Below are 72,089 nucleotides of genomic sequence, written 5' to 3'. Positions count from 1 at the left end.
CACTGTAATTTGCAAGAGGTCAAGAAGCACATTGCCGTAATAGTAGCATTGCCAGAAGAGTATTACAAAATGTATTTTCTGCTTATTTGGTTGTTAAGCACCTACCTTTTAAAGCAACAGATAAAACAGCTAGTGCATTACAATAAACAGCATGAATATCACATTTTATGCTAACAAAATGACACCATTATAATATTATTATTTTCTCTTAAGTCCCTCTTAAGTATATCGTCTGCAGGCTAATTTAGCACACATATTGTGGGATTGCCCATTTGTGGCACCCTTATGGAAATAAGCTTTCCCCAGGAATAAAGTGGTCCCAGAAACCTCACTTAGAATACAAGGTGCCCATTTTTTAGTGGAATATATTTTTCATTAATGGGACTTACTAGAGGCTCATGTGGTGGTTAGGTGCATCATTCTGCAAAATTGGAAAGGTTAAAAAACTGCCAAATATATTCAGCTGAATTCAAGATCTATTTATCTTAGCCACTCATGAATATCTGTATTACACTAACACACAAAGACACACACACACACACACACACACAAAAAGAGGGGGAAGAAGGCGATTCCAATTTATATGTTGAAGCAGTCTCAAGTTATATGCAAACTAACATTAACCATTGCAGAGCTTTATTTGCTTCATTATATATTTGGTTTTTATTTGATTCACTGCCACCATGCTTTACTATTCCTATAACAGTTCCTGCAATGAATTCCTGTGCCAATTTTTTGCATGAGCTGAAATCTGCCCGTCATTCCAGGAACTGCTTGCCACATTTCCCCTGTATGGAGACCCTACCGAACGAGAATATTTTGTACCCAGGATCATTGGCCTGAAGTTCCTTTGCTAGGAGATATTTTGCATTAATGACTCCCCAAGGATGAACAAGAAAACAGTATATAAATCAGAAAATTATTTCCCAGCCAAAATGGAACGCGAAATGATTTCCTGAGCAGTTTGAGTGAACTGTGGAAAAGCTCAGAAAGCCTTTGACTCCTTGTTGATGCAGCCGAAGTCTTGATAAAACTGTGTGTTGAACTTTTCTAATTATACCATAGTTGAATTACAATTAATATGCAAATGGAGACATAAAGTCAGACTTATCACACATAGCTATCAGTGCTAGCAATCAGGCTCCACTAATCTAGACCCTTTGAAAGTCTCTAGAGTAACTGCCTCACATTCTCTTTGCTGTGTTTAAAAAAAACACCCCAAAACAAAGCACTTCCTCTTTCCAAGCTGTGAGGGACATTTTCTTCAAGCAGCCTAAATTAGTGCAGGAGTGGGGAGATGAGAGAGAAAAGTACTGACAACAAATACTCCATTGCTAAAACCAAATGCTGCTGAAGAGTGTATACATCTTGCAGCTGCGTTTTCTGCAGGGTCAAAGCAGTTAACAGAGGGGAATAAAGAGTGCTGGTGTACCTTGGAAGAAGGTCTGTAGCTCAGTCACAGAGCACATGGTTTGCATGCGGAAAGTCCCAGATTCAGTCCCAGTAGGGCTGGGAATGCCCCACTGTCCTCTGGGAAGCTACTGCCAGTGCAGCAGTGGAGACTGCTCTATTAGGATGAATTGGGCACTGACCCACCTACCTCAGTTGGTTCTCAGCTAGCCTCCACTTGCCTGCCTTCTTACTTAAAACCAGACAAAGGGATGACACTGCCTACCAGCTTGTTCCTCCTTAGTCTCAGGGCTCATCCAAACTTTCTTTTGTGCCCTATGTCTAGGCACAGGTCTGTGCTATAAAGCTCAATGCCTGATTGCTCAAACTTTCGCACCCTCAATCTGAAGGTGTGAAATAGTCCAGTTGCAGAGCCCACCTTTTCCAAGATATATGATGTCTGGAAATGATCTATTAGCAATACAGATAAAACAGAATTCTAGCCAATGCCTTTTGCATCACTACTCCAGTGTCCCATCCGTTATACTGAAAAGACTAATTATTTCCTTTTGCAGCAGGATATAAATGTAACGTATTGTGGGCTTGAATGCATTGGGAGTCATTATATGTGCCATGTTTCAAATATCATTGGAGCTGGAAGAGTAATTGAAAGAAACCCATAGCAGCTATCAATTTTAAGAAATAATTATACCCACTAATTTATATGAGGGTATTTATTCTTACTTCTGTGAGACATAAAAATGGATCTTCCACTAAGGCTTATCAGACAGCCCTCAATTAATTGAGGGTGGATGTGCTAAACAGAACAAAATTAAAGAATTTTTTCCAGTTAATCATCCTGTTGCTGACTAAAGGAATGAATTATTGCTTCTCCAAAATTATAGGTGCTTTTGGAACATAGCAGTGTTATGTAAGATACTGTTATGGAACTGTTATAGATACTGTTATGGAACACTGGCATGATTGCAGTGGCCACCAGTTAGTTTCTGGGCTCAGTCAAAAGTGCTGTTTTTGACCTATAAAGCTTTATGCAGCTCATGACCCCAGTATCTCAAAGATGGCCTTTCTCCATATAAACCTACATGGACACAGATGCCTGTTGCAAGTCCTGGTGCATCACCAGGTTCAGGAGTGGAGTGGCAGGCTGAAACAATAAAAATGGGGAAACAGGCTGATGACGACATTGCAGCAGCTGAGGGAGGACTGAGATCAGGGAACAGAGGCTAGAAGAAGGAAGGGGGGGAAAAAGGTAAAGGACCCCTGGATGGTTAAGTCCAGTCAAAGGCGACTATGGGATTGTGGTGCTCATCTCACTTTCAGGCCAAGGGAGCCAGTATTTGTCCACAGACAGCTTTCCGGGTCATGTGGCCAGCATGACTAAACTGTTTCTGGTGCAATGGAGCACTGTGATGGAAACCAGAGCGCACAGAAACACCATTTAGCTTCCCACCACAGGAGTACCTATTTATCTACTTGCACTGGCATGCTTTCGAACTGCTAGGTTGGCAGGGGCAGGGGCAGGGACAGAGCAACGGGAGCTCACTCTGGTGTGGGGATTTGAACCACCAACCTTCCGATCGGCAAGCCCAGGAGGCTCAGTGGTTTAGACCACAGCATCACCTGTGTCCCTAATGTTGTGCCTGCACTGCATTAAAGATACAGGGTTACCTAGTTGCAGTTGCAGCTGCAAATATGTGTGACCAAATAAACAAATATGTTTACTTGGTCACACTGGTGGATAAGAACTGGAAGTCTTCAGGGTGCATAGGCACCCTGAAGAGTCAAGAGTGTATTCCTGAAGTTTGCCTTCAGGCCTGTGGGATTCACAGGAATGGAAAGTATCACCTTTCAAGCCAACCTGTAATGCACGCCCAGAGTTCTGGAGCTCTAGGAGGGGGTGGAGCAGGATGCTTCCCTACACACCTGAAAGGGAGGGGCTTAAGGGAAAGAACCTCTCCTTAACAGAGTTGACTTGCTCACAGTTGTTACATTTAGCTAACGTGACCCAGGCAATGAAGAAGAAGAAGAAGAAGAAGAGTTTGGATTTGATATCCCACTTTATCACTACCCGAAGGAGTCTCAAAGCGGCTAACATTCTCCTTTCCCTTCCTCCCCCACAACAAACACTCTGTGAGGTGAGTGAGGCTGAGAGACTTCAGAGAAGTGTGACTAGCCCAAGGTCACCCAGCAGCTGCATGTGAAGGAGCAGAAACGCGAACCCGGTTCACCAGATTACGAGTCTACTTCTCTAAACCACCACACCATACTGGCTCTATCCTGCCTCCTTATTCCCTGTGGGGGAATCAGATCCTTCAAAAGAGGGGTGTGTTTCATTACTTTAAAAAAAACTAATCACCAATAATTAATGAAAATATTGTGGTGCAAAACCTACAAAACATGCAAAATTGTACCACTTTTAAGTAAAGGTAAAACCTAATGTGTCTCTTTTCCTTATCCTTCATTCCATTGTTTGCTAATGAGCACTTTGAAGCCCTTAAGAACATTCTGCTATAGCAGCTTAACTTTACAATAGAATCCAACAATGCAATTAGCTCTTAATTAATTTAATGGAAGACTATCAGTGGCCTGTGAGAATTTACTGACGTTCAGTAAAGAGGTTCCATTTGTTAACTTCCAGCCGACTTGACTGGGGACACTTCATCATGGAAAATGGCAGGATCTCACACTTTGTGAGCCCAATCAGAAGTACACATTAGTGGGACATCACTGAGCATTGTAATGCAAATTTGCATCCGCTCTGCATTTGCACATTCTGTGCTAACATCCTCAACTGCATGACAAAGCACACGGGGAAATACATCTATATCTATACATGCACAGTTTGTTACACAAAGCATGCAAATTTTTGCTTAGACTTAGAATACCATCTGGAAGATGAGTATTTCATTTTGCAACAGATTGCATAATTTTCATGTAAAATCTGGATAAAAGCTCTAAATGCTTTAATAGAGAGCTGATTTAGCTGCTTTTAATCTTTGCTTTCTGTTGTCTTAAAGGCTGTGCATATGTTTTGAGTGACAGAATATTTGTTAACTTATTAGAGCACCCATTTCTTTGCATGGATTGCCTTCCTTTAAAAAAAAACACAAAAACAAGATTGCTCTTTCAATAGTTCACCTCATCAAAAGCTAGTTTTCATGGCTCATAGTAATTAATCTTGGTAAAAGCCAGAGATCTACTGCATATGTATGTCACTTGATTGATTAGATTAGAAATCGGATGTTACGCTTCATACATTATCAATATCTCAATATAACGTGTGCCAAAGACAGTGCTATCAATAACAAGAATGCTTCAAGAATGCACATATTAGCCTCTGGACCATAAGGAAGAATCTTGTTTAAAGCCAAGCACCTTGCTCTGAACAATATATTTAAACAGGAAGGCTGCATTTGTGTGCTAGGCATGACACCGTGAGACAATGACTTTAATACAAATGGCAGGGGAAAAGTCAGGGAAACTAAAGCTATTTGTCACTGACAAAATGTTCCAGGTCCCTCATAAATACAAAACAATGGAATGGATCCAAAGAACCACAAGCTGGAAGAAAATAGCCACTACCACTGTTCTACAAACTCTTTTTCTTCCTACGATATTATTAGGGATAGATAAATCAGCCCAGGTCCAGATCTTTTTACTTCAGTCCTTGTTGTTGTTTAGTCATTTAGTCGTGTCCAATTGTTCATGACCCCGTGGACCAGAGCACACCAGGCACTCTTGTCTTCCACTGCCTCCCACAGTTTGGTCAAACTCATGTTAGTAGTCGAAACAAACAAACAAAAAAAATCCTTCCAGTAGCACCTTAGAGACCAACTAAGTTGGTATGAGCTTTTGTGTGCATGCACACATCTTCAGATACACTGAAACAGAAGTGACCAGACCCTTATATATAGGGAGTGGGTGGGGTATTATTCAGAAGGGAGGTAGGAAGAAGAAGAAGAAGAAGAAGAAGAAGAAGAAGAAGAAGAAGAAGAAGAAGAAGAAGAAGAAGGAAGAAGAAGAAGAAGAAGAAGAAGAAGAAGAAGAAGAAGAAGAGTAGTAGTTTGGATTTGATATCCCGCCTTTCACTCCCTTTAAGGAGTCTCAAAGTGGCTAACATTCTCCTTTCCCTTCCTCCCCCACAACAAACACTCTGTGAGGTGAGTGGGGCTGAGAGACTTCAAAGAAGTGTGACGAGCCCAAGGTCACCCAGCAGCTGCATGTGGAGGAGCGGAAACGCGAACCCGGTTTCCCAGATTACAAGACTACCGCTCTTAACCACTACACCACACTGGCTCTCACCCACACTGGTAGGAATGGGTGATTGGCTCATAGGTGTGGTAAACCTGTTGACGACTGTTAACGACTGCAATTGTTCTTACAGGAAAGGGCAAGGGCTGAGATGGCTAAAAATAGCTTCATCATGTATAATGAGATAAGAATCCAATGTCTCTATTCAGACTAGGTCTCTCCATGGTTTTAAGTTTGGTAATAAGTTGCAATTCAGCAACTTCTCTTTCCAGTCTATTTCTGAAATTCTTTTGTAATAAACAGGTTTACCACACCTATCAGCCAATCACCCATTCCCACCACCCTTCTGAGTAATATTCCTCCCCATCTTCTCACTATATATAAGGGTCTGGTGACTTCTGTTTCAGTGTATCTGAAGAAGTGTGCATGCACACGAATGCTCATACCAATAACTAACTTATCTGGTCTCTAAGGTGCTAGTGGAAGGATTTTTTTATTTTTGTTTCGACTATGGCAGTCCAACACGGCTACCTACCTATAACTAGAATCATGTTAGTAGCTTCAAGAACACTGTCCAACCATCTCGTCCTCTATCGTCCCCTTCTCCTTGTGCCCTCAACCTTTCCCAACATCAGGGTTTTTTCCATGGAGTCTTCTCTTCTCATGAGGTGGCTATTCAGTCTATTCCATCCCATTTACTTACACTGATCTGCAATTAATAAACAATAAAGCCCTTGCCAATTTGCGCATGCGCGCGCGCACACACACACACACACACTAAAAAAACAAACATATTGTATGGTATTCAACTAGAGTAGATCCACTGAAGTTAATGGACATAACTAAGGCTGAAATCCTACCTCTGTTTACTTGGAAGTAAGCCCCATTGAATAATATAGGACTTTCTTCTGAGAAGACATGGTTAGTATTGTGTTGTAAGCAATGTTCAAAAATTTCAGTGGGACTGCTCTGAGCAGGACTTAGTTGAATGTTACTCATTGGGTTGTATCCAATACTAGTCCTATGAAAAATTTAAGATAGTTATTAAGACCTATTGATTGCAATAAGTTTATTCTAACCCAGTGTGGGGAGAAGAAATTCCAGGACATGGGTTGGTTGTGTGTCTAAATCCATTTCACTTTCAGGGTTGGGCGGGTATGGAGGGTTTAGTAAACTTACAGCTACAAGATAAGCTAAGAGCTTTCCCCCCCCCTTTTGTAAAAGTTTGTTAAACAGAAGAACTGCTAAAAATGGCTAGGAAACCCCGCTGTCACTCAGTGCTTTGAACAAAGATCTGAAATGTCTCTGGAAACTGTTGTACATCGTGCCATTCTAAGTGCATTTGTGTGTGTAAGTCCATTTCTAATCTGTGACAGCTCTGCATGTGTTCATTGCAGAAATCCATTTCACCCCCTTTTTACATCATCTTCAATTAAGAAAAAAACATATGAAAATTCACATTATTTTACTAATGTTAATTTTTATACCCATTACTTCCTACAGTATATATTTGTGTATGCATTGCAATTTTAAATATGCATTTCTATATACAAATTCAGCATACCTCTTGAGTCAAGAACTGTATTGAGAAATGTGAAAACCAAAAGGTAGCTGCCTTCCAAACTGTTTATTAATCTGGGAAATGTGAATAACATCAGCTCACTTCAAAATCAGGCTGAATGAATTCCTCAAGCATCCCTAGTAATTAAAGTCTTTAATTAATTAAGAATGCTATGGCACCACATAGCATCATTCCCAGGGGCTTCCTAATGTCTCACAGTGTCATGCATAGCACATGAATGTAGCCCTCTTTTTAAATATATTGTTCATTACAAGTTGCATTCTTGGACGAGGTACTTAGTCACTTACCGTTACGAGGAGGTCCAAAAGTTTTCTCCCCTCCCAAGTTTTGTTTTGTGTCATTTTATTAAGCTTCTTTTTTATAAGCTCTGTAAAAGTTAAGATCCACTTTGGAAGACAAGGAAGCCTGGCTGCCAATGCAGATTTTGAAAATGATGTGGTGGTTGTGTTGTAGCACAATTCACAGATGCATTCTTCGGGGCGGGGGACACCATCAATTACAATAATCTGCAGCCAGGTTTTGGAGTGAAGCACCTGGATGAGCAAAAATTACATCTGTTTTGGGGACACCGCAGTGGTTGCTGATCAGTTTCCATGCAATGTTGAAGGTCTTGTTACTAACCTGTGCATCCCTGAAAAACTTGGGACCAGGTTACTTGAAAGACTGTGTAGACATGTAAGATCACTTAATCCAGTGGTTCCTAAACATTTTTAGGCCACTGCCCCTTGCTTCCATAAGCTCATTCCTAGGGCCCCCTGCCCTATCAAAAGTATTATTCAGAACAGCCGTTTGTGCAACCCACTAAGGAAAATAATAACATAATCAAATTTGAAACGTTAACAATTAATTGCACATTTATTGAAAATTCAATAAATTCAACAAAATTCATGCTAGCTTTTAAAAGTCTGATAGTCATTTATACCTCCAGCACCCCCTTGCCACTCCCTTGCCTCTTAGCATCTCACTAGATTATCTAACCAACCCACAAGGGGGAAGTACCATCCACTTTGGGAACCACTAACTTAGATAATCGGGGTAAATTTTACTTGTGGCACCACACCCTAGTGAAGATGGCAGAGCGATGAGCCCAAAAATGGGAATGCAGTATGGAATGCCCTTCCCTCAGCCATACATCATCTATTAGTTGCTTCAGATGTCTTGTGAAGGATGAGTCATATCTTTATGTCCAGGCATCCTCAGTCTATAAAATCCAACTCTGGGGTTTCTCCCACTTAATTTCTGTTCCTGTTTTTTTTGTTTTTTTTTTGAAATGCTGTTTAATTAAATTGTATTATTGCTTTAATGTTGTTTTTGCATATTGCTTAATAATTTTAAAAGTTAATGGTTTAGAAATAAACAGACAAAAGAACCTACTTAGATTTTATTAATCAGGTGAAAACTCTAGTTGGGAGTGAAATCAATTGCACCCAATGACAGTCCCTTCCCAAAGAGTAAAGAGGAGTATGGAAAAGGAGCATCTGTGCCAATAAGATTTGTCATTGGGACATTTTGTAAGCTGGAGCCCACAAACCAACCAAATTGCTGACCAAAAGCCTAGTCATCCATTGGAGTGGCCAAATCTGTCAATTTCAGTTTCCCTCAATTTCTCATTTTGCCAGCCTTATACTCAGTTCTCTACATTCCTGCAGCAATTTGCAATTTTTAAATCAAAGAATCCCAATTTGTAAGCATTTCAGTGCAAATTTCTCCTAAAAAGAATTTTTGTATGCAGTTTTGTTTTGTTTTTTAATAAATTTTTATTAAAATTTTACAAAACAAAGAATTCATCATTTCAAAATGTATCCTTTCCATACATAAAGTTCACATAAATAACAAATACAACAGAAAAACAAAATTATATAGCAAAAAAGAAGAAGAAAAAAGAAAAATAGAGAAAAAACCATTGTTCTTAAAATTATGAAGTTCCATACCCCTCTGTCTTGACCTCCTCACATCCCCCTTTTTTGTGTTCCTCTTTATTCTAATCCAGTTCAGCAAATTCAAACCCTTATTAAACCATACTTAATTTTACATTCTTCTAATTATTATGTCCCGATTTTCCATTTGTTTTAATCCATATCTCATCTTATATACTATGACATAATAATGTTCTGTTCATAACCCCTTATCCTTTTTAACATTCTTCTTTTAATTTACCTTTAACCAAGTCACACAAACCCTGTCACCTTCATTTCCCACAACATATTAACACTCCAAGATTTTACAATATTTCTGTAAATAGTCCTTAAACTTTTTCCAATCCTGTTCAATCAAATCTTCTCCCTGGTCGCGGATTCTGCCAGTCATTTCAGCCATCTCCATGTAGTCGATCACTTGCGTCTGCCATTCCTCCACGGTGGGTAAGTCTTGTGTCTTCCAGTACTTGGCAAGAAGTATTCTTGCTGCTGTTGTTGCATACATAAAGAATGTTCTCTCTTTCTTTGGCACCCATTGGCCAACTATGCCCAAAAGAAAGGCCTCTGGTTTCTTAGGAAAGGTACTTTTAAATACCTTCTTGAGTTCATTATATATCATTTCCCAGTAAGCCTTAACCCTTGGGCATGTCCACCAAAGGTGAAAGAATGTTCCCTCAGCTTCTTTGCATTTCCAACACTTGTTGTCAGGCAGGTGTTTGTATGCAGTTTTGAGTACTGTGTAATACAATTTTTTTGCAAGCAATTTACCCCAATATAATGCATTTTTGTATGTTATTTTCAGAAATCTTTGCATTTTGTTCTACATACTTTCACTCTGTATGTTATAATGTGTTTCCAAAATCTACTGCCTAAATAGAGCTTAAATAACGCTATTTATGTCTTTGAAATAAAATAAAACGAAAATAAAACACCATTTAAACAGCTAACTTATTTTGTCACAGCTCTATAGGTTTGATATTGGTATGGGAGTGAACAGTCCTTTCTTCCACCTTGCCTTTTGTGTATTTTTCTCCCTTCCTTTTTGTGTGATAGAGTGACAATGCTTTGGATCTGAATGCATGATGGCAGTAACCATCTCTCCCCCCCCTTCCAGCAGGAAGTCTATCTTTCATACCAGCAACATGACAATGACACTCCAGGCCTATGATCTGCTGATCCCATCATATCATTTAAAGGCAGACATCAAACCAAATGACAATCGCAGATGTAGCTACCTAGAATGATTTCAAAAGATGGGAAAAGATGACAAAGAAATCCTCCTAGTGAGTGATTATGGGTTTGTGAAGAACAGGGCTTTCTTTGGTGCCTGTGTGTTTTGAAAAAGAAAACTCTATGAGATCCTTAAGTTGAAAGACTTTCCAAGTTGAATTAAATCTCATGTGGAAAAGTAAAAATAATAATCATGGCAAGAAAAAAGAAAGTGTGGTTGGGCTTTCGGTAAAAGAGAATGTTAAAGGGACTATTTTCTCCTGTACCCTGTTTTCAATAGCACTTACTTCTGAGCAGACATGGTTAGGATTATGCCTTAGCTGTTAATCCACACACTAAAGAGAAAAGTTACATGAATGCACCTATGATGACAGCATTCGCCTTTGCCTTTACACCTGACGTGATTTTCTTAGGACCACTGTAGGACATATAGTTGCTGACTAGGAGTGTATACAATCAGAAACAGTTGTCTGATATCTTGTACACAACAAAATCCTGAACTAAAATTTTGAAGATTTGCTGGCATTGACCAGCTGTGCCAGTGTTTTTATGTTTTTGTTTGTGCTAAGTAACAGTTCCAGGGCTTCTTTACTCTGCTGATTATTTGACTGCTATGAAGACAACCAAACAAAAATCCTTCTAAAAATGAAGGGGGAGGTTTGGCTTAACATCAATCCGCATTTTCATGAAAATGCACCTGCCAGTCACCATCTCCCTCTTCGACCTCTGCTATCACTTCCCTTCTGTTTTCTGTTTTCTTCCCCATGATCTCAGGCTTTCCTCACAACTACAGAAAGAGACACCGATAGTCTGTGCATTTTCACATCCACCAGTAGATCTGTTTGCTGCATGGGCGCCTCTTAGGTGAAATTGAAATGAAGAGCATTGCTTGGCAGCATATCAAGGCACCCCCCCCCCTTATTTTTTAGCTGTGAAGTCATAAAATTTCACAAAGTTAGGTCCAGTCAGTTTGAGGAAGGGAAGTCCTAAAGGCAATCCTAGATTCAAAGGAAAATTGCATTGGCAATCTATTTGAATGGGGGACCATCTTTTAAAACAGTCCGTAAACAGTTCATCAGCAAGCTGTTAGTATTATTTTGCTGCTCATTAATGTGGCATTTTTCATGGACAAGCAAATGTATAGGAGAGAGAGAGAATGTACATTAGGGCATTCAGATTTTAGGATGTTTGTGTTTATGCATAAATATCAGGCATCTAGTTGAATTAATTAGACATCCAAATGGAACCAGAGCTGCTTGTTGTTGGTGGTGGTGCTGTGGTTGTTGTTTTTAAAATCTCTGGTCAGTAATTAGATGAGCAGCACTGCCACCCCCAAGCTTCAGCACCTGCTGCATCCCTCCCAGTGATGATCAGGTCCTAGCCTTCCAAATTAACGAGTCTCTCCCCTCCCACTCCCTCCCCCACTTCTCAAAACAAAGATAGGACCAGGGCAATGTAGCAGATGAACAATGTTAGCCAGCCTGCCATCAAACTGCTTCTTGTTGTGGTCATTTTTGGCAGCAGTAAAGCAACATATTCTTTTAAATGAAACCTTAGAGAACAATGTATCTCCCCTACCCAAGCAGCATTCAAGCAGCCGAAGACTCCTCCTGTGTGTAACCTTCTGTTCCTCCTGCTTCAATTTTTGTCTGGTCCTGAGAGACAGTGGAGCAGGAGAGGTGGGGACAAGATGAAGAGCTGAGGAAGCCCTTAACTCTATACCAGCCTAAGCTCTCTCTCCCTCCTCTACAGTGCCATAGTATCTATTCACAGAAGGTTTGATATAAAAGGCAATCCAAGACCACACCAAAGAATCCTGAAAGGTTATGGGCCTGCAACTAGTGGCAACTGAGGTAGCTCAGGCAAAATAAATGTCCTGTCATGCGTCTTACAATACCATATGCTACTCAGCTGAAATGATACTTTGTAGGTCTGACTGCAGGCTCACTGAAATCAGATGTCTTTAGGACCCTTTTATATTACACAGTCTCAAGCTTCATGAAAAGCAGAATTAGCAAACAGGTCCAGTTATATAGTTCCTCCCTTCTTGTTGGACCTGCAGATCTTGGTGGCCACAACCTCTGTCTCACAAGCAAATAGGCACAGGACAAGAAAATCTGTATTTCACCCTTGGGTTTTTGCCAAATTAACCCAGCTGCAAATTTAGAATCTGAGTGCATATCCCCCAACATTTCTCCAATGAAAATAGGGACATCCCTTTCCCTAATGATAATTTTACTATTTATACCCCATACATCTTATTGGGTTGCCCCAGCCACTCTGGGCAGCTTCCAACATATATTAAAACATAATACATTAAACATTTAAAAAGCTTCCCTATACAGGATTGCCTTCAGATGGCTTTGGGGGGGTTGGATAATTCCATACCCTCCAACATTTCTCCAATGAAAATAGAGACATTCTAAGGAAAAGCGGGACATTCTGGGATCAAATCAGAAACTGGAATAGCTTCTCTAAATCAGGGATGTCCCTGGAAAATAGGGACACCTGGAAGGTCTGTGAGTGCAATACAGTGTTGACCATCTGAGTGAGTTTTCTGGACCTACTGCAACTGCAGTGACTCCACAACTGCATTGGATATTCTTAGTTATCAGATTATAGGTGGGACAGGGATATATCATTATGATCTAGTCTGTTTTAATTTGTGCTTAATCTCCGATTCCTGTACATTTCAAGCAATAGGTCAGTCCACTGAGGCTGTTAAAATTAGCTTGCAGCTCTCCTGAGATGATTGACAGCAAGCAGAATACTCCATTAAAGAATGCTAAGAACCCACAATCTTTTATTACACTAGGAAATTTTGTCTGTTTGGTTTTATAACCACATGCAATCCTTCTGTGATGCACAGTGTCATGCACAGTGTCAATTGGGACAAGAATGTGAAAGAGTGCCAAAGACAGGAAAAGGAAAATATATATAGAAAATCTCATTGTAGTGAAAACCATGGCTTTGGAGCTTAATCTATAGCTGCTATTCACAAGTAATGTTGATGATTCACTGAATAGATCAAACCTGGAAACTGGAAATGCAATCTAAATATGCAGTCAAAATATCAGGACCAAATCAGCACCAAATTAGCAAGTAGAGTTGTGCTGGCATCACAGTGCAAACCCTGTCACTACATGCTAAATGCCTTCTGTTATCAGGAAGAAATGTGACATTTAAAGTGTGTCACTTTTCCTCCTTAAAGGCTCCAACAGGATATTTCCAGGGAGAAAATAAATGAGTTAGAAACTACTTCAACGTAACCGTTGAAATCAACATCTTAATGTCCTTGACCTTAACAAAGTACTAGATCTTCTGATGCACAGAGTTTCTCTGTACACAGAATTTACAGAACTGGTCTTTCGTCTTTGTTATGGGCTGGTTTGCAATGATATTAGATCTGAATTGAGTTGTCAAGGGTGCATTCAGGAATAATTTTCTGGTTTGACTGCTAAGAATGTTGGAGAATTCTGATGGAAACAGAAATAGGAGCATTTATCCATGCCATGATTGGTATTCATTGTTACTGTGGTTTTCAGCCCACAAATAATATGTACTTGATTAAACCACCTGACCATTGCATTGTGTTTCCTTTCCATTGACACAAATGGAATTTCCATTCCACTGGAATGGCAGAGTATGGCCATGGGAAGAGGGGGCAGGACCTGGGAAGAGTTCCAAGCATCACATAAAGAATCCTGAATTGCCTCATTTGGCCCACGATCTGGAAATTCCCTACCATTGATTTAGAGGTAGGAAAAAAGAGAAGAAGTGGGGGGTGGGGAGAGGCAGTCCTACAGGGCAGCAGGTTGTGGCGATCACACAGGGTCCCCGGACGTTTGACGGTCTATTGATCCCTGTGCCACCACTGTGATGCTTCCCTGCTGCCACCAACCCATTTCTCTCGGGTACACACTGAGTCCAGACAGTTGTTAATATTAAACCAAATAAACAAGTTTATTTTATAAGCATTAGCAAGCTTATGGTTTCAGATAATTTTTCTTGTCAGTTTAGTTTCTTTACTGGCCTATACCTTCCTAATACCTTCTACCTGGTTATCCCAACTGTGTAACTGACTCCTCTTAACAGATTCTCTCACTCTCTCACATCAAACTAGCCCAACCCACAGACTTAGCCTCCCTCTCTCTTCTCTACTCTACTCCAGACTGACTTCTTAACAACTCTAACTCTAACTCCTCCCCTTGGGTTCCTATTGGTTAATCATTTTACACTTAGTTAACCCTTTCCTTATGACCCAGTATGATGTCACCCACCTAGGAGGGCAAACGCCACACAGGTCTACTACCCTGAGTCAGATTCTCAGAGAGAGGTACTGTATCCTCTCACTTTTGGTGTCTTCAAAGTTTTTGTTTTTCACATGGAGATCTACTTTCTCCTCTAAACTAGAGGCTTGTCTTATCTCCAAGTCATTCAAGTCATGTACTGGAAGGGTTGTATTTGTGCAATGTAATTGTGACATTCCACGGCCAAGCTACACCACATATGGATACCCGATAGCATTTTTATTTCAACTTTACATACCTGCACATTAAGCGTGTTTACTTCATTTCTACTTTCGCTGAATCCTTATGGCTAATGCTTAGGCAAGCTAACGGTTACTTCTACTTATCGTCGCTAACTGTGCTGTGTACGTACATGTCACATCTTTACATAATGAAGTCCTAGTTTTCTAATCCAAGCCAACCTCGTTCAGCCTCCAGCACACTGCATTTCTCAGATTAAAGGAGTCCTTCAAATGTAACATACTGTATGTACATTTTCCTTGTTTCAATCTGGCTACTGAAAATAGGTAGGTGGGTAGGTGAGTGGGGAGGAATTACAACAAGAACAGCCATTTCTCTCTTTCTGATGAGAACCAAGTTTTCGCATGTTTACCTCGATCTCTCCCCATCTCCCCCCCCCCCGTCTCTGGGACTGGAAATTAAGGTGCCCAGAGGTATTCCACTAATGACAATTTTAAGATCAAGATAAGTCTCTCAAAGGCCTTGAGCAAATACTACTGAGCAGAGGTTGTAGCTTTCAGATAAAATCTCCTCAGTGCTTCTGGACCAGGATGACCTGGTTTTTCTCTCTAGAGATATCCTCATACTATATATCTGGGCATTCCTAGAAGCACTTCTTTTCAGTTCAACTTTCCCCAGTGGACATGACAATTCATACCACTGAAGTTCTCCATTAATTGTCTCTTAATGAAACATCCCTGCAACACAAGTAATTTGTGAGTATGAGAAAAAAACATTTTCGAAGATAAATATTAGCAAGCCTGCAGTCTTTCTTGAGAGGTGAGATACTGATGCTAGCCAGTCTTGCTCTTGGGCAAGTGGCAACATTAAAAAAATAAAATGAGCAAATAGCATTTCCCTCAGCTATTTTAGATTTAAATATTATGTCAGTAACTTCTTCTTTTTGAATACTCTGTTGGGATGCTAGCTTTACGTTATGACATCTGCTCAAAATTTAGAACTCTTCTGGCAGTTGCATTTAATTACATTCCAGAGTAAACAACTGCTAATGTTCATGTTCTTTAATTCTCACTCTCTTACCCAGGCATGCTTCTTGATCTCAGCCTAATTTTCACTGATCTTTTAAGAACTGATATTTCCTAATCTTTAGAGAAATGCCAAGAACTAATTATAACAGCAAACCAAACAATTTAAGAACACACAGAAACTAATAGTCTGATATCAGTGCTCAGTTAAAAAATCTACAAATTATGGAAATTAACTTTATTTACTTGTTTTTGTAGGCACCTTACAAATCACAAATTATTTTTTGGGATGGAGGAGTGTCTTTAAACAATTTCCAATATATCTAAAAAGAAAATATAAACAAATGTAGCAAAATATAAAGCATTACAAATGAAAATCAACTAAAGAAATATAATAACAAATCTGCCTTTATAAATAATATAATTGACAACTAAGCAAAAAGAGAATAAACTCAATATTGCCACTGCACCATACGCCCAAACAAGCATATAATTTAAACTAGTGAATTAAATTCCTAGTTTACCCATACAACGATAACCACAACTTAATCTAGGTACAAGTATAAATACGTTTACTCTACCCCAGTCCAGTGCATCCTTACATAATCAAAAAAAAAAAAACCTTTTACAGTGATCAAACACACAAATACTATAAACCAATATACTCTAACGTCACCAAAAAGATAAGAAGAGCTTGCTGGATGAGGCCAATAGCCCATCTAGATCAACATCCTTTTCTCACCAAATTCTTTTGCGAAATCTGCAAGCAGAACCTGAGCACAAAGCACTCTCCCCTCCTGTGGTTTCCAGCAACTGGTATTCAGATGTGCACAACATCCAAACATGAAGGCAGAACATTGCCTCCACAGGCAGAGAAAGAAGTTGATCCTCAGAGAGGGAAAGAGGGCTGACCACCTCCTCTCTGAAGCACTGAAAAGCCCACAGCTTGTGCCCATATGATGCTGGTGCTCTGATGTTGGAAAGAGTGAAACAGAACCATTCTAGAGTTATTCCAAGAGAGTCAGTAGATAATCAGGAGACATAAACTGAATCCATCCTCTCCAATACAGTGGTACCTCGGGTTACATATGCTTCAGGTTACATACGCTTCAGGTTACAGACTCCGCTAACCCAGAACTTTGGGTTAAGAACTTTGCTTCAGGATGAGAACAGAAATCGTGCAGCAGCGGCGCGGCGGGAGCGGGACGCCCCATTAGCTAAAGTGGTGCTTCAGGTTAAGAACAGTTTCAGGTTAAGTACGGACCTCCATAACAAATTAAGTACTTAACCCGAGGTACCACTGTATTCCTCAAATGAAAAGAGGGACATTCTCTTCTACAACAGTATCATTGCTGGGAGGGGGTCTTTTTTGCACGTTAAGATTTTTATCAAAGTTTTTCATGATACAAACAACCCCCGCAAAGCACATCTAGCTCCAGCACCCACTCTCAACTCCAACCCTCAACCTCCTTGCCTCCTACCCATCAAGCTCCAGCTCCCCACAGGCCTGCCTGCTACACCCTTCCCACCCAATCCCAAGGTCTGCTCCAGCCCAAGGTCTCCTCCAGTTGCTGCCTTTCCTTCACAACTGCCCTGGCTCACTTTCTCCTTCTTGTTTTTTATTCGGCGTGGCCTACCAGACCAGAAAGTCACAGCCTCCCATGGCGGGGATGGCAGTGGCAGTGGTGTTGGTGTCCCCGTTGCCTCCCTCCCACTTCCGCCTCCTCCTCTTCCCAGCTACAGCTGCTGCTGTTACTCCACCAGCTGGCCAGCTGGTGTACCTCAACAAAGATGGGAATTCGAGACTCTGTGTGTCAAAGTGAGAAGTCATGATGGCTTAAGAGTATTCATGATGATCCTGGCATTTGGGGGGGCAATGGGAGACTATGTGTGTTTGCTTTCATCTCATTGAATCAATGGGAGGGACCCCCAAAAAAGCCAGGGCAGAAAAAATATATAGAAAGAAAACGTGGCACCCCTTCTTTTCACCATGCTGGAATGAGCTCAGCAAGTACACAGGAAATGGCACTGTCTGTCTCAGTGAGACTTCTGAATAGACTGTTTGCAGCAACCCCTTTTGGGGTTATCACATTTAAACACTGGCTTCTTTCAAAAACCATTGACATTTCTCATTTATTTCAAATATTTATTTCAAATACTTACTGTTTAAGTGGTTCAGCCAGTAAGATGTAATGGTTAGAGTGCTGGAATATGACCTGGGAGCCCAGGGTTCAAATCTCTACACAGCCATCAAGTTCACTTAGTGATTTTGGATCTCTCTCTCTCTCTTTATCTGACTCATGAGATTATTGTGAGAATAAATTGGGGAGGGGAAAACCATGTACACCATCTTGAGCTCCTGAGAGAAAAATTAGTATATACAATATAATAAATAAAACAATTACAGTGCTGCCTCAGGTTAAGAACTTAATTCATTCTAGACGTCCGTTCTTAACCTGAAACTGTTCTTAACCTGAAGCACCACTTTAGCTAATGGGGCCTCCCGCTGCTGCTGCGCCGCTGCTGCACGATTTCTGTCTCATCCTGCAGCAAAGTTCTTAACCTGAGGTATTATTTCTGGGTTAGCGGAGTCTGTAACCTTAAGCATCTGTAACCTGTAGCATCTGTCACCTGAGGTACAACTGTATTCAAAATATGCAAACAATAAAACCACCAACTGAATATCAGAGTGCTGCTTTAAATGTCCATATTCCTTGTGGGGTGTGTGGGTGTGGGTGTATGCAAAGTGCTGGAAACAAATAAAATAACAATTAAAATACTAATAATTTTATTAAAAAGTGGGGGGTGATAGTAAATCTAAGAACCACTTAAACAGTAAAACAGGAGAGCAAAATCACTCAAAAGTATTGGTGACAAATTGTTGTTTCTTTTAAATTGATAGGGAATGGTATAGGATGAGGGCACAGGAGATATTTGCAGGGCAACACTAGTGTAAACATGGCATAATAGTTGGATCATAACTGGCTGCAATTGAGAGTATGCTTAGTAGCAAAGCTCAGTTTACTTCGTAGAATGTGTACAATGGTCCTAACAGCTTTTCAGGCTAGGGTGGAAGTGAATTGATAAATGATGTAAGAAAGCTTTCTTTCTTGCCATCATTCATTACCAGCTTTGTAAATCTACCACCTTTTCGTTAGGAACTAAGTAGATTTCCTTAAAAACAAACAAACAAACAAAAACATTTATATCAGTAGAATGGCTTTCGTTTTCCTTTGCATCCCTGACTCTAGAATGCCAATGAAATCAAGCACAAAGTCCTTCTCTTGTACTTATATGACCCATTCATGGAAAATCAAATGGTTTACAATGTCAACTTAAGACAAGCATGTTTTATGGCTTGAGTAAGATGTTCACCAGGGTCTTATAAACTTTTATCTTCTTTTTTTCCTAACTAGGAGGAATAAAAGAGTCCGATAAGCAGAGGCAGATAGAGAAGCACAAAGTGACTCAGCCTAAGGGAGTCATCTGCTTATCTGACAGCTGTGGCAATTGGTTTAAATGACATGTTTGTCCCATGACAACGATACAAATGTTTCAGTGATGACTTTGTGTGAGGCATTGCAGAAAACTAGGAACTAAGTTTGCAATTACTGTACAACTGAGCTTTGCATCTAGCAGACCTGGGTTACAGGAAGCCACTGAGCAAGAATCATGAGCCATAAAACATGAACCAAAGTTTAGAGGGAATGCCCATCAAACCTATTGTTCATGTTGAAAATCCTAGTCTGGTTATGAGAGTGTTTGGAAGGTGTCACTTGTAAACAAACTAACACAACATTGTGAAGTAACCAGAGGTACATGTTATGATAACTAGTCTCCTTTCATTTCTTTCATTATTCCCTCACCAGAAGAACCTAGACCACCTTCGGTTAACTTTTCTTTTTAGAGAGGTAAGTTATCTTGAACTTTATCTCAATGTGCCAGGTTTTCTTATTTAGATATCATGTCACTGACTCTCTCCAAGGTTTAAAGAAGGTTGTTAACTTTGCATGTCTTCTGTTGTAATTGATCTTATATGTTTGGCATTTAGAGATATCATATATTATTCACAAAATGTATAATGTATAATGTGGATGCACAGTTCATATATATACATATATAATCTTTGGAATGTTTTGATGATTTTATATCTGCATGTTTAAAGATAGAAATTTGGAAAAATAAAATGAATTTTTGAAGATGGAAACATTACTGGAAGCAGGATTATGTATAACCATTCCATCACTAGCACCTCATCATTAATGCACAAGAAAAAGGATGTCTGGAGGGACCCCAAGTAGACCAAAAGAGCCTCTAGAAATGTTCTTTTTATTCCAAAACAAAGCACTGGCTAAAATACAACAGACCTGGTTTTGAGACCAAATATTTATTGCACAGAACCAGGACACAGACCACCATAGTGCATCTGGGAAGGTACCCAGACTCACACACACACACACACACACACACACACACACGAACACACACACCAATTTGATTATGGACAATGACTGAGCCTGATATGTATAGATGCATTTTGATGAAGGAGCTGACAGCCAGGTTTAGATCAGTTTGGGACACATCTCTGGATGTGGATTGTGTCAGACTGCAGCCCAATCAATGCATCTCTCATAATGGACTTGACTGGGTTTGAGTTTACTGCTTAATCAGAATAATGCAGATACTGTCCAAATATCTTCCTGAGTACAAGCCAAAGGTACATTAATAGGAAACCAACAACTGGGGGGTGGAGAAGGATACAAATCAGAAAACAATTAATAGAAGTTGCTGATCTCATGGTTTCAGCTGTAGTGAAAAGGTGGAACAAAACTATTACTTATACACAAGCAGGAAGAAGAGAACTCCAGAGACAATTTAACAGGACAAGGAATTGCCACTAAAGATAACAGTAATTGCTCAATTTCATTAGTTTGCAAGGAATCAAGGAAAGGCCAGTTGCCATCTAAAGATCAGCATGCAACTGAACAATGAGATCTGAGTTCTCAGTAGTTCTTTCATGATCACCAAAAACAAAACAACACAAAACCATCCATGGGAATGTATCTCTGGAGCTCTAGGTGGTAGCTCAAGGGCCAAGGACAATACTGAGGGACACACAAATCATATTTTACTTAGCTTGCTGCCACCACTTAACTGGCTGCCACCACCCAATTGCATGTTGCGGGGGAGGATTAGATCTGACTGGCAGATAGGATCCTTATCTCATCCACCCCGTAAAGGCTATGTTTGATACAGGGTGGGCCTAGGGGGCAGGGGACACCATGGCTAGCTGACGTAAATCCACAATGGCAGGAAACATTTGATTCAGTTTCCTTTATGAGGTTTGAAATATGGAACTCTTTCTCTTTTTCTCCTAAATGAATAGAAGACAGCAAAAGAAAACAACAACCAAAAAAACAAAAACAAAAAACCAACCCCAGCAACTGTCATAGCTCAGGATGTCCCAGCAGGAGGATTTTCTAAGGTGGCTCAACAGTAAGCACAACAGATGCCACAATGCATCCATTCAGCTCACTCATATTCGTCACAGGAATTAAATGAAATGCTGAGGCCACAAAAGTCAACAGCTGCAAATGCTATGCTAGTAGAAACAAACAAAGGATGCAGAATGTTGCTTATTTGAGCTTTATGGCTAAGAGATACAACAATTAAAAGCTGTGGTACATAGCTGCTTAAATAAAAAACACAATTATATGCAGTGCAAGACATTTCTGAAGACAAAAAAAGTAGCAACCTTGTTCATGCTAAGCTGATCTGGATTCAGTGCCTGGAATTCGCGGGGGGAGGGAATGAGTACTCTGGGTAGTATGGTTCAGAGGCTCACTGGCACCTAGGAAGGGGCCCCATTGATGCCTACCCAGGGCCCCTTTTTTCTGATGCTCCATTCAGTAACTGGGAGACACTCTGCATTTCCCACAATGCCCCAGAATGACACTATGGCATAGAAGCTCCAGGACATTGTGGGAAATTTAAATGCTGTCTCCAAACTACCCTGTGCTTACCACAGGGTTCATTGGAGGGGGGCTACCAATAGAAAAGTGCCCCCGCCACATTGCTGAAGAGACCCTGCCTCAGCTCTGTTAATTCTCTCCCCAGCAGAAAAGTTAATGCTTTAATTCTCAGCTCCCACATTTCCTCAGCGACCCCATTCCTTCTCAGAAAGAGTCTCAGAACTGAAAGAGCAGCAACTCTGAAATGCAGCAATCTCTTTTCCACTTAAGTTATGCATAATACATATCAAATGGAAGGGGCATTGAACACAAGAAGGGTTATTATCATATCAGTAAAAGACTATCAGCCACTGGCTGAAGCCATTTAGACAGCTGATTCCATGGAAGAAAAGAGATTTCTTTTATATTCCTATGAGGGTGTTTGGTTGATTCTGTTCAGTACTTGGTAGAGAAGGCTAGGGCATGGAGTGGAATGAAAAACAGGCCCAGGAGGCAGCAATCGGCTGTGACACAGGGATGCTTCTGCCATTTGTAAATAAAATGCTGGCAAAGAGCGGTGGACAAATCATTTTCTAAACCCTGAGAAGCCTATTCAAAATTTGCAAGTTGAATTTTTGAGAGATGATTTTTATCTGAAGCTGTATTGACAGAAGAAGCTTCATTTCATTCAAGTGTGTGTGTGTGTGCAGGCAAAGTATCAAGCAGCATTTAAGAGAAGTTTGCTCTGGATTCTGGAAGAATGAAACTAATCTCCAAAATCATACATTTATTACTGTAACGAAAAAATCCCTCAGTTTATCTAGCCACCGTTTGCCAGATAGGTAGGAAGGTTGAGATAGAGATAGAGCTATATAGAGCTTTTTATTACTGCTTTTATAATTTTCTGAAAAGAAAAACAAATGCATTCAAACAATAAACAATAAAAAATCAAAAAATCTATACCATTTGTTCTGTGCATACATGTAAGGGGTAGGAGGGTTAAAGTAGGAGTGGAGGATGACTGGTAGTCCAGACCAACCGAGTGCTCAGGCATCCAAGCAAGTAGATCAGTATAAGGAGTCTATATATCAGAAAACTTTCCATTTTCCCTGTCTTTACAGATAGACACATTTTCATATGCACCCAGTTGAGTTTACCCCCTCTGTCAAGTGAACAATTGGGCAGGGCAGGGGGTAAGTAGTCTTCTCCTTCCAGTATAGAAGCATTAGATATTAAGCCATCATGAGTGCCCTTAGAAGCCAAATAAATCGTCTCACTGCTAGGTGCCAAATGACAGGTACATAATTCAATGGAACATTAACATCTGTAAATCTTAAGGAGGCCTCCAAAACCTTATTCATGCAGCTGACAGCTGCTGATCAAAAAACTGTGACATTAGGACAGGACCAAATCAGGTGACAGAGCTTTTTTTTTTAACATTTGTATTCCTCTCAATTTGTTCTATTACAACAAATTAGGTGCATAAGGTACCTCTTATTTCCTTCTGCATTTCAGCTTAAATTAATTTTTCACATAGATTTATTTAAATCCATTTTCCATATGACTCATCCAACTGATGAATTTATGGGGTGCTTAGAACCAATATGTGTTTGGGCTGAAGCTGAAAAGAGCTATTTCATATTTCTGTTCTGAGATTGAAATGATCCATTGTAACTATTCTTTACAACCTACATTTTCCTGTGGCATGCATTCAGTCATTCTTTATTTATTATTTTTATTTTAACCAAGAGAAGATGTGAGAGGAACATGTTCATTAGAGGAAGGAAAATGCAAATATGCCATTAATATTTTAGAGATGTTTTAATGTTTCACTCTGCACTATATCTGTGTATGCATATAGTTACACATGGAGTGAGAATATTCTGTATATATTTGTGATATATCATTTTGTACTACAAGCAATAACCAAAAAGAAAAAGAAAGAAAGAGGAGGGGGGACTGCTTCTCTTTCTCTCAAAATGCAAATTGCTTTGGGGCTTTAAAACAAACAAACAAAAAAGAATCAAATTAAACTTTGAGAGAATAATATTTGTAATGAAATGTCTCCATGGGAAATAAATATGACTGGGATTGATAATAGAAAATGCAAGATGAGAACTTCTTCCAGCTAAAACATCTTCCCTGCTGTTGGGAAGGCCAGTGGGACAATTTTAGCTAAATTTTAGCTAAATGGGGATGGAGAGATGCTGTTTGAAATTAAAGCAAGGGAAGTGGCAGGAATGGGGATCCTGTGGCCTTTCAGAGCTTGTGGGACTCCACCTTCCAACAGCACTACAGCAGGAGAGGACCTTGGTAATATGCCACCCTGTGCAAGGCCATTTGATGTCCTCCCCCCAGCCCTCATGGCGCCAGTTTAAGCAGGGCTTTGGGAAGGAGGCGCAAGGCTCTGGCAGGGTCATAGAGCCCTCCTACCTCCTTCCCAAAGCCTGGTAAATCCTTGCCCAGCTTTGGGAAGGATGAAGCAGGACTCTAGGACCCTGTGAGAACCCTCACTTACTGGGCTTTGAGAAGGCACCCTTCTCGGCTGTGTGCCTGGTGCGACTGCACTGCTCAGACTGCCCTAAATTGGTCCCTGCCCAGAGAGCATGGCTGATGATCAGGGATGATGTGAATTGTCATCCAACATCTGGAGGATTACAGATCACCCTCCCTTAAGCCCACACTGACATTGTGCCTTTATTATTCATGCAGTGATGGCACCAGGTGAAGGGAAATGAAGATGGCACAGATATTGAAAGGAAAACGTGAAATCTTGCAGTGGGCAATATGTTAGCTTTCTGAAGCAGAAGGAATGGCATATTTCTCTTCAACACTTCCATCCTAAACATATTGGGTGACATCCAGCTAAGTCACATGCATAGTTGAAATTAATGTATTTAAGCTACCATGGTCCATTGATTTCAAACTGTTCTACTCTGAATATGACTAACATTGCTGGATATCATCCGCTTTATCTAGTCTATTGATTTTCATGGACTTAATTTTCAAGTAGGCATGTGCAATGGGAATACAGCCTGAGGGCCAATCTTGACCTGCTAGGGGGTTCAATTTGGCCCAAAGGTCAATTTTCTTAAACCATGCCCACGTACCTAACAGCTGACATAATGGAGTTAAATTGTGCTGTGGCCTTGTGCCTTCACTGTTGTGGAAAGATCACAGGTGTAGGATTGTTAAATGACAAGCATTTTTTGAAGCTGCCTTCTAAGTTCTACTTTAAATGAAGGAGGGGATCAGTGCTTTTGAGAAGTGTATTGAGATAGCCCTATGCTCCCATTTCAGACTGAAAAAGGAATACAGGGCTTTCTTAAAGCTTTTCCAAGTCTCCCTACACTTTTAAACTTCCAGATCAAGGACTTCCGGAGGCGGCGCGAAACAGCAATGGCGGTCCTCTTCAGTTGTTGAAGAGGGGCTCCGCGGAAAAGGGTCGTGCGCTGCGGCACAGCGACGACCCGTTTAGGAAAACCACGGGTAGAGTGAGCCCGTGGCCGTGGGATTCGGCGGGCACCAGGAGCGACCTCGGATACGCAGAAGGGACCCCGTAAGGGGCTCCGGAACGTGGAGGGGGTAGCGGTGCTGTGAATCCATCGCTCTTTCCGCGGAAGCGAAGCCGCGCGGCTGCTGCTGATGAGCGCTGACCTTTCTTCTTTGAACATTTGATTGGAAACAACAAACTCGTGAGTAAGAAATTTGAGGCTTTATTTGGACATCAAATCGGTGAATTTCGGCTGAAAGCGGGAGACGCTAAAAAGGAAGTCAGTCTTCCGTCCCTGTTTAAAGTACTGAGCAAAGTTTTTTTAAAGCGGAAGCGTTGAAAGGAGTTTAAAAGAAGTTGGAACTTACCCTGCAAGTTTGGATTTGATTGTGAGACTGTGCTATACCTCTTTATATTTTGTGGATTATAAAGTTATAAGCCCCAGCTCACGGGCTGCCTGGATACAAAGTAACATCAGACTGTGGCAACTGTGTATAGAGACATAAAGTTACATTGGGCTACTTTGCAGTTACAAAAAAGGAACTGTTGTTCACACCTTCGCAAAGAACCTTTATCATCTGCAGTTTAAAGTGAATTTAGAGGGTTTCCCCCCCTTATTTTGGATTTTACCATATTTGGGAATTAAATGGTGGAAACTTTTGGGGAGCTCCCCCTGCTGGATTGTGGAAATATAAACCTCTGAGAACTGCTGGTTGTTTTGGAAATCTTTTTGCCTGGATGATTGCTTTTCCCATGGGATTTACAATTTGACCTTGAAACCTAGACAGTTGTGGAATGAGTGTGGCAGGAAAAACAAGGGCTGCCAAGAAAGCAAAACAAACTGAACTATTGCAATCAACTTTGCCTGTGCAGCCACGTAGATCATCTGTTCCAATTGTGACAGGTCTGCAAGAAGGACAATTTAAACAGCCAGTTTTGGAGGATATGGCTGCAGGAGGATTAGACCCTATTTCTAAAGAAATATTGGATCAACTGGCAGCATTAAATAAGAAAGCTGATGAACAAGCGGCTAAATTTGACCAGGTTACAGCAACGATTAATAAGTTGACAGACCAAGTTGCTCAAAACACACAGGCGATAGGAAATTTTGAAAAGACTATATCAGAGAACCGAAAATTAGCTGAGGACGCAAACACGAAAGCAGACCAAAACAAAAAAAGGATTGAGGAATTAAGAGGGGAAGTAAGACCACTGAGTAGACAGGTCACTGAACAACAGGCCTATCTGTCTATGGCGGAGCTGAAAAACCGGGAAAGTAATCTTAGGATTAGAAATATTCCAGAACTAGAAAAGGAAGATTTGGCTGGCTTTTTGACTGCAGAAATATCCAAGTTCTGGGGTTTGGCAGAAGAGAAAGACTTCAAAATCGTCACCGCTTTTAGATTGGGAAGAGTGGCCAAGAAAGATAAACCAAGGGATTGCTTGATCATATTGAGATACAAGCAAGAAAAAGACAACATACTTGGCCTACATTTTAAAAACCCATTGGTGATACAGGGAAAGACAGCAGAAATCTTCAGAGACATACCAAAACAATTGTTGGACTTAAGAACTACATACAAGGATCTGGCAAGATTATTAAGAAACAACACAATCCCTTACAGGTGGGAATTCCCCCAAGGATTATCTTTTAATTTGAAAGGGAAGAAGGTGAGAATCAGAACAGCAGAAGAGCAAGAAAAATTCCTAAACGATCACGGGGAGGACCTTCGAAAAGGGACAGCAGGTACCTGGCCACCCCCCACGCCTGGTACAAAAGATCCACCTCCAGACATAGACGAGAAGGGAGACAACCCCATCGGCTAACAAGCTGATCCAGGATGTCTCTGCAGCTTTTTAGTTGGAATATCCATGGGGCAAATTCCCCTGAAAAAAGGAAAAGGATTTTTCACATTTTGAGGAAAGAACAACTAGACGTCATTTGTCTCCAGGAAACCCATGTGACTAGGCTCCACAGAAGAGTGCTAATAAACAAGCGACTAGGCCAAGAATTTATTTCATCAGCTAAAGAAAAGAAAAGGGGAGTCGTGATATATGCAAAGGAGAGCCTAGCACCAAAATTTGTGTTCAAAGATGAACAAGGAAGAATTTTGGCGATCGAAATACAATCACAAGGAGAAAAATTTTTGATAATTGGAATTTATGCACCAAATGAGGGGAAATCTGAATTTTATGGGAAGCTGCATGAGACAATGCTGGACCATATGGACTATAATAACATCATTCTGATGGGAGATATGAATGGGGTTGTCTCCACACACATGGATAAGTCACAAAATCAAAATGTGACTAAAGATGGCAGACTACCAAAGACTTTTTTTGAACTCACAGACAATATGGACTTGATTGATATCTGGAGGACAAAGAACCCCCTAGGTAGAGAGGGAACATTCTTTTCTGAGGCCCACCTATCCTGGACAAGAATCGACCAAATCTGGATATCTAGAGGACTGGCACCCAAGACCAAAAAAGTAGAGATCTGCCCTAAAACTTGCTCCGACCATAACCCCTTGAAAATGGACTTGAGACTTACACCAGCTGGATCCTTCAGATGGAGAATGAATGATGCATTGTTTAGAGACCAGGAGATAGTGAAGAAGGCCCAAAAGACGATGAAAGACTACTTTGAACTAAATTTGAACACTTCGGTGGAAAAAAAAACAATCTGGGACGCAAGCAAAGCTGTTATGAGAGGGTTTCTGATACAGCAGAATTCTATTAAGAAAAAACTCTGGAACGGTAAAAAGGACAAGATCTTGGAAAGGATAAAAGACGGAGAGAAAAAGTTGAGACTAAATCCAAAATCAAAAGAAGTTTTGAGAGAAATAAAATTCCATCAAGCACAATATGCAAAACTGATAAATCAAGAAGTTGAATGGAAAATCAAACAGATGAAACAAAGATCATTTGAATCGGCAAATAAATGTGGGAAGCTGCTATCATGGCAGCTGAAAAAGAGACAAAAACTGAACTTTGTTACCAATCTAGAGGTTGAAGGAGAATGTATTCAGAAACCAGAGGAAATTAGAAAGTGTTTCCAGAGATATTTTAAAAAATTGTTTTCCCAAGGACCCCAAGTGGAGACTGAAATAAATAAATTTTTAAAAAGCTATGGCCTACAAAAACTAACACAAGACAAACAAACTGACCTGAATTATAAAATAACCCAACAGGAAATCGAAAATGCCATTCAGAACATGCAACTAGGCAAATCCCCGGGCCCAGATGGACTTACCTCCAAATACTATAAGATATTGAAGGAATACCTGACTCAGCCATTGATGGAGGTATGTAATCAAATTATGGAAGGGAAGGGGGCACCAGAATCGTGGAAAGAGGCATTCATCACTTTGATACCAAAATTGGAATCTGAAAAGACTCAACTTAAGAACTACCGTCCCATCTCACTCCTAAACGTGGATTACAAGATTTTTGCTGACATTTTGGCAAATAGATTGAAAAAAGTCTTAAATGGAGTTATTCATAAAGACCAAGCAGGCTTTCTCCCTGGCAGGCATTTGTCAGATAATACTAGGAACATTGTTGACGTTCTGGAACTTCTACAGACAAATTTGAATACAAAAGCAGTTTTGATATTTATAGACGCGGAGAAGGCCTTTGACAATATATCTTGGAAATTTATGAAGAAGAATTTGGAAGGGATGGGAGTGGGAAGGGCGTTCCAAAATGGCATAGATGCAATATATTCAGAACAAAAGGCTAAATTGATAGTAAACAATGTGGTGACAGAAGAGTTTAAAATTGAAAAAGGAACACGACAGGGGTGCCCCCTATCACCCTTGCTATTTATTTCTGTCCTTGAGGTTTTGCTAAATTTGATCAGGAAGGATCAGCAGGTGGAAGGAATACAGGTCGGAGGAAAACAATATAAACTGAAGGCCTTTGCAGATGACTTGGTTTTGACATTACAGGAGCCGGTGTCCAGCACAAAAAGAGTATTGGAATTAATTTCTGAGTTTGGTCGGGTGGCGGGATTCAAGTTAAACAAACAAAAAACTAAGGTTTTGGCAAAAAACTTGACACCTTTAGAAATAGATGGGTTTCAGAAGGAAACAGAACTAAACGTTGTTAATAAAGTGAAATACCTGGGGGTCAACTTGACTGGGAAAAATTTGAATCTGTTTAAAGATAATTATGAAAAATGTTGGTCTGAAATTAAAAAGGATCTAGAAATCTGGTCAAGATTGAAACTTTCCTTGTTGGGAAGAATTGTAGCAGTAAAGATGAATGTATTGCCAAAAATGCTGTTTCTGTTCCAGACCCTACAGATCGTGGACAGAGTGGAATGTTTTGGAAAGTGGCAGAGGGATATTATGAAGTTTGTCTGGCAGGGCAAAAAGCCCCGAATAAAATTTAAAATATTAACAGATGCAAAGGAAAGAGGGGGTTTTGCCCTGCCGGACTTAAGGTTGTATTATGAAGCTGCATCCCTCTGCTGGCTGAAAGATTGGTTTTTGCTAGAAAACACTGATGTCCTAGATCTGGAAGGGTTCAACAATGCTTTTGGGTGGCATGCATATTTGTGGTACGACAAGGTAAAGTCTCATAAGTTGTTTAAAAACCATATTGTAAGGAAATCTCTGTTTTCTGTCTGGACTAAATACAAGGACTTATTTGAAAACAAGACTCCGAGGTGGTTATCACCGATGGAGGCTAAAGCCACAAAAATACTTAATATGGGGGATGGCTGGGCAAAATACTGTGAAATAATAGAAAGAGTGGGTGACACTTGGAGGTTGCAGAGCTTTGAAAAATTGAAAGGGAAGGTGCGAGACTGGTTTCACTATGCCCAAATTTTAGAGATCTTTAAAAAAGATAAAAAAATTGGTTTCCAGGTGGAAAAATCAAAATTAGAACTAGAATTACTTGAACCTAAGACGAAAGTGCTTTCAAGAATGTACAACTTGCTGCTTAAATGGAATACTCAAGATGAGACAGTCAAATCAGCCATGATAAAATGGGCACAAGATATTGGATACAACATTATGTTTGAGGACTGGGAAAGGTTATGGACCACCGGTATGAAATTTACGGCATGTAGTGCCTTAAAGGAAAATATTATGAAAATGATGTACAGGTGGTACATGACCCCAGTCAAACTCGCAAAGATATACCATTTGTCTGATAATAAATGTTGGAAATGTAAGGAGGCTGAAGGAACTTTTTACCACCTCTGGTGGACATGCCCGAGGGTGAAGGCCTTCTGGGAAATGATTTATAACGAGTTGAAAAAGGTATTTAAGTATACCTTTCAGAAGAAACCAGAGGCCTTCCTCTTGGGCATTGTGGGCCAGAGGATACCTAAGAAAGACAGAACCTTCTTTCTATATGCAACGACTGCAGCAAGAATTCTCATAGCTAAATACTGGAAGGCACAGGAGCTACCCACACTGGAAGAATGGCACACACAACTGATGGACTATATGCAACTAGCCGAAATGACTGGCAGAATCCGAGACCTGGGAGAAGAGGCTGCGGAAGAGGATTGGAAAAAATTTAAGGACTATTTACAAAAACATTATAAGATATATGAATGTTAAAAATTTGCTAAGGTTTGAGGTAAATATGCTTCAGTATTGAAATTCGGAGTTGATAGAAACAAAGTTAATGATTGAGAAAAGTTTTAATTTCAGAGTGAATAATTAGATGAAAATACAAAAACACAGGAAACAAGGTATTAATTTGCTGTTTATATTTATTATAAAGAATGCAGGGATGGAGGAGATGGGGAAGTCCAGTGGATGATGAAAAAAAAAAAAAAAGACTTCGAAAAATGAATTTTTTCTTGTTTAATTTCTTTTTCTTTCTGTAAAACCGCTTTTGTTGTGTTATTGATGATGGATTTAGATTCTGGAAAAAAGCAATAAAAAAATTTATAAAAAAAAAAAAAAAAATTAAACTTCCAGATCAAGAGTTTAAATGGTCAGTCGGGAGGGAGGGAGGGACTTGGAGAAGAAATGTGATTTTACTTGTATTTTAGGGAGAAACTATTCAATTCACACTTGTGGAATCATTATGTGCATGAAAACAGAGCTATCCTCTGAAATCTGAACTTCTCTCAATTTTGTAATACAGTTGTACAACCAAACAATATGTAAAACAATGCATACATTAGATGAAAATGTGCATAAACACATTTCATAAGTGAAAAATAACATGCAAAAATGCATTATATTAGAGCGAGATCCTTGCAAAATGTGCATATTTGTCAGAACTGCATACAAAGAAGTGTTTATGAATTTTCATCAGGATTTTGGTGTTGGTTTTTTTTTAAAAAAAAAACCTACTGTGGAAACTGAATGTAAGATTGAGAAAAATGAGGAACAGAAAACTGAAGCTCACAGGTTCATCCACCCCTAAGCACCACAATGTGACACAAGGGAAGGACCTCCTGAAACCTAAAAGCTCACTGAAGGCTTGCTTTGGCACAAAGTGGGCTCATAACAGATATTCCTGTTGATCTTCTTTTCTCCAGTAGCTGTATGCATAACCGTTGCCCACTCCAGTGCAGCAAGCAAAATGAGCACCAACATTGCAGTCAAGAGAGGAGGAGAAGAAGTTATTAATATTCAAACAGATATTCATTAAGGTCATTGGGTATGGGAAAAGAAGTTATACTAAATAACACATGGTAATATTTACATATGGCCAGTAACATTGTCAATGGGCATCTGGCAGAAGCAAATGTTTAATTGAACAGCTGGTCTTTTGAAACAAATTCATTCAGATTTTTCAGTTTTAATCTATAAAAATCAAAGTTCTCAGACATTGGTCACCCACTAGGTTCTAGAGTCTAGAATGACTAAGAATCAAAACCCAGGAGGCAGAAAGGATGGTTGTTTTTTAGCATCTGGAGTCATAAGGAGTCAGAAAATGGATTGATGCTAAAAACAACCACGCTTTGCTGGGACTGATAATTTTGTTGTTGTTGAGTTGTCTTAGTTGTGTTCGACTCTCATTGACCCCATGAACCAGAGCATGCCTTGGAAACTCTCACTTTCTTCTCAAAGCTTCTTTTTTATGTCCATGGACTTTTCTTGGCAACATACTAGCGTGGTTTGCCAGTTCCTACTCCAGGTGGATCACATTTAGTCTAGACTCTCGCCTATGACCTGTCCATCTTGGGTTGCCCTGCACAGCATAGCTCATAGCTTCTCTGAGTTATTCAAGCCCCTTCGCCATGATAACACAGTGATTCATGAAGGGGAGCAAGTATTTAGCATATATTAAATATATATATTAAAGAACATAAAAAGGCATAAAATGCACAGCATTAAAAATACATTTAGATATACACAAATCATAGATGAAAATGACTTTTACTGAAAATCTTGGGCAGGTAAAAGCCTTTTGGAATAAAAGTCTATAAAGATCCACCAAAACATACTTCCATATGAAGCTATCACATATTGAGTCAGATAATTGGTCTATCTAACCTAGTATTCTCCATCTCTTGATTGACCGCATCTCTCCAGATTCTTAAGGAACTGTCTTTCCATGGACTTCATCCAAGTTATTTTTAACTGTAGAGGTCAAAGTTTTAAACTGGGACCTTCTGCATGTAGAGTGTGTACTGTGCAGTTCTTGGAAAGTTCATTGTAAAAGGAACTAGTTCTAATTCAAGTTCATCTTGTCAAAAAAGGAACTAAAGTTTGGCATGCATATTTGTGGTACGACAAGGTTAAAGCACATAAAGCATTTAAAAACCATATTGTCAGGAAAGCATTGTTCAATGTCTGGATAAGATACAAAGACTTCTTGGAAAATAAAACCCCAAGGTGGTTGTCACCAATGGAAGCGAAGGCTCAGAAAAAGCTCAATATGGAGGCCAAATGGCCCAAATATTGGGAAATATTGGAACAAGAAGGAGAGAAATTGAAATTGCAGAGTTTTGAGAAATTAAAAGATAAAGTGTGAGACTGGCTTCATTATTATCAAATAAGAGAGGCCTATAATTTGGACAAAAAAATTGGCTTCCAGGTGGAAAAATCAAAATTGGAAACAGAACTGTTAGATCCCAAAACTAAGATACTTTCAAGAATGTATAACTTGCTGTTAAAATGGAACACGCAGGATGAAACAGTTAAATCTGCAATGATTAAATGGGCACAAGATATTGGTCATAACATTATGTTTGCTGACTGGGAACAGTTGTGGACCACAGGTATGAAATTTATGGCATGTAATGCCTTAAGAGAGAATATTATGAAAATGATATATAGGTGGTACATGACACCAGTCAAGCTTGCAAAAATATATCATTTGCCTGATAATAAGTGTTGGAAATGTAAAGAAAATGAAGGTACATTCTTTCACCTTTGGTGGACATGCCCAAGGATTAAGGCTTTCTGGGAGATGATCTATAATGAAATGAAAAAGGTATTTAAATATACCTTCCTGAAGAAACCAGAGGCCTTTCTCCTGGGCATGGTCGGCCAATTGGTGCCAAAGAAGGACAGAACTTTCTTTATGTATGCTACAACAGCAGCAAGAAATCTCATCGCAAAGTATTGGAAGACACAAGATCTACCCACCTTGGAAGAATGGCAGATGAAAGTGATAGACTATATGGAATTGGCAGAAATGACTGGCAGAATCCGAGACCAGGGAGAAGAGTTGGTGGAAGAAGATTGGAAGAAGTTTAAAGACTATTTGCAGAAACATTGTAAAATTAATGAATGCTAAAATGATGTTGGATTGAAATGAAGTGGCTTTAGCAATAAGGTTAAAAAGAATATGTAAAAATGGACTGATAATTAGATGAAAATATAAAGTTATAATATGTTAAGATATAGAATTAAGATAAACACAAAGAGGGAAAGGATTTGCTGAATTAACCATGTGAATTGGAATACAAAAAAGGGAGGTGTGAGGAGGTCAGGAAATAAGTAATTGAAATATAAGATGCGAAAAGATTGATTTGTTTTTAAATTGTTTTTTATTTCCTCATGTATTTTGTATTTTTCTTTGCATTTTTGTATCTTTTTTCTTTTTCTTTTTCTTTTTCTTTTCTTATTCTGTAATTCTCTTTTGTCTGTAAAATTTCAATAAATATTTTTTTTTTAAAAAAATAAAGTTTGTCTTTTTATACCACAAACTACCGTATTTTTTGCACCATAACACTCACTTTTTTCCTCCTAGAAAGTAAGGGGAAATGTCTGTGCGTGTTATGGAGCGAATGCCTGTGGGTGGCGGGGGGATCTGCTGCAGTCGTGAGCAGAGGATCCATGGTTCCCCTTCCTTCCCTCCTCCGTGGTTACAAAGCATGGATCCACATGGATCCTCAGGATTTTTGCATTGGGCTACTCCAAACTCGCTGTCAGATCACATGTCTGTGGCCACAGCATGAACCACAAAAATCATATATCCACTATTTCGTTTAGAATATTTTTTTTCTTGTTTTCCTCCTCTAAAAACTACGTGCGTGTTATGGTCTGGTGCATGTTATAGAGCGAAAAATACGGTAGTTTAAGCATTGGTGCTATACCACTGAACTATGCCTCCCATTCTGAAAACAGTACGAATTCTTTCTGAGAATGGTAATTTGCAAAAAAGAAAAAGAAAAAAAAGTGCTGTTCTTTCACTCCATAAATTAGTGGGCTGTCCTACATGAGACGTGGAGAAAATAAACCTTTTCTGGAAGGACCAGAATTTCTGTTTTCTATGTTCAATGGAATAACAGCTAGCAAGCCATTTATTATTTCTAATTTTTCAGGGAACCTATGAAAAGTTTTACCGAAAACAAAGCTTATAAATAAATGAATACAGCTGACAGCTGACTTAATGTTCCCATGGATGGAACCCAATTTTTTGATCAATGAGTCATCTAGGTAGCTTTATTTGGGATTTGGCAAATCAATATCCCATAGATTTTTGTTTCATAGGGACTGAGGAGAATTAATTTTGAAATTGAATGCATCAGGTAAAGCAAAATTGCTGGGGTTATTCATAGGGACTTTGGGGAAAACCATGTGTTTTGCAAAGCTTACTCCACCTCTGTTTTGTAAAATTCTACTTAACAGATGGTCAGAAGCGGTGTGTTTTTCTTTTCTTTTAGACTATGGTGTCTTTAGAAAACTATGTTGGTTTTCAAAGTTTACTCTATCTCTGGCTTATTGTTCAATATAATGTGTTGATGAATTCATGCTTATAGTTTGGCAATAAATCCTGTCGTCCAGTCAACGCTTCCCCACACAGCTCTGCTTGGGGCTGACCTGGGCAGGAAAACAGAGTTGCAGCGGTCCTGCCGTCCGTGTGAGATAGAGGGATAAATCAAGTCCAGAGACAGTTCGTTGCTATCTCTAAAAGTTTATTTACACAGCAATAAATCCATAAGAACTTTCTGGCATCTCTCCGTGCTAAAAGCACACACAGTCTCTCTGCTGCTTCTTTCTGTCTAAAGTGAAACCAACTTTCACAGACAACACAGACAAAGCCCGTGACGTAGGGCCCTGCGTCAGGCCACTCCCCAGATACAGGACACTAAGGAGTTTTAACCCTGTAAACTCCAAACTCCACATATAGTATGATGGAGATAAAGTTCTTTACTGAATCAAAGTCCTTATATGCAAAAAAAAAATGAACAAAGGTGAAGCACGCTGTTACAAATTGGGACACGGGGACATAGAAAGTGGCCTTATGCTGAGTCAGACTGTTGGCCCATCTAGCTCAGTATTGTCTAAAACTGATTGAGAGTGGTGAAAAGGTTCTGAGGAGAAAGTTCACAGAGTCATAGGAGGATCTACCTCATAAAATTGGGTGTGGGAAGTGTAGATAGGTAAAGGTAAAGGAACCCCTGACAATTAAGTCCAGTCGTGAAAGACTCTGGGGTTGCGGCCCTCATCTCGCTTTACAGGCCGAGGGAGCCGGTATTTGTCCACTTCTGCAGGCAGTTTTTCCGGGTCATGTGGCCAGCATGTCTAAGCCCCTTCTGGCAAAACCAGAGCAGTGCACAGAAACGCCATTTACCTTCCCGCCAGAGCGGTACCTATTTATCTACTTGCACTGGTGTGCTTTCAAACTGCTAGGTTGGCAGGAGCTGGGACCGAACAACGGGAGCTCACTCCGTCATGGGTATTCAAACTGCCAACCTTTCAATTGGCAAGCCCAAGCAGCACAGTGGTTTATCCCACTGCTAAATGTAGCAGTGTCTAAATTCACAAGCACAACCTTTTGGGTAGGCTAATCGATGGTTGTGACTGACACACATTTGGGTACTGTTGCAAGGTTCTAAATCTATCCATTTTAACAAGCCACATAAATATGTCAGTGCTATTTGTGGCTCTTTGGGGTTAGTTTACTCTACACCAAATTCAAAGCTTAGTTTCATGTTATCTCATCTCAACCAGGGGCATAGACACTTCAGATCACTGTAATGTGGATTAAGATGATGATTGTGTGTTTCTGCTAACACAGAAGTGAGCATTTTCACTGGCAGTAGCATTGCTGTGGCATGTCCTCCCTGCTGAAATATGAGAGGCACCATTGGCATTGGCATTCCACCAGTTCCTAAAGATGAACTAGTTTAGACAAGCATCATTCTGATCTCCTGATCCAAACCTCCAGATTAAATCATTTTAATTGTTCTGTTAATACTTTTAATTGTTATATGGTTTTAATGGGATTGTTTTATTGTACATTTTCATTATGGATCAAATATGTTTCGATGAAATTCATTTATTGTCTATTTCAAGTGTGTGTGTACTTGATTTTACATTTGTAAATTGCTTAGTTGCCGTTTTGACAAATAAGTGGTATATAATTAAAATTAAGATTTTAATTATAATTAAGATTGCTGGAAGAAATAACAACCTCAGATATGCAGATGACACAACTTTGATGGCAGAAAGTGAGGAGGAATTAAAGAACCTCTTAATGAGGGTGAAAGAAGAGAGCACAAAATATGGTCTGAAGCTCAACATCAAAAAAACTAAGATTGTGGCCACTGGTCTCATCACCTCCTGGCAAATAGAAGGGGATGAAATGGAGGCAGTAAGAGATTTTACTTTCTTGGGCTCCATGATCACTTCAGATGGTGACAGCAGTCACGAAATTAAAAGACACCTGCTTCTTGGAAGAAAAGCGATGACAAACCTAGGCAGCATCTTAAAAAGCAGAGACATCACCTTGCTGACAAAGCTGGACCATAAAGAAGGCTGATCACCGAAGAACTGATGCTTTTGAATTATGGTGCTGGAGGAGACTCTTGAGAGTCCCATGGACTGCAAGAAGATCAAACCTATCCATTCTGAAGGGAATCAGCATTGAGTGCTCACTGGAAGGACAGATCCTGAAGCTGAGGCTTCAATACTTTGGCTGTCTCATGGGAAGAGAAGACTCCCTGGAAAAGACCCTGATGTTGAGAAAGATTGAGGGAGCAAAGAGAAGGGGACGGCAGAAGACAAGATGGCTGGACTGTGTTCTTGAAGCTACCAACATGAGTTTGACCAAACTGTGGGAGGCAGTGGCAGACAGGAGTGCCCGGCATGCTCTGGTCCATGGGGTCATGAAGAGATGGACATGACTAAACGACTAAACAACAACAAAATTAAAATGTAGAAGAAAATGATTGATATAGTTTAACCTCAAATGGAGATAGGTTTCTTTGTAATGAAATTCTTATTATTGTAGTCTCTTCAAAGATTTATTAATCATGGTCCATTGCAGACCTTCTGTGCAGTGGGGTTAATAGTACATTTTGGGCATGTGCCAAGAGGACAGGGGGCCATAAACATTGATTTGACACTCATTCATTTTGGATATAGGATTTCTGCCGATCTCATGTTGGAAGCCATTCCTTTGTCAGAATGTCCTCCTCTGTTTCCATAGAGAGGATGGTTCCTGTAGAAATTTCCTTCTGAGCTGTGAATTAAGCATTCCACACTCTCACTACATAAGTCAGCAGGAGCAATAGGACAGCCAAAGAGAAATTATTATCTCTTTAAATGGGATATATTTCCTTTGGTTATTATTTGGAACTCTGTGATTGAAAGTCAAGTAGAGGACAAGGGCTACTAAGCAGTCTCTGGAGCCTTATGCAGGTCTCTACTGTTAATCATTTCCACAAGCCTCAAAAGCCGCATAACCAACTCAAGGATTATTGTTCAAATAATTTGTATGCTTAGCAATCCTCATAATTATCAGGCGTTCATTGTTTCAAATGATCCAAATTATTGGAATGCTGACAAATAATCATTTACTGAAGAGGCAGTGACAGCTGTAGTAGTGTGAAGCTAGGATGGTAGAAAGGGATTCAATAATCAAAAAGTGCAATGACAGATTGCATGTGTAATTCATGTAAGGAAGCCTGCAGACCCGGGACAAACCTTGATCTTATTGAACTGGCTGGCTTTGCCTTATGACATGAGTGGGAATTCAAATGTCTCAGTCCAGGCCCTAAAGCTGTTGCACTTGACACAAAGCAGGGAAGGTTCTGTTTGAGGGGGGATGTATATGGTTTCCTTTGTTTCCAAAAACAAAAATGAAGGAGTTTAAAGAGCTGCTTTCAAACAACCCGTGCTGGGGTTTCCAATTGGGGTTTCCAAGTGCAGCATCACCTGACATCATAGTGATGTTGGTTGCTTGACAGGTGGGTAGCTTTCTGCCTGCAGCAAAGCATATCCACCAGGGCTAGTAGTCACTAATGACTTTGTATAATCCTCTTTTCAAAGTCATCTAAATTGGTGGCCAGCACTACATCTCATGGAAGTGAATCTGGCCTAAATGTTGTGCGAAAAAGTATTTCCTTTTGGATGTCTTTAATCACCCAACATTCAGCTTCACTAGATGACTCTGAGTTCTAATATTTAGAAATAGTGAGGAAAAACTTGTCTCAATCTATTTTCCTTTACACCATGCATAATTTTATAACCTCTATCATGTCCTTCTCTATTTTACTTTATGGTAAGTGTATTTCATTCTCCACATCTCTGAAAATAACAAGAGTGTTATTGGGGGACAAAAAGTCTAATTCAGTCTTAATACAAGAATGTAGAACTTTAATATATTTTATTAAATGTATTAAAAGAGAGTCCATATCTTCTTGTTCTTGAGGTTTGTGTGTGCGTGGTCATGGTGGGGAGGAAGCTGTGAATCTCAGTCACATTTATTTCAAATGCTTTGGAAAACCCTCACATATTTCAAAAGAGCAATAAAAAATCATTAGTTCTTTTTCTACAGCAATCCATTTCATTTGAAGGAGGATCTCATTATCTGAAGAAGATTCTGTTCACTGCACGACATTCTGTGAATGACCAGATACACCAGTGGTATTGTGAACTGCTGAAAAGTCCAGGTTGTTAAAAGCATCCAAATCCTTTTCAATTATCATTTAGTGCATGCAAGAATGATTGTTCCAATGAAAAAAGGCAAATAAAGGCATCTCCTTTAAAAAGAATATTTGATTCCTAGATATATAGCTATACAAATTTGTGCCAGGCCTGTCTCTCTGGAAGCAAATGAGTACCCAAAACAGATAGTCATGCTGAGAGGTGGGTTGTCAGACCATAAAGCCATTTATTGGGGAGCTGGAGACTACCTCAGTCTCTGCCTAGGCAATGAGTTTCTCAGAGTGAGCGCTGGACCACTCCTGGCTGTGAATGTTACCAGGCTGCCACAGTCAATGCCAAACCCAGGAGCACTCCCAAACTGTTGACTTGGTCTTTTGGTGGGAGCGTCTATCACTAGTCCTAATCTTCCTTCTAAAGTCAATAATCTCCCAATCCACAGTACCGTCATTTTACCTGAATTTAACCACAGCTTGCTTACCCTCAAACCCTCATGTGGGGCTACCTTTGAAGGTGACCCGGAAACTACAACTAATCAAGAATGCGGCAGCTAGACCGGTGACTGGGAGCAACTGCCAAGACTACATAACACTGGCCTTGAAAGACCTACATTGTCTCCCAGTACATTTCTGAGCACAATTCAAAGTGTTGGTGCTGACTTTTAAAGCCCTAAACGGTCTTGGTCCAGTATACCTGAAGGAGTGTCTCCACCCCCATCGTTCTGCATGGACACTGAGATCCAGCACCGAGGGCCTTCTGGCAGTTCCGTTGCTGCGAGAAGCCAAGTTACAGGGAACCAAGCAGAGGGCCTTCTCGGTACTGGCACCCACCCTGTGGAACGCCCTCCCACCAGATGTCAAAGAGAAAAACAACTACCAGACTTTTAGAAGACATCTGAAGGCAGCCCTGTTTAGGGAAGCTTTTAATGTTTAACAGACCATTGTATTTTAATATTTTGTTGGAAGCCGCCCAGAGTGGCTGGGGAAACCCAGCCAGATGGGTGAGGTATAAATAATAAATTATTATATTATTATTATTATTATTATTATTATTATTATTATTATTATTATCATCATCATTCTTCCAAGAACTGCCTCCAGGCACCAGTTTAGAGTATCAGAAGTTGGAAAATAATAATAATAATAATAATAATAATAATAATAATAATAATAATACCTCCACTTGGTAGGCTCAACATTGAGCTCTAACCCGTGTCCGCTCAGCTTCACAATGAGTTATACGCCACCGGCGCTCTAGCCGTCTCAGCGATTGTTTCATTGCCCTCAGATCCGTGGAAAACCATGGGGCTGTCTGGGCTCAATGCAATCTGAGAGGGAGCTTTGGAGCCAAACAGTCAATAGCCCTGGTTAACTCCACATTCTGGTGGGCCACCAGGGAATCAGCTGAAAGGCCATCAACATGGGATAAAGCATCCCCTACCACTCTCTGGAAACCATTTGGATCCATTAAGAGGCGGGGGTGGACCATCCAAATCGGTCCCACCTCCCTGCAGAGGGGAAGGGTCGCGGAGAAGTCCAGTTGCACCAGGAAGTGATCTGACCATGGCACTTCTTTCGTTTCACTTTTACTTAGTGTCAGATCACCAACATCCATAGAGGTAAACACTAGGTCCAAGGCATGTCCGCGGCTATGGGTTGGGCCAGACTTATTCAGGGACAGCCCCATGGAGGCCATGCTTTCCACGAAGTCCCAAGCAGCCCCTTGTAAGGTCGTGTCGGCTTGGATGTTAAAATCCCCTAGGACAACCAAACTAGTTGTCTCCAGAAGAACATCCGCCATGACCTGAAGCAGTTCGGGCAGGGAACAGCAGTTCAGGCAGGTGCAGCGGGGAGGTCGGTACACCAAAAGGAATCCTGTACTGCCCCTATTGCCCTGGGCCAGGTGGTGAGTGGCAGGAGTGGGGCCCTCAGGCACTCACGCAGGGGAGTCCTCCTGGGCAGCAAGCAGTCCTTATGAGGCCTATCAGGCCCCGCCCTGGGCCAGGTGGTGAGTGGCAAGAATGGGGCCCTCAGGCACTCATGCAGGGGGTCCTCCTGTAGAGCAGAGTGACATCAGCATACTGATAATACTGCAGTCGAAGCTTTCAGATGACTTCCTCCATGGTTTCATGTAGATGATAAAAAGCATTGAGGGTGGTATAGAGCCTTGAAGCATTCTGTGATCCAAAGGCAGAATAAGAGCCCTCCAGCACCATAATAAAACAATGCCAATCACTGTAAAATAATGCCCACTAAGTCTCTGATTGATTATCCAGAAGGATACCACATGGTTGATGGTACTTAAAGTTCCTAGAGATCTAGTGGAACTAACAGGGTAGAACACTACCCATCCATTCTCCAGTATTCAGGAAGTTGCAAGGTCACCAGCTGCACCAACATCTCCCCCCCCACCAAATGGCAAATTAGAGGCTGAGCAGTAATTGTCCAATGCCAAAACACCTACATTTTAGCTTCTATAAGCCAAGTGTTCTTTTACTGTTTCATACAGAGCAAGAAAACAGTTTGGAAAATAACCATTGAGATCTTTTGAATCCTACAAAAGTCGGTCTTAAACAGTTTGCAGAAGACTGTGGCAAACATAATCAGACAAAGGAAAAAAGAACCTGTCAAATAATTCCACTGACTTCAGTTAAACTAACTGGTTGCAGCATATCCATTCTTGTTAAATGAAAATTCCCTTCATCTCTAGGTATACAATTTGCTCATCAAAGAGTAAAAGAAGATAACAGAATCCCTGCAGTTAATGGGATATTACCCAACAATCAACAAGAGAAAGCGGGAGTGGGGGAATTTGATCATTCTAGTCTGTGAAATGGTTGTCCTTTCTAAGAGGACACTCCAGTGGGGACTTAAGGATTCTCAAACACAAGACGATGTGCATAAGTACAATAAACTTCATGTTGTCTGTCCCAATCCTCAAGAGAGAGATTTGACTCATCATTGTTACAGAGTGAAAAATTTAAGAAAGCCCCAAGAGGAGAATTTTCTTATTTTATTCAAATGAAGCTTCCATCTGAAGGCACATATGCTACCATATGGGATCTATTTCAAGCATTCATTAGCAGAAGAATAATTAGCCCTGCATCATATAAAGCAGAAAAGAACAGACCCAGAGGATAATTGCTTAAGAAACAGACAGAAAAGACCTTGAAACCAAATTTGCTAGAGACAAGCCTCTGAAAAATGTAAAAAAGAGAGAGATGTGTTTGCTGAAATTTTTATTTCAGCAATTTGCTTGTAAAGTGTGCTCAGTTCTGTGAAAAATGCCATGACATTTGAACAGGGAAAACCATTTTGTTGTTTTTGTTTTTCCCAATTGGTAAAAAAGACACCGTGCTTCCTTTTCTAGTAATCCAGCCCACTGAGGAATCTAATTTCCCAGTATGGATGAAATTAAAAATCATGTTTAAATAGTGTGACTTGTAGTATAAAGGTACTTCTCACAGGTGGAACTAGCCCTATGCACCCAAAACACTGACTCTGGCTTCTAGAATTAGGTGCTGCATTTGAAGCTAGGCAGAACATTCAAGGAGAGTCAAAGGGGACATCAGATCCTATGATGTGTTCCATCATGGACTCACGTACCCTTCCTGCCATGTCCCACTAAGCAATCCCAGAGATCCTGGTACACACCAGCTGTACCTAATCTAAATCATTACAGAACCACAATCAATGAAATATAACTGCAATGTCACCCAAATTCTGTCCTGCATCTGAGGCTAGTTTGAATTCCTACTGCAGCCAGGGGCGTCACAAGAGGGGTGTAGTGGATGCAGTCTGCCCCAGGTGTCATGCCTAGGGGGGTGACAAAATCCCCCTGGGAGGATCAGTGTGGCAGTGTTCGCACCCATGGTGGGCGGATTTTCACGATTGGCACGATCATCATCATGAAAATGCACCTGCTGATCATGCAGATATGCCAGGCGAACAGCCTGGCACACACACACACACACACCGGTGGGTGGTGCTCGCATCCCCGGTGGGCGGTTTTATGCGATTGGCAGTCTGATTTTCACAATCAGGCAGTGCTGGCACCCCTGGCTGGTGGCACTGACACCACGGTTTTATGTGTTGATTGCTCCGATTTGTGTCATCTGCATGCATATCTGTTTCATGGCCAAAGCTCCCAAAAAACTTTGGGGTACCCTCCCTAAAACAAGCTCAACAATTCTGGGCATCCTTCCCAAAATATTGCAATGTGTGGGGGGTGACAAAAAAACTTAGCACCAGATACCACCTAACTTGCTACGCCTCTGACTGCAGCACAGTCTAAAATCATACAGACTGGAAAACAACAAAAACAGGGTTGCTAATCACAGAGGCCATTCTATGCAAGTAGAACTGGTATCCAAGTAGGTTATGTTCATATGGTCGACTCAACTTGGGTAGGTTGAGACATCAAAGTCAGGAGGTATGATTGTCATCTCACTACTAGATGCATTCACTGTACATTCCATTCAAAGTCTCTTTGCCATCAGGACCCCAGTGCACGAAAATGACAGAATGCAGTTGCTGCAGCTGAATGCAAAGCATACTGTGAGTTTCCTGGCAGGAGAAAGTCTGGGACTGGAGAGATCAGCTGATTACCAGTTTATGTCAGTTTCACCTGTTTCTGCACCATTTTTTTAAAGACACACACACAAATACTTGCATTATTTTGCATTTCCCCCCACAAAATGCACATTTTTGTTCATATTTTACCCCAATATAGAAATTTTTGAATGCAATTTGGCTAGAAACACGCATATATGTATATATATAGTTATGCATGTTAAATTAAAGCACACATTTTCTAATGAGTTTTGGGATGTTTTTGAGCTGATAATCTTATTGCACAATTTGGAGAAGTGCAAAAGTGAAAGCATAATTGCATTCCAATCCACAAATTAGTTCAGGAAGTGCAGATCAGGTTGGTTGGCTTAAAAAGGTGGGCCAAACCAAATCCTTGAACATCCCTAAGACAGACAGATGCAGCAAAGTTATAAACCATTATTCTTTAGAGATATAGTGAGAACTAAATCTCTGGCATTCACTGACTCACCTCCAGTATAAACAAGATAATTACCTCGTTCACCTGCTGTAGCAGAAAGATCAATTATAGAAACTAATTAGATACCTGTTTAAAGCTGATAGGAGCTTCCAGGTTTTTCATTATTGGTGCTACTTGTCTTAAAACACCACAGGAAAGAGGGAAAGGGGGAAAACAAGAGGTGAAAAAACACTTTAGAACAACAATGATTAGCCTTATTTCATTTTTGTAGCTTTCCCCCCATTCAGAAGGAAACTACAGAAAAGTCCAAAGTGTTCTTAATTTACTGCAGCGAGTTAGCAAAAGCAAGTTAATTCCCTTGCTTGATGACATGTCTATAGAAAAAAGATATAGTATGGCTGTAAGACCCAAATCATGGTGCCCTCAAAAGCTCCATTCAGGGCATTCCATATGGGCAACCTGTGGCCTTTCAGATGTGGTTGGAATGCAGTGCCCATCATTTTTGACAATTGACTAAGCTGGCAGAGGCTGAAGACAAAAAACTCAATTGGAGAGCCACCGGTTGCCCGTCCCTCTGTTGTGAGTTGGTTCACGCCTATGTGTCATTGGTTGGTGATGAGAGCTTCAGATGGTGACTTGCATGTGTCAGTGAGCCATCAAAGACCAAATATCACAGAGAAAACTTTCAGATTGAATTCATGTACTATGTTTTCAGGGAGCTCATTCACAAATCCAAACATGAGGCATCAACCACACCGCTGACCTCTGCCCTAATGTCACATTCCTCACTGACCAGATAATGTGCAGAATGTGCAAACTTACATGGCAATGCAACAATGTCAAGGGAGTATAAGAGAGCTATTGGTGCCATCTCACAGTCATTTGTGCCTGTGATTGCCCCTATAAATCAGTAATTTGTGAAAAAATATTATTTGCAGACACAGAGGAGGAGTATGCACATGTATTAGTGACTAAATATCACCTAATATAAAAATAAAAATATTGGTTTAACAAGAAGTGTCCATGGAATGGTTCCAAAACATGGCAGTCCATTTAAAAAATGACAAAAAACCTTCTTTTTGACATACTCTCCTCATATTTCACCGTTTCAAGTTGAATGCAGTAAAGACAGATTATTATTTATCATCATCATCATCAGGGGCTGAGAGTGTCTGGCTTGGAGTCAAATGTAGCCCTCTAGTTCTTTCTGTCTGGCCTCTTGGGTCACTCTCTGTTCATTTTCTTTCCTCAGGCCAGCCCTCATAATCCCTACTCACCATCCTCCTTCAGAGTTTCCCAGCTACTGGAATATGACATTGAAATGTGCTAATACACCTTGCCTTCTTCAATGGAGAATGGGAAGATGTGATTGACTGCATAGAAGTTTTGTGGGTTAGGATGCAGCCTACTGTACACAGATAATTGTCACACCACTTCCTTGACCACTTCCTAGGTTCTTCATGAAGAAATGTGATCCACGAGCTGAAAAGATTCCCAATCCCTGATCTAGATAAACATTTAGTTCCTTCTCTGGGTCAAACTATATAGATTGATATTATCCAAATATTCCATTCAGATAAACGTCATGCCCACAAATAGAGTAATCAGCCCTTTATTCTGCGTACGGTGACAACTGCTCTGAAGCTTGAAGTTTTTGACATCTTAATGAGCAACAGGGGAAGTAGATTCAATTAAATGTAACATTGTTTAAGTGTTAGAAAGGACAGCCTGCAGCTTTTGAATGATAGCAACGTTGTTTATCATTAGATGAAGTATGGTTAGGAGTCTGTTTAGCCTGTCAAAAAGCTCAGATAGTCAGCAAGTAACCAGCCACTCAATATGCATATTCAGTGTCCTCATAACTGTATCTTTGTGATGAGAATCTGTGAAACTTTAAAACATGGGCAAAACATCACTGTCATCTATCTTTGATACCATTGAAAAAGAGTGGTGGGACTTTTTCCTGACGTAGACATATTAGTCAATCTTTTGTTGGGCCTGAATAATTAAAGAAGCCTGCATTAGAAATGCAATGAGAACAAAAAAAACCCTTCATATTGCTAAAATGAAGTTCAATCAATCAGCATCAAGACTGGCATGGGAATAATTTTTAATATTCTAATATTCTATGTACTTTTGGGGGAGACTTACATAACTTGCACTTCCAAAAGCAAAGATTCAGATTGTGGGTCCTATCAGATGCAAATATCCTGGCTTTCTAAATCATGGGAAAGGGCTCACAATCCCTTCCTTATATCTTCTCCTGTATACACTGCCTGTGGTGTTTCAACCCCAGTCTGTTTAAACCAGAGATCCACATGGCATCCAACTCTGGTTTAAGGTTGATTTACTAACCAGGGTTTTAGAGCAGGAACAAACCATGGTTTAAGATACTGGTTAGCAACTGACACTAGAACAAAGTATCCTGCTTTGGATGCAACAGCATGAGAGCTCTGATTTAAACAGCCCAAGGTTGAAACACCAAACAAATTGTGGGTCTGATGCTTCTTCCCAGCTTGCTAACCTACATTTTAGGAAGCTGGCAAAATTACCTCCAAATTATCATATTAACTTAAAGCTGAACCGCCCATTTTCTTAACATCATCACCAAAATAAAAAAAATAAAATAAAAGTAGTTCAATGGGATTAATAACTATGGAGTGTTAGTTGGAAAACAAAACAAATGGGAAATAGGGCAGTGGTGGAATGCAGTACTTTTGAGGAGGGCTTGGTTGACTGAGGAAACAAGGACACATGACAATGTTTAGTTGTGTCTCCCATTAAATTTCTAGGGTATCATTGCCCAATACTGTTCATGGGATCAGCCTACTGAGGTCTGCCTCCAAGCCCATAACATTTTCTCTGTGTGGGCCTGCTTTCCATGGGACAATACAGCTTAGTCAGAAGAAGATTCAGTACAGGAATTTTTTTTAAAAAGGCTGCACAATTAATTTATAAAAATCCCTACCATAAGATGTGGTGACAGCCATGAGCTTAAATTGCTTTAAAAGGGAATTATACCAAGTACTGAATCAATACTCACTAACCATGACAGCTAAATGGAGCCTCTCTTTTCAGATGCATTATACCACTGGATATCAGTTGTGGTGGAAACATCACTGGATGACTATTTCCTACATGTGCTGTAAATGGGTGTCTGTTCACTTGGAGAGACAACGTGGAGAGGAGGTTAGAGTCTTGGACTAGGATCTGGGAGATCAGGCTTCAAATAGGCATGAAAATTGCATGGATGACTTTGGGCCAGTCATTGCCTCTAAGCCTAACCTTCCTCACAGGTTTGTTGTGAGGATAAAATGGAGAAGGGGAGAATTGTGTGTGTGCCACCTTGATGTCTTTGGAGAAAAGGTGGTTTATAAATGTAAGAATAAATAAAATAAAATCTTAAAAAGGGGGGTCAATACTGTGTTAAATGGGCCTGTTGGCTCCACCCACCTACCTAATCTTAGGGGGAAACATGGTCTGTTTTTTCACTAGAATTCAGAGATCCCTCAGTTTCGCAACCTTGTAAATTAGAAAGGACTAGCCTAACTTCTGTTGCTCATACTGTGTAAACTCTAGATTAGATAACTGCAATCCATTATACGTGGGGCTCTCATTGAAGATGGTTTGGAGACTGCAGAATTCAGCAGCCAGGTTGCTCACAAGGGCAAGATGGAGTGAGTATATAACACCAATTCTAGTTTAACTGCATTGACTGCAGATTAGTGTCTGCACCCAATTAAAAGTGCTGCTTTATACAGCCCAGAACCCTAATACCTCAAGCACCTCCTCTCCCTTCATGAACTGACTTGGACACCACCAGTGCTTTTTTTCTAAAAAGAAATATTTTGGGGTACTCTGATTTTCCTACTCATATTGAAATACTGCCCCTCAATGAGGCCGAACTTAGATTCACAATATGTTTAGGGGTGTGTACCCACAGAAAAAAAGCACTGGGCACCACAATAATCATTTGAGACCCTTCTCCATGGTCTGGAAGGTGGCAACACAAGAACAGACCCTTTCTGTGGTGGCTTCACACTTGCAGAATGCTCTTCCCAGGGAAGTTCACCCATCATTTAAACACTGAGCAGAAACATGCATTTTCTGCCAGGCCTTTGGCTTTTAGCTATCTGTGGTCTCCTTCAGTAGGTGTATGGAGTGTTTGGGGATGGGTAGTATGTCTGGTGGGGGGAATGTTGTGCTCCTTCTGGTCTGCACCCTGCACCTTGCACTCAACTCTCAACTGAGGCTCCTAGAAGCTGTCAGCATATGACAACAGCCACACCCTAGGAACAGCTTTGACTGGCTGACTAAACCAGGTGAGGATAGCTGATGGGTCTCAAACCCCCAGTGAGGTAGGGACTTTCCCTGCACGCAAAGACAGGTTCCTGTGGGTTGGGCGGATGAGACCAATAGTGGGTCCAATGGTAATAAAGAAGGTTTCTGCACATGCTAAAGAGGGAAACAAGAAAAAAGTGGGGCTTGTCAACCTCGGAAAGTAACCCATCTAGAAGAAGGAAAAGTCTGACCCTAAACCTCTGCTGCCTTGCAGGATATCTTCAGAATAAGAAAAGACTAGGGAGGAAACCATTCACAAATCCAGGGGGGAGTCCCTAATACAGTTAGATAGCACTTTGTACACCTGCTTCTGGCAATTGCTGCAGCCCGGCTAGTGCCAAACATACTGCTCTGCTTTCCTTTGGACCACATCAGTGAGGCTGAGAGGGGGGTCTTGTCATCTGGGCAGCCCAGGACCTCCATACACACTGCCCAAGCTTGTGCCCTGGGGAGGTCAGTTCAATACTGCACCCTCCATTTTCTCATGAGACAGGTGGATGCCAACAACCGTCAGTGGGTGGAATTTTTAATCCTGCCTTTTAAAAGTATGAATGTATTTTGGATTTTTCTACACCTTGTTTTAAGATACAGTAGTTTTAATGTACGCTATTTATTTATTGTTGGAAGTTGCTTTGGCTTGTATTGGCAAAAGGCGACTAATAAGTATCAGCAGCAACAACAACAAAAACAACAACCACAGTATACTGTGGAGGTTGAATCAAAAGCTGATTATACTCTTTCTGGTCATGTATATGGAATGCATAGCATTTTATAAATTTCCTGCACAGATGTAACAGTTGGCCTTCTTTTATTTTAGCAGAGCAAATAATTTAGTTCCTCTTTTAATGGCAGGCTGCAGTTTGACCCTCTGTTTATATTACATTACATTGTTTTTGTTTTTTAAAAAGTTGGTTTCCAGCTTGTGTATATTTGTTTTGAGTGGGCATAAAAGCATGTTTTTCTCGCCTGCTGAGCATTCATTAAATCCAATTTCAAATCTTTGCAGCTATTAGAGCACTCACAAAGCACAGATCTATTGATTTAATTGTGTAAGCATTCCTTTCTTCAAGTAATAATGTGGAAATATAACCGAGATGTACACAATATAGTCTTTCATCCAGCAGCCTAAAGCACTTGAAAGTTTTACAAATGTTGCTTAAAATGGAAAACAACAAAATGCCTAGTGCTTAAATTCTATTATTAGCACTCAGCAAGATGAATCACCTGTTCTGGCGAGAACTCAACGGAATCAGCCCAAGCTACATCTTCCCTCTAAAATAATACAACTGAGGACTCTCCATAGTTGTACAACTGTCTCATCCTATTGTTCAGATCTTCAGATCACTTTCAGCCAAGGTAGAACTGCAAATTCCCAGAAGTGCATCTCTGGATGAGATGTCCATTGATTTTGGAATGAAGGAAACATTGAACTTAATAGGGTCCATTTTGTTCATTTGTCATTCCTTCGAAAATGAAGCCACACTAACAAATGAATGCAAGTGGGACTGTATCCTTACCTGTTTATAGTCTAGAAGGTATGTATGGGGAGCTTACTTCTCCCCAGTAGCAATGAAAACAGAGCTCATTGCAGCAGCTATTTCTAGTGACTGCCATTTTCTTTCCCCAAATGTTCAATTGCATACCCAACTTATTTAAGTACATTTGAATTACAAGCCACTATGGGAACCAAACTTCTCCATGTTTGTGCAAATGTGCCTTTCTTTTAAATATAATGAGAACCTATTGCAGATATTAACATTGCACAGTTGGAAGCAACTGGAGGCATGAAAACTGCAGACCCTCCAAGTGTCCCTATTTTCCAGTTTCTGATTTGATCCTGGAATGTCTTGCTTTTCCTTAGGACATCCCTATTTTCATCAGAGAAATATTAGAGGGTATGAAGTGATCTGCCCCCTGAGCCATCTGAAGGCAGCCCTGTATAGGGAAGGTTTTTTTTTTAATGTTTAATGTTTTATTATGTTTTTATATATGATGGAAGCCACCTAGAGTAGCTGGGGCAACCCAGTAAGATTGGCAGGGAATAAATAATGGTATAATAATAACAGCAGCAGCAGCAGCAGCAGCAGCAGCAGCAGCAGCAGCAGCAACAACAACATAATAGGACATCCCTATTTTCATTGGAGAAATGTTGGAGGGTATGAAACTGACTCTTTTTAAAAATTAAGGATTACCAAAGCAAATAAGTTTAATTAAAACTTTGTTTTTAGAACTTTCTTCAAAACAAAACAGAAACATCGAATGATACAGCCAAACAATTCCATAAAATATATGCCAGTCCAAGGCATAGGCTCAGCATCTTACAAAATATGAAATAATTCCAAAGGACCTGGAAATAGAGTTCTGTTTCTCCCCACAGCCTGCATTCCAGCCACCAACCTCCCAAGATGGCAAATTTGCAATCCAATACCTCTCATGTGATCTAAGGTTAAAACACATGTTAGCTAGCAGTAAACATCAATAGTTAATTATCAACTCAGTTAATGCTCAGAGTCCCTTAGAATACAGATGCAGATCTCTATTTAAAAGACTTGTTAAAAGAGGAAGGTCTTCCGTAGGTGCCATGAAGGCAACAGAGGAGGTGCTTGTCCAATACTCAGGGGCAGGAGGTATAGATGCCACAATACTAATTCCTACATATTGCAGAATGGATTCTGATAAGACTGTGTCTGTGGGAGGTCTCACCTGCAGAGTGCAGTAACTGTCTATATAAGGGGTGACATGGACTTTCAGTAGCTAACTGGAATCCAGGATTTGACAGATGAAAAGCAGAATTTAAATAAAGAATAGTTAAATGGGAACTTTCTGCATTGCTGAGAATTACAAAGCCTTGGAAGTAATCCCATTCTATTAACCCCCCCCCAAAAAAACAATCATGAAAATCACTTTCCTTTTTTCTATGCAAGGTATGGATGGTATACACCTTTCTATAAAGGTTGGAAATGGTGAATTAATTTAGTAATATTGCCTTCTTCTGTTTTGGCTGCATCATGAGCTAGTGGTTTGCAGACTGTTATGGGAAACTTAAAGTTAAGAGCTGTGGCACAGTTCCATATCCTCAGTTGATGAGCTATACTAACACATAGCCCTCATTTGCTTTCTGTCCATGGACTGTTATCTTGTCTTTCTCTGCTCATTTGGTCTTCCTTAGTAAAAAAAAAAGGGGGGATAATTTTACAGATGAGCAATATTTGACCTTGGAACTGTTCACTGAAATCAATGAGGCAAGATTTTTGTTTTGGTTTTTTTAACTTTCATCTACTCACTTAAAAGGCATATTGGCAATTCTAAAAATGAAATTGTCTAGCAAGAGAAAACATCAGCTGTGCATATGGAGAAAGCCTGCCTGCCTAAGAATACATAAGCACGGTCCCTCTGTACAAAAGCATGGCGCCCATTGTACAAAAGTACACATGAAAACTACCCTAGAATTATCACACAATTTTGCCTGTTCCTAATGAATAGCATGGCAATTCATACATGATACCTGAAAATGTTTTTTGTCAAAATGTAGGAGTCAGAATAATTCATGCTGTATATATGGAACCCCAGCTTTAAACATGGGAAGGAATATCATTAATATTGGGAGGGGGGTATCCCAGGGTCTGCAAACTGGAGGAGAGAAAAGCTATAGGGAGCCTTACTACCTAGCAATCCAGACACCCACCCACCTCAAAATGCAGGCAAGTGTTTGAAGAATTTAAAAAAATGCCACTAGGCTTACCGTAATGCCAGTGTGGGATGATGAGGGAAGGGAAAGCAAGTACCAGAGTGAAGACAGAGCTGAGTTGTGATTGACAGTTCAAGTTTATTATCAGATTTTAGTCGGAAAGGAAATCCTTTTAGATCCCATCCCCAAATCAGCTTTCAAGTTGCCTTGGGACAACCCCCCTCCACCTAGAACTTTTTTTTAAAATGACAGGTGTCTTACCCAGGGGCACCTCTATCATGTCTGAAATTTTCAGATTATTTGTCCTTAGTGATCAAGTGACCTCAAAACTGTGATGAAATTTGGCAGGATTCATGAACTTAGAAGAGGTGACTGAAGAGGTGAATGAAAATGTCATTCAATTGTCCCCCCTTTTTAAAAAAACAACAACAAAAATTCTTATATATCCCTTTGAAAACAAATGCACTTTAAATAGATCTAGAGCAAAAGAGATGAAGAGGTGTATAAAAAGGCCCAGAAGGCATTGAAGGACTACTTCGAGATAAATCTGAGAACACAAGTGGAAAAAAGAGTAATTTGGGACGCAAGTAAAGCTGTCATGCGAGGATTTTTAATACAACAGAATTCTATAAAAAGGAAGAGACATAATGAGAAGAAGGATAAGATCTTGGAAAAGATAAAAGAAGGCGAAAAGAAATTGAGATCTAAACCAAAGTCACATGAAATTTTGAGAGAAATTAAGTTTTATCAGAGACAATATATGGATTTGATGAACCAAGAGATAGAATGGAAAATAAAACAAATGAGACAAAGGTCATTCGAATCGGCAGATAAATGTGGGAAACTTCTGGCATGGCAACTGAAGAAGAGACAAAAACAGAACACAGTTACAAATCTAGAAGTGGAAGGAAAGAACATTTATAAACCAAATGAGATTAGAAACTGTTTTCAGAGTTATTTCAGGAGACTTTATGCACAAGGGCCGGTGAATGAAAAAGAAATAGAAGAATTTCTCAAAAAATATGGATTACAAAAAATTTCTGAACAAAGTAAAGTGATTTTAAACCAGAAGATTACTGATCAAGAAATTGAGGGAGCCATTCAAAGTATGCAATTGGGAAAATCTCCAGGACCTGATGGACTAACCTCCAGATATTACAAAGCTTTGAAAGAATGGCTTATACAACCATTGAAGGAGGTTTGTAATGAAATTTTAGAGGGGAAAAAGGCACCTGAATCGTGGAAAGAGGCTTATATCACACTTATACCAAAGTCAGAGACTGAGAAGAACCAGGTCAAGAACTACCGCCCTATATCACTACTCAATGTGGATTACAAAATTTTTGCAGACATTTTAGCAAAAAGATTGAAAAGAGTTTTGGTGGGGGAGATTCACAAAGACCAAGCGGGCTTTCTTCCAGGAAGACATTTGTCAGAGAATGTGAGAAATATAATAGACATTATGGAGTTATTGGAAGTTAATATTAATACTAAGGCAGTACTAATATTTGTGGACGCGGAGAAAGCCTTTGACAATATTTCTTGGAGTTTTATGAAAAAGAATCTCCAAGGGATGGGGGTAGGCCAAGGTTTTGAGAATGGTATAGGTGCGATTTATTCCGAACAAAAAGCAAAACTGATTGTAAATAATGTGGTTACAGAAGAATTTGCTATTGAAAAAGGGACACGACAGGGATGCCCAATATCCCCACTGCTTTTTATATCTGTCCTGGAGGTTTTATTAAACATGATTAGAGGGGACCAGCTGGTTAAAGGGATTCAGGTCGGAGCTAAACAGTACAAATTGAGAGCATTTGCAGATGATCTAGTTTTAACTTTACAAGAGCCAGACACTAGTACGAGAAGAGTTTTAGAGTTAATACAAGTATTTGGTCAAGTAGCAGGCTTTAAGCGGAATAAACAGAAAACGAAAGTATTGGACAAAAACTTAACAAGTGTAGAAAGAGAGAAATTCCAGAATGATACTGGTTTATTGATAGCAAAGAAGGTGAAATACCTGGGGATAAATTTGACATCTAAGAATGTGAATCTATTTAAAGATAACTATGAGAAATGTTGGGCAGAAGTGAAAAAAGATCTAGAAATATGGTCAAGTTTGAGACTTTCCTTGTTAGGCCGAATTGCTGTTATTAAGATGAATGTCTTGCCGAGAATGTTATTTTTGTTTCAAACATTGCAGATTGTGGACAAAATGGATTGTTTCAAGAGGTGGCAAAAAGATATATCTAGATTTGTCTGGCAGGGCAAAAAGCCCAGAATAAAATTTAAGATACTAACTGATGCAAAAGAAAGAGGGGGGGTTGCCCTGCCGGACTTAAAATTGTACTATGAATCAGCGGCTTTTTGCTGGCTGAAAAACTGGCTGCTTCTTGAAAATACAGATATTTTGGATTTGGAAGGGTTCAATAACAGATTTGGCTGGCATGCATATATATGGTATGACAAGGTTAAGATCCATCAAGGTTTTAAAAACCATATTGTTAGAAAAGCCCTATATAATGTATGGATTAGATATAAAGATTTGCTGGAAAACAAAACACCCAGGTGGTTGTCACCGATGGAAGCTAAGGAAGTGAAAAAATTAAACATGGAATCTAAATGGCCGAAATATTGGGAAATTATAGAGTATGAGGAGGGAAAAGTTAAATTGCAGAGTTATGAGAAATTGAAGTCCAAAGTAAGAGATTGGCTCCATTATTACCAGATAAATGAAGTTTTTAAACAGGACAGGAAAATCGGCTTTCAGGTGGAAAGGTCGAAATTAGAAACAGAGCTTTTGGAACCCAGTACTAAGAATCTGTCAAGAATGTATAACTTGCTGTTGAAATGGAATACACAGGATGAGTTGGTTAAATCAGCTATGATTAAATGGGCACAGGATATTGGACATGACATTATGTTTGCTGACTGGGAACAGTTATGTACCACCGGTATAAAGTTTACGGCATGTAATGCCTTAAGAGAGAATATTATGAAAATGACTTATAGGTGGTACATGACCCCAGTCAAGCTTGCAAAAATCTACCATTTGCCCAATAACAAATGCTGGAAATGTAATGAAACTGAAGGTACTTTTTATCACCTTTGGTGGACATGCCCAAAGATTAAGGCTTTCTGGGAAAGGATTTATAATGAAATGAAAAAAGTGCTTAAATGCACTTTCGTGAAGAAACCAGAGGCCTTTCTCTTGGGCATGGTACGCCAATTGGTGTCAAAGAAAGATAGGATGTTTTTTATGTATGCGACAACAGCAGCAAGAGTACTCTTAGCAAAGTACTGGAAGACACAAGAACTACCCACACTGGAAGAATGGCAGACGAAGGTGATTGACTACATGGGGCTGGCCGAGATGACCGGCAGAATCCGAGACCAAGGGAAAGAGACGGTGGAAGAAGACTGGAAGAAATTTAAAGTTTACCTTAAAAACTGTTGTAAAATTAATGAGTGCTAAAATGTCCTGAGTAATGCAAAATAGAATTGCAGCGACAAACAATTGGATATGGGAAAAAGGATTTAAAGGAAGTGCCATAAGTAAATAAAATTAGGGGTTGCTGGAAAGATTTAGAACAAGGATGCAGAAAAAGGAGGTATGGGGAAGTCGCTGAAAGAAGGTTTAAGGAAAAGAAGGTTAAGAAATTATACATGTGTATATGTTTGTTTGTTTTTGTATTGTTTTGTATTGTCATCTAATATGTGTTGGAAAACTAATAAAAATTTATTAAAAAAAAAAAATAGATTCATTTGCCCATAACAAAGCAGGCTCTGTCTACTCTGATGGAGCTAAGCCTGCCCATTCCATCTCCTTTCATCAAAAGTGAGAAAAAGTTATAGCTATTTTTAAAATATATTGAAATAGTGAATGAGGGAAAATAAAACAGATTTGGGGAGAGCCCCATCTTAATCAGGTAGCCTACAAAGTCCTTCAGATCAAGGCTGGCTGCTTCCCGAAGTGCCAAATTGGGGGGCAAACCAAATCCTGTGGTCAATGCACACCTAGTTTCCACCATCTTCTTTGCTTCAGTAAATGTAAAGATTTTCTTTCTGATGTACAGCACATGTCCCTTGGTGGTCTGGAACGGTTCACAGCTACAAAGCCCACAAACAATACAATTATCTTTGGTTCTAACATCAGTGTAACTCCTATTACTGGGTAGCTAAGGTCACTTGTCAGTGAGACAGTCAATTTATCCGTCAGGATGTTTCATAATGATGCCTCTAGATAGAATGAAGAAATTTATGAAAACCTAGACTAGAGTGTAAGTTGCTCACTCACTGTGAGATACAAGGCATACCATAATGAGATATGACAGAGAGAGAGAGAGAGAGAGAGAGAGAGAGAGAGAACAATGTCTGATTTTGTTTTGTTTTTCTTAAAATAAATAAAGAAACTGAAGAGGCTAAGGCTTTTTTTTATCAGTCAGGAAGATTTCAACCAGGGAGCTGTTTAAAATCATTAAAGTATGCAACTTTATTTTTCAGATGTAAAATTTTATTATGGAGAACAATTATCCAAGAAATTGCAGAAATTACAAATTAATTTGTGCTGAGTATTACCCACTGACTCCATTACTGAACAAACAACTCACTGGAGCCTATGAGCCAATTTTCTGTTATTGTATTTCATACCTACAAATATATGCAGTGTCAAATTATAAAATAAACCCCCTTCATATGTAACACAGCAGGACATCACTGTATTCTTCGGAATGAAAATTAGGGATGGGAGATACCTTTTGTGCCATAAAAGCCAAATAACAATGGAGGCTTGAAAAGGTTTGGAAGAAAAGACTTCACCACAAAAGGGAACACTGCTTTCTAACTTTTATTCCAGTCTGCAACTTCTTATGTCTCTAATTCAACCTCCTCTGCTTTAATTTCTTTTCTGGAAAGATGCTCACAAAAAGATGGGGGATGTTTAGATTATGGAGCATGACAGCTTGCTACTGTGTGCTTAAGGTTTTCCAGCTTGCAATTAAGGTGGAGAGCAGACTGAGAGGTTTGGTCTGTTGGTTGCCAACATTAGGAAACCTCTTCACAGAGCATTAAGAGAGATGATTCTTTACTGGTGTTCAAGGGGTATGAGACATTTGCTTGGTTCTCTTGAAGATGAAAGGTCATCGTTTCCCCAAAGCCAGAAATAACCTTCCCATTCTTGTCAGTTTCTGGCAGTCACTCTCCTGCCCATACCAGCAAAACTATAAAAAGGAAGAGGTGGTTTGGGGGCATACTTGAAGGTGATGGGCTGTAGCTCAATTAGAAAAGAAGAGTACTGCATGCAGAAGATCCTATATCTAATTCCTGGCATCTCCACATAAGGGTGAAAATATAATCCTGCCACTGCCAGTCAGGGTAGACAAGACTGAACTAGGTGGAACAATTGTCTACCTCAGTATGAAGCAGTTTCCTACTTTCCCACACCTGCTCACAGATAGCAGATCCCATTATAGATCTCTGTATATAACTTGTACTGGTCTAGGGCATGCAGAGCTTACAGGAATCCACCTCAGAGTCTGGATGGATCACCTCAGGAGAAAGAAAAGGAGAGGGAGGCTCTGCATCTTTTAATTCCTGGCATTGAAGGAGGTGGCAGGTGAGAGAGGAGGGAGAGGAGGCAGACTGGCATAGGGAGATATTGTTGCCCTTTTTGGTTGGAAGCTGAGGATGGGGAAGTGGGTGGTCAGGAAGGGGGATATTAAGACCCTTTGTGGGTTCAGAAGCTGCAAAAGAAAGAACACGTGTGGTCTTGGGGAAGGAAAAGGGTTGGCAAGTATAGTGAACAGGGGCCACCCAGAGATATATAATTCCTATGTGAGTTTTTAATTAAAATATCCAACAGTGAAAACAGCAGAACAGCATTTTGTTTTAGATGCTACCAGGATTAAGTAGGTCTGCATCCAACAGTATGCACCCAACAGTAGAATGACATATGGGAATCTAGTAAGAGTAAGTCTCCCCATTTCTCTGTAATACAACACTGTCATCAAAAGTACAACAGTCTTTTTTCTTGGGGGGGGGGAGAGTAATTTTACACCACTGTGAAATAGCACACAATGACACTGCACAATGAATAGTCAAAATAGATTTTCATCTAACTTAATCTAGATATGCCAAATTCTAGGGATGGAAGAAAATTTCATTAACTATACAATGTAAAGCGAAACAGCAGAATTTGCAGTTCCTAGACCTATATAAGAATGAATACAGTTAACTGGATTATGCTCTTCTCCAAATTTTGCAATGTGAATTTATGGGGAAATGAGAACCAAGTGCATTGAAATGCTCAAACATGTTTAGAAATGCACACAATTGAAATACAATTTTCAAAAAAGCACACTGAAAATGGGTCAGAATATATTTACAATCAAATGACCATGAAACTGACCCTGCTATGAAGTGTAACAGTAATATTAACATTTCCCTTGCTGTAACCAAGATATTGAGGAAATAATGGAGGTATAGCTTATTCTCTTTATCCTGATGACTCTAAGCATATTGAAGATGCTTCTATATTGCCATAACTGGATCATATATCTCCCTGCTAGGATGCAAAGTGTCATTTGTACAGAGGGTGGCACTGTGGGTTAAACCACAGAGCCTAGGACTTGCCGATCAGAAGGTCGGCGGTTCGAATCCCCATGACTGGGTGAGCTCCCGTTGCTCGGTCCCAGCTCCTGCCAACCTAGCAGTTTGAAAGCACGTCAAAGTGCAAGTAGATAAATAGGTACCGCTCAGGCGGGAAGGTAAACAGCGTTTCCGTGTGCTGCTCCGGTTCGCCAGAAGTGGCTTAGTCATGCTGGCCACATGACCCGGAAGCTGTACGCTGGCTCCCTCGGCCAATAAAGCAAGATGAGCGCCGCAACCCCAGAGTCGGTCACGACTGGACCTAATCGTCAGGGGTCCCTTTACCTTTACCTCGGGTTACAGACGCTTCAGGACATAGACGCTTCAGGTTACAGACTCCGCTAACCCAGAAATAGTACCTTGGCTTTAACTTTGCTTCAGGATGAGAACAGAAATCATGCTCCAGCGGTGCAGTGGCAGTGGGAGGCCCCATTAGCTAAAGTGGTGCCTCAGGTTAAGAACAGTTTCAGGTTAAGAAGTATATCAACGCAGAAGGATTGTAACACAGAAGGAAGGTTAAATAGCATAGTCTCTGGGATGTACTAGACCTCCCACCCACCTGGAAGCTCTGAACACATTAGATGAGTGCTCTCTCTCAGTCTTACTCTTTTCATGCAATCAGATATAAACTGAGCTTGATCCCTACGAGGGGAAGGACAATTATGTCTATTTCCAGACTGTATCAATTCTCCATGTTTATACTCATAAAACAATTTTATTTCTGCATTAACCTGTAAGATAGATAGATAGATGATAGATAGATAGATAGATAGATAGATAGATGATAGATAGATAGATAGATAGATAGATAGATAGATGATAGATAGATAGATGATAGATAGATAGATAGATAGAGAGAGAGAGAGAGAGAGAGAGAGAGAGAGAGAGAGATGATAGATAGATAGATGATAGATAGATAGATAGATAGATAGATAGATGATAGATAGATAGATAGATGATAGATAGATAGATAGATGATAGATTTGTGTGTGTGTGTGTGCTGTCAGGGTAGTGGAGGAAGTATGTAAAAATGATCTTTGATATATTTAAACAACCAAGAACTGCATCACCCACAAATGAGGGCGGGTAGCTAAGTTCCATTAATTTGAGTGCTGATCAGGACAGTTTGCAGAGAAATTCGCAGAGATTTCTCCACCCACTCTTGCCCCCTGAATGTTCCAGCTGCTGTGTAAAGAGTGAAGCAGGTTTATAGATGAGCACAACTGTCAGTTCTGGTTTCTCTCAATTTCATTCCCCCCCCCCAAACTTAGGTTCAGTTTGCCCAATTTCTGCACCAATTTGTCAATTCTTTCTTAAAAAGCAAGTCCTTATGAAATTTCAAAAGCATTTGAGTGCAAATTTATGTTAATGTACACATTTCTTATGCATTTTTGCCCAATGTACACCCTTTTGCAAAGAAATTTCCCAAATATAAAATATTTTTGTATGGTATTTTCACTAATATATGCATTATCATACACAGTTTATCCCTGTGTATGCATTTTTGTACATGTAACTTGACTGGAGAACTGCATTGAAGAAGTGTGAATTTTGTGTTTCACTTAATGTATTGTTTAAGAAAGTGTGACTCAGGTAGGCTCACCTTTCAATGCAAACTGAATTGAACTGAATTTTACAAAGTGGAGACAATATGAGTCCTGGAAGGCAAAACCAGGGATTGCACATATTAAGCTGAGACCCTGTATTTGGTCCTTTGAGGGACATGTAAAAGCCTCAATCCTGTTTCATTTCCTAGAATATATATCAGAGAACTGGCTTGAAATGCAATGCTTGTTCTACTTAAGGACAACCATATGTTCCCTTAAACATCTTTGTACAAAGGGATTAACATTTCCCTTTAATTAAGACTTATATGTTCACAGAAAGTTAGCAAGAAAGTATTATGAGAAAAGGGGGGAATACATATTCATATTTCTATATGGCAATTAAGATGTTGATGTTAATATCAGGGCAATAGCTTTAATTGTATTTCAGCAAGTGAATCGCAATTAGGAAATGAATTACCTTGGGGAAGCATGGTTTACCCACAGTTTTGCCCTGAAGCCAAGCTAAAAGCTAAACAAACCTCCTAAATCTTAATACAATAGATTGAAATATATCCACTTTTTTCTAAATAGGACACCTTATGCAACTGAGAACTGTAATTCAGATTTAGGAAATAGTAACTCCATTTATACTCTTAAAAACTTGAAAGGTTCTTGTCTGGAAGATGGACAGAAAAAGACACCAGTGCACAGCATGGCTTAATTTTTAAAAGTTGAATATTGGGTAACACACTCCTATATCTAAAATAATTATAACACCTCAGCTGAAACTATCTGTGGCCTTCCATGTTAATTCTAAACCATGTTGAAAAGTGTCTACCTCCTCTTTTACATTATTCCATTACCCAGACACCCTGGAATGAGACCCAATTGATGTTTAAGGCTGCCATTTTATTTGATAATAGGTAGGGATGGCAGAAAAATTAATTCATCCCATTCATCCAAGCTGTTGTCAGGACAGAACATAGATTTACAATTGTTTATGAAGCTTTCTGAGAGCTGGTTTGATGCCTTTACAGACCTCAGGTATGAAGGCTTGTTATTTTCATTTGAGGAATGTTGGAGGGTATGTGGATTCTTTCCACAATTGGCAATTTATCAGCTTTTATTTTGTCTAGTAGGCCTAGTACAGTGGTTCTCAAAGGCTGTTGCAGGAGAGGATGGCAAGTGTGGCCGGAAAATTCTAAGACAGTCAAAGAAACATTTAAACACTTTGGTGTAGTGTATTATAGTAGTATAGTATAGTATAGTATAGTATAGTATAGTATAGTATAGTATAGTATAGTATAGTATAGTATAGTATAGTATAGTATTAATATTTTATTGAGTTTGTATACATACATAAGGTACATATGTAAGAGTCTCATTTATAATGTTAGAATTCCTATAACATTGTAGAATTATAGAATTCCTGCTCCATGATTGCAGTCAAGGGAATTTTGTCTTTCACATGACGTGATATGTTTTGAATCCACAGAGTGGGAAGTGATGAAGACAGGATGTTTGTGGTTTAGCTGTGGTTAGTGGCTCGACACAGGTCTTGAAACCTGGAGTCTTGAAAGGGGTACAGGGTTTTTCCTTGAGGGACGAGAAACCACGCCCAAAGGCTGTAAGGGTAGACACTGTTTCCTTGGAGAAGGAAGCTGGATCACGTCCAGCTGCTGTGTGTGCCAACACTTATTTCTCAGAGAGGAACGAGACTAGGGTTCAAGTCCCAACAAAGCCAGGTGTGAAACTTCCTGATAATCAGAAAGGTTATGACGCCAAGACTAGTCAGAAGTGCAAAATGGTGAGGCCCAAGGCCAATCCAGTTGCAGGTAGTTCCAAGGGAGGAATGGGTGTTACAGAGGTATACTGTGTGTATGACATCTGTATGGTTGCTGCAGTTACACTGATGACTGCAACACAGATCATGAATTGGGGGAGGATGTTAGAATTCCTGCTCCATGATTGCAGTCATGGGATTTTTGTCTTTCACATGACGTGATATGTTTTGACTCCACAGAGTGGGAAGTGACGAAGACAGGATGTTTGTGTTACTGTGTTCCGTGAAGTGGGACTATTGTCCTTTGTTCTTTCTCTCTTTGCTGTGTGATGCTAGAGAGAGAGGGAGCCATGTTGCAGTGCTCCGTGTGTGTTTATATGTAAATAAAGTAGATTAGCCAAAATGCTGAGTTGCTGAGATCTGTCACGCAAGTTGTGCAAACTCTGTGGATCCCTAAGTGTGCCGGTGTTGGTTGGCATTGGTCGCTGTGATGTTCGGGCTGAAGAAAGCTTTTGAAGCTCCCGAACAATCGACCACGAGGGAGAGAACATGCCACTCGGGCATGTGTCTCTGGCAGAGACACATGCCTGAGTCTACACTACTCGAGTGTAGACTGAACTCCTGACAGTTCTTATGTAGCTGCATTTTTCTGGATGTCCTAGGATCATACTATAAAGCAGTTGTGTTCTATGTTATAAATCAGGCACCGCTAGGAGTTGTTTCATTCTGCTTTCCATATATTTCTTATCAATAAAAAAAGTATTGTGCTACAATTTGCATTCCATAGAATTCAGTTGCAATACAATAGAATGCAGCATAAGAAATAAAAGAAACAAAATACAATTAAAAATCAATATGAATATTTAAAGCAGACAAAGCCACCTGAATGACCATAGACCACAGTTCGAGAACTCCTGGATTGAAGTAATATAGATTACAGATTACATAAACATTTAGTTGTGCATACACACACATGCAAGCATTACAAGACACAGATATGCACATATGCCATATTGAGGCTTGAGAGAAAGGATGAAATTATTCAATCACAGATGCAGCAATCTCAGGATAATTCCATTAGAAAACTATTACAGTTGTGCAGAATTGTAATTTGAGTAATGAGGATTTGAGATAACTGAAGTTTCAATAATAAGGCTGTGATCTATATAAATTCATGTATAATGTTATTCATTTAAATTTAGATCTTTTTTGTTCTGGTTTTTTCCCCAGAAACTGTTACAAAATTGCAGCTATATCCCAAAGTAGAACAAAGAATACTTATAAGGTGCCAGATCTCAATTAGGTGCTCCTCTTATCTTTAATTAAATTAATATTTCTTCAAGGAATTTAACTCAAAGAGTACAAAAAGGTGACTACTCAAGTAGAGTTCATCAGTGTTTAATTGCATATATCATTGTGTCCTCATCTTTCCTTTGTAACTATCAATACAGGTATACTTTCAAATGGGAAAAATAGAACAATTTCCTTTAAAACTAGTTAACTAATTATTTCATTTTGATAATGGATTGGTCATTTCATCCTGTGTTTCATTGAGAAAGTTGAATCTTTTAGCCAGAAATTGATATTAATTAATTTTTATGACAAGATCCATAAGACAAATGGAGAATGTAATTATCTAACTATTAAGAATAAAGTGCAGAGAAGTCTTCCCCCACTTGGTGCCCTCCAGATGTTTTGGACTACAATTCACATCATTCCTGGCCATTATTCCTGGCCATTGGGATGATGCTGTTCTTTCCCTCAAGTGTCAATGGAGTGAGTGCATATCTGTGTCTAGCATTTGCAGGCATGTACACACACGCACGCACGCACGCATACAGAGAGAGAGAGAGAGAGAGAGAGAGGTGGGGGGGAGAGAGAGATGTAATCTGCATTCGTCCAACAAGAGCCAGAGAGCACTGTGTTGGAGAAAGATAATGTGGATGCTAATGATTAAATCCACAATCCTGTACCTCTTCCCTTGGAGTTAGGCCCTTTGAACTCAAAGAGATTTACTCCTGAGTAGAGATGTATAGGAGTGCATTGTTAATCATCAGTAGCTCAACTCAATATGAGTAGCTCACCTTCTGAGTTGGGCAGTGTTGCGGCCAGGTATCTGGGCCTTTGTAGTGACCCGGATAGGGGCGGGAGATTGACGCCCCCCCCCACCAGCCCCAGCTGCATCACCCCTGCCCAACCAGTCCATGCCAGCAGGGGGTATGGCCTCCACATCAGATCTCCCTACCCTCCCACCCTCTTTTTAAACTTTGATTTTACATGACCTTGCTATGAACTTATGTCAGCTGCCTTGTTGTTGGGGCCGGGTAGGAATTTTTCCACATAGTGAATTGGCACTTGCCATTTGGTTTTCACCTACCTTGTAGCAATCATCACAATTTTGTAAGGTTAGGCATTGGGTAAGCCTTTGCTTATAGGAGGGGATGTTGTAGCCTCCACTTGCCCCTCCTCGATAAGAGTATCCTGTTAAAGGGATTCGGGGGGGGGGTGGATTCTGCCCGAAGCCTAGATGTGGGCTAGGATCATGCCACTTCCTCAACGGGGAGCCCTCATGGTGCCCCTATTTGATGTAAGTCGTAGGGCTCCCCCTTCTGGTGGTTTACTCTTAGTTTGACTCCCTGCAGATGGGCAGGAGTCAAGATATAGCCTGGTTTCACTCAATGCAATAAAGTTGTGGCCTGTTTTAGCCCATAATTCAAAATACTCACATTGGTGTGTTTATTAATCTTTGGGTAACTGCAGGGCACAGGGCCTTGGCAAGCAAGTGATTGCTGGTGGAGCCAAGCCAGACTTGGGGTTTAATCCATCACCTGGCATTTCATTTGCTTGTTGGTTTGTTTCTCATGAAGCAACTTTGGAAGCGCCATAGCTTGGTGGTAAAGCATTTTCATTTGTTTTGCGTGCAAGAGCCTCCAAATTCAATCCCCAGTATCCCCATGTCTAGGAGAGACACTCTCTGAAATGCTGGAGAGTTGCTATCACTCAGTGTAGGCCAGTGTTTTTTGGACTACAACTCCCATCATCCCTAGCTAGCAAGACCAATGGTCATGGATGATGGGAATTATAGTCCTAAAATAGCTGAAGACCCAAGTTTGGGAAACACTGGTATAGACTATACTGGTCTTGAGGGGCCAAGAGTCTGACCCATTTAAGGCAACTAACTATATTTTGCTATAAATAGAGAGGGAACCTGAAGTTCTATGTACTGTATCACTGGGGGGGGGGGGACATGAACAGCAAGCAACAAAAGCTCCCCAAAAAGGCTCTGGAAAAAGTGGTTGCCTGGACAACAAGATATCCAAGAAAGCCTCTGCTACTGGCTAATAGGGAAAGATCTCCTGAGGCCATTAAGCAGCAAATACAGAAATGGCATTGAGCCACAGTTCCAGATGTTTCCAATGGAAAAGATTGTATAAGCCAGAGAGTAGCATCTGTCTCTCACCATGCATAACTTAGAATACGGCCACATCTGTTCACTTAATTAAGCGAGAATGCCAAATGGGACAGAATAAATGTCTGTGGTTAAAGAATATATTAGCCAGTACAGAAGTGGAAATAACAGAGAACCATTTTATTATCCATGGATACATAGGGCAGGTGGTGTATTATCAGATATATTGATGATCATACCACAAATACCTTGCCCTTAAAAATCAGATTCTAGGCATTTCTCATGTCCTCCAGCCTCCATAGGAAATTAGGAAGTTGTGAGCTCAGTGGCTAGAAAATTCTGAATGTTTTGTTGGCAGAAGCAGACGATTAGAAAGTCACTGGGCTTCTGACCATGGAGGATGCTAGAATGCCAGTCATGGTACACTTCACTCAGAATACAGATTGAATTCAAGAAAAGAAGCCAAATTGCAGAAGGAAAGTGATTATAATAATGCACATAACTGCAAATTCAAATGACTTTTTGCAGTTGAAAATATCCCTAAAGGGGCTTAGTTCACCAGCTCATAATTCCCCAGCATGAAATTATGTAACTTCCTTATGTAACCTATTTTCATTAAAATAATTATAATAATAAACAAGTAAATAAAAGTGGGGTATTTTTAACAGTCAAGGGCCCCAGCTGTACTGTACACTTAAAGCAGTTTCATAGCACTTTAAACAGTCACAGCTTCCTCCCAAAAATCCTGGGAAATGTCATCTGTTCAGGAGGCTGAGAGTTATGGAGAGACCCACGTTCCCCTAACAGAGTGACAATTCCTAGAGTGGTTTAACAATAAATCTGTCTTCCCAGGGAGCTCTGGGAATTGTAGCACTGTGAAAGGAATCTAGCTCAAGCCTTGGAGTCCCTGATGAATTCTTAGCAAAGTTCTTGAATTTCCCCTGATTCACCTATTGGGGGACAACCTTGCTCATTTATTACAGGATTGGTTCACAATGTAGGGTGCTGGCTTTGTTCAGAGATGAAACCGGTAATCTTTGCCTTTTCACACAGTCTGCACTCTCCTTAAACCTGGTGAGTGAAATACAGAGTGATTTGCTGTTTTGTCTCCCAAGAAACCTGCTAAAGATGGGAAATTGACCTATCCATCCATCATTTAAAGGCTTTTCAGATCCATCAGAAAGTACTCCCCCCAATTTCATTGTAGGAGGCAACAAATCTTTCTTTTGCTGGACCCTTTCCCCCACTAATCTTCCCAAGACATTCTGTTATTGCAATAATGGTAGCTGGGGATTATCAAAAATCCACACACACGTTTTTCTCTCCATCTGCCCAGTTCCTTAACCTTACTATGGATTGACATACTTATTCGTGGGTCAGTCTCATCATCTCCACAAAAAGGTAACATATTATTGCCAAAACCTCTCAAGAGCTTGGGAAAGAGCATTCAGAAATCATCAGAGTTTCAGTAGCTGTCTTGCCTTACAGAAAGAGACACATGTTGATGAAGATAACAATAAGGATGAGGGATAAAGTTGACCCAGTTTACATTTAATGACATACCTAATTAATTCACACTTTCAGAAACAATATGTGAACCGAGCAATCCTATGATAGCCATGATTCTAAAGAGCTTGGAAAAGTCTCCACTTAATACAGTTATCTTTTGCAGTTTTCTGATTCTAAGAAAAATTTCATAGCAGGCTCTGTAGCCCAGAATAACCATGACTGATCACTTTAAAAACATAATGAACAATTACCCATATGGAATATATGCCCTTCTAGTATTGATTTAGAGCTGATGACTTCATTCTAATGTTCTAATTTTCAACACTGCTTTGGTATACACAACCTGTTGTGTGTGTGTGTGTGTGTGTGTGTGTGTGAACTGTCACCCTGTTCTAGTGCTTGAGCATTTAAAGATCATTAACTCAAATGCTAATTCAATCAATACTATATTAAATAAACTGTAAAAAACAAATTAATTTTGGGTAACATGATATATTGCTCGATATGCCCTTAGAATATGTTCCATGTAAGCACATTTAAAATGATAAGTTAAAGCAGTGTTCCTTAAAAGGAAATAAAAACGTTCTTTTATGATGTTCTTTATAGGATTTTTGCCAATAAGTAGTCATTTAGATCTTCATTCACAAATAATATTGCAAGAAATACCTATATCATTAGAATTAGATTTGTACAGTGATTGAGAACATGGCATAACAAATCACACCATTCGTCCTTCTGTCTCAGAATAGACTCCTCTGATTATTTGCAACTCTATGACAATATAATCTTACTTCAACAGTGACAAGAGGAGAACTATCTCCTTCACTGCAGCACCCTAGATTGGAGAATGTGGGAAAAGTTGCGTGGCACACACATTAATTTGCCACCTCTACACACTACCTTGTACACACTACCAGAGGTGACTACATCACTCTGGCTGCCAGTAGGCTGGCCTTCTTAGAAAAATAATGTTGCCTCCGATTAGCAGCATGGCTTTTTCTGTGGTAGCTCCAGAGTTCTAGAACAGTTTCTCCTGGGGATTCCATATGCAGTTTCCCATAGGCACCAGGCTGCCTACTATGAGAAGGGAATAGTGGACTGTGTTTTCCTTTAACCTGACCCTGTAAGCTCTTTTGATGCTCTTTAGATAACTGCCAGACAGCTAAACCTGGCACAGGTCACATGCATAGGCAATGGCGTGGTGGTGTAGGATGGCACTCACCAGAAGGCTCTGTGTTTGAGGGAAGGCATCTGTGTGGCTTCTGAAAGGCTCAGTGTGGAGCAGGAAGGGGCAAAGCACCACAGCAGTTAGCTAAACAATACATCATGAGTGTTCTTCTTATTTTACGCATAGATGGATAAGAGATGCATTCCTTCCAGTCCCAATCCCACTTTTGCTTTATTGTTCCCCTTTCCTCTTTTGTTTCACTTATTATATTCTTTTCTTTCTCTGCTGTGTACACCCTTTCACCTTATTACTGTTGCAAAACTAAGAAGCCTGGTTAATTCAGATTTGCCTGGCTAGGGTACATTAAGCTGGATTTAAGTGCTTTTATGTGACAGTTTGACTTCAAAAGCTGTTTTATCAGTTACTACCAGAGAGAGCGAGAGAGCGACCCATCCATGACAGCAGCAAACTAACCATACTTTCTTACATTCCATGTGTTGTGACTTTCAAAGGGAGAACAATTTTGCGTGTGTGTCATTTCTGAATGTGTTTAGTCAAATTATACCCTTTAACAGCACACAATAAGATAGTACATGTGATTGGGAATTAGAGGATAAAATTTGACCTGCCTGTTTTGGTGGTGGTGGTGGGGTAGCTAAACACCGATTCATTAAGCTTTAGTTATGCAACCATGATCATTTTGTTATTGCACTCCACCGTTGTGATTAGCTTCTAAGGGATGAAAAGGTGGCCTCTATTTCTGAGAGGCACTGTGCTCTTAGAAAGGCACTTTGTGATAGCTTACCTTTGAAGTGGCCAAGAACTTATTTGCTGAAAGTGTAAGCAGAATATTTGAAGGACACATTTGAATTACAACAAAGGACATGGGATGAATAATAGACAAATACATAGGTATAAAAGCAGTTGGTTAGCATATTATTATTATTATTATTATTATTATTATTATTATTATTACTATTATTACCATGCACCCTTAACCTTAATGTCCCAGGGTAGGTCCCAGTTTAAAACAAATTGCAAAAAATTGTAAAGTGAAGGTGCAAAATGCACCTTCTAGAGAGGGAATTATACAACTTAGGGGCTATCACAGAAAATGTAAGACCCCTCCTCCCAATCTTCTAAGGATGGTGCTTGGGTAGTCAATGTTTCTTCCAATTCTAAGTCCAGATAAGTGAATAAGCTAGAGAAGGTTAGAAGACTAGGCAGGGAATTTCATTTTAGAACAAAAAAATTGGACTGGATGATCTTTGACATTGCCTGAAAAAAGTTGCCATGTTGTCTGTTCACATCATAATTTGGCAGATGCCCACAGGTTGCTTTCAAGGGCATGAAGACATTGCAGCTGTTACTCCTCAGAATGTGGAACAGGAGTTCTTGACAATCCAGTAAAGTTCTCTTGGAGGACATCATAACCTATTTATTTGCCAATACAAATATAGAAAACAGAAATCCAATCTAGATTTCTCTTGGTCTCAAGCTCACCTGCTCTTCCCATGTGCAGTCTACACACATGGGGTTTCATCCAACTAAGAGTAGACTTAATGGAATTAAATAATCTAAGGTAGTAATCACTTAAATGGGTCTACTCTGAATAGTGATGGATATCACCCATAAAATTCAACATTCCTTGTCAAAATCCAGAAACTGACAACATAATCTGGCCTATAGACATTGGATTTAATGCACACAGGCCATATTCAAATGCTACAGGGAAGTTAGAGGAAGAGCTGATGCATGGGTTGGTGTGAAGCAGGCATACTTTCCTTTCCTTTACATCTATGGGTAAGCTTGTATAGAGAATTCACCCAAATGTTTCTGAGAATATTGTTCACTTATAGCTTTTTTTTTTTTTTTTTAGGTTGCCACCAGTCATATAGAGGCTAGGGAAGTGCCAGTGAGTGGCACCCACTTAACCACAACACAAACTCCCATTCCTTGAAAATGTGAAAGAGGAAAGGCAGTTTCACACACCTGTTTCCTCCCCTGACACCCCTGTTAGAGATGGCAGAGAAATACAATTTTCTTTGTATTTTAATGAGAATTCATCTATTTCACTCTTTTCAAACAAATACTTCAACAGAGAAACAATTATCCTTCCAAATGGAACTTTTGTGATGTGTGTGTATAGTAAAGCACACATTAGTGAAATAGTGTGTATATTAGGAGAGAGATGCACCAAATTGCTAACATATTTTCATGGGGACACTTGGGGGGGGGAGCAAACTGCTGCAGAAATGTGGGGAACTTAACTTAAAACTGGGAAATGGGGATAATTTTAAATTGAAAGACCCATCCATTCCTACTCCCAATTAAACCACAAGTTCTCTTATAGACACAATACAAGTCTACTGATATTTGGTAATGGATTGAAGGTGATTGCCTGATAAGATTGCAACACAATCTGATTTCTATTGTGAAAATAATGGTGATGAAGAAAGAAAGAAAGAAAAAAAGTTAATTCTTGCAGTTAAAAAATTATGAATATTTACAAATAAAAAAGAGGAAGGGTAAATTACTTATTGTGCAGCAGTGATGATTTTACTCACACATCCATAGGAAACAAATTTAATTATTTTTTAATAAAGAGTGAACATTTACGGATGCTTGCAATCAATGTGAATGACTCTGAGTTTGAAAACTGCTAGATTTAATCTAAAATGAAGTGCTAAGATTACCCCCAAATCCTCTAGACATTATCTCTATGTAAGACTTTTGTATATATATAATCTTGTTCTTAGGCTAAGATCAATGAAACCTTTAAAGGAGGATTTACTGATACTGATAGGATTTTCTCTTTTTGATAGATACTGTGATGGGGGCGACACCCCCCCCCAATATTAATAGAAGTCTGTTTAAAAGTTTTAGTTGTTTCTTTGCTATTATATTCTGTCTCTACATCTAATGTCTGTGTTCTAGCAAAAACTTTCAAAATACCCATTGGGAGTAGGGCTTTAGCCTTCTCCAACTTTTTTCAAATATAGAAATTGTATTTCTCTCTGTAAAGCAAGTGCAATATATATAAAAAACGAACACAATGGTTACCCGCACACACCCCTGTTTTAGTCGAGTTTATAAAAGTATTCATGGGCAATAATATGAATCAGACCAAAGGCCTACCTCATCCAGCATAAATGGTAATTGGAACACAGATCTCCCTGGTTAATGTCCTGTACTATATCCAGGGCACCAAAACATCATTTTAAGTTTATCTGGATTGTAGATTACTCCATCAGCTACAGGGCATCAATTCTATCCAAAGCCATACACTTTTCTGTCCAATTTGTTTCAGTGGATGA

This window comes from Podarcis raffonei, chromosome 8 (assembly GCF_027172205.1).
Source record: "Podarcis raffonei isolate rPodRaf1 chromosome 8, rPodRaf1.pri, whole genome shotgun sequence".
NCBI classification, from domain to species: domain Eukaryota; kingdom Metazoa; phylum Chordata; class Lepidosauria; order Squamata; family Lacertidae; genus Podarcis; species Podarcis raffonei.
This window is presented reverse-complemented; position numbering follows the sequence as displayed.